The sequence below is a fragment of the Triticum aestivum genome, chromosome 5A (genome assembly GCF_018294505.1).
Source record: "Triticum aestivum cultivar Chinese Spring chromosome 5A, IWGSC CS RefSeq v2.1, whole genome shotgun sequence".
Taxonomy (NCBI): domain Eukaryota; kingdom Viridiplantae; phylum Streptophyta; class Magnoliopsida; order Poales; family Poaceae; genus Triticum; species Triticum aestivum.
Window position 1 is genome coordinate 294,098,011 of NC_057806.1, and position 72,089 is coordinate 294,170,099.

Consider the following 72,089-nt stretch of genomic DNA (forward strand, 5'->3'; position numbering starts at 1 on the left):
AGCGGATATTTGTTCTTGATGGTGACCAAATTGACAGGTCGGTAATCCACAACCATTCGATCCGTTCCATCCTTCTTCTTGACGAAGAGGACGGGGCAAGCCCAAGGAGAGGAACTAGGACGAATAAAACCCTTTTTCAAGGACTCATCGAGTTGGTTCTTAAGCTCGGCTAGTTCTAAGGGTGCCATCTTGTAGGGTCTTCTAGAGATTGGAACGGTTCCTGGGACAAGGTCTATCACGAACTCAACATCCCTGTCAGGTGGAACACCTGGCAGTTCTTCTGGAAATACACCCGGAAAGTCTCGGACTACCGGAACATCCTCAAGGTCTGGAAGAGGGTTGGCATTTAGAGAGTAAAGCTGGCGCTTGGTCACTCCAGTTAAGACATTGACTGTCTTGCCCGAGGGGTGAGTAAGTTGTACGGTTCTAGTGGCACAATCGATCTTAGCATAATGAGCTGACATCCAGTCCATACCCAAGATGATATTTATGTCGGAGGACTTGAGAGCTATTAAGGATGCAAGGAAGACAAGTCTGTCGACAAGAATTTCATTCCCATGGCTTACTCTAGAAGTTTGCCATTTGGAGCCCGGGGTCTGAATTACCATGGAAGTGGGCATGTCACAGAATGACGTGTTATGCAATCGAGCATAGCTTTCGGATATGAATGAATGAGATGCTCCAGTATCAAAAAGAACAGATGCCGGATGGCAGTTAACAAGGAGCGTACCAAGGACGACGTTGGGATCCTCATGAGCCTCCTCGGCTGAAACATAGTTGACATGGCCACGTGCAGTGGTGGCCGGCTTGGCGTAGAATGTTTTTCCCGCGGGCTTACCACGGCCAACGGATTTTCCAGTTTGATTGGGGTTGTTGTTCTGGGGACACTCTCGGCTATAGTGACCCGGCTCTCCACACTTAAAGCATGTCACCACATTGGGGCGTGGAGCAGCATTAGCAGCGGGGCCACCATAGGGCTTGGGCGGTGCAAATTGCTGGTTGGGACGAGGCGCCTCAAAGGATGGCCTCGGGATGAACCTGGGTGGCAGTGCCGTGCTTGGGATCCACACCCGGCGCTTCTGAGCTCCCGAGCCGGATGAAGAGCCAAAATCACGGGAGTGCTTGCGTGAAGCGTCATAATCAGTCTGGCCTGTCTCAGCGCTGATGGCTTTATTGACCAGCTTTTGAAAGGATGTGCACTCGTGCAGACGGAGATCGCGGCGAAGCTCAGGGCTAAGTCCCTTGCGGAACCTTGCCTGCTTCTTAGCGTCAGTAGAAACCTCTTCAGGGGCATAGCGTGCCAGATTCCCAAATTCACGACTATATGCATCCACAGTCAGTCTTCCTTGGGTGAAGTTGCAGAACTCCTCCCTCTTGCGATCCATGAGACCTTCCGGAATGTGATGCTCACGGAAAGCCTCACTGAATTCAGCCCAAGAAGTGATTTGGCCGACCGGGCGCATAGCTTCGAAGTTTTCCCACCAAAGGCTAGCAGGGCCTTCGAGATGATAGGCAGCATAGGTAACCTTGTCGGCTTCGGCTACGTTGGCAGAACGTAGCTTGTGGGTGATGCTGCGAAGCCAGTCATCCGCGTCGAGGGGCTCGACGGAGTGATTAAACTTTGGCGGGTATAGCTTGATAAAGTCATTGATTGACACCAAGTCATTTCGCGGGTGGCGTGCAGTGTTCTGCTCAATCCGCTCTAGCAGGCGGTTAGTCTCACGCTTGTTTCTTTCCGCCTCCAACATTACTTCGGCCAGAGAAGGCGGGTGAGGCAGATCTTCACCCCTAGCTGCACTGGCTTCCCCCTGCTCCGAGGCAGCAGGGTTGCTGCGGGTGTTGACCATCCTAGGAGAAAACAAGACAATGGTTTAGATAAGGATGGCTCAAACTTAGCAAGGAGGTGCAGAATGTAATGTATAACACGGAATGCAGAGATGTTCATCCGTATGTCATGGTAATATAAAACTGCCATATATATACCAACGATCATACACATCATACATAGTTTAGTACAAGCCCAGGCTACAGTACAACTATGATGAAAGACATTACATCTCATCGGAGGCATTCCAAGCTCCTATACATTATTTGTCTACACCTCCGGAATTGATTACACACAAAGTCATATTCCACAAGTCACGCAGGACAGTGGAGATACAACTACTACAATACTAGTGGTACTACTACTAACTCAGACAGCTCCGTAATAGTTCTCATAGAAGTCACCCCCATAGCCTGGAAGTTCAACATGACCATCCGGGAACAGACAGTCCTGAGGAGCCTGTGGACCATAGGGGCTAGGATGAGGTCTTGGACCAACAAACGGTGGCCTGCGGGGACCACGGGGTGGGGTGATGCCTCCCACATCACGCCAATCCACCATATCTGGCAGAGCTGATCTCACAGGATACAGATCCCTTGTATCCATACATCCAGCTTGCACCGCAGGTGCAAACCGAGTCAATGTGGCCCAATGATCAGCACGGGTATTGAAAAGCTCCAATCTCAAGGCCTGATTCTCTCGGTCCTTATCTTCGAGCATCTCGGCAGTGGTATGAGTTAATGAATCCTCCTGAGTGGAGTCAGCATAGATAGCCTGAAGATACCCTTGCGCTCCCGGGAGTGAAGCTGGCATGTAACGGAAATCGGTGTTCCGAAGCAGGCCAGTCCGGACTCGCAAGATGGTCATCATGGAATAGGCAGCATCCTGCACAGCCATCTCAACAGTAACCCCGAGTCCATAGGAACAGTGAAGGGGCTCGGTAGATCCAGGATAAGAAGGAAATATCCTGACGGTGCAGAGATATTGACTTTGATTAAAGTCGCGGAACTGCTCTTCGACGGTGTATTCAGGATACCAACGGTAGCCCGTCTCGATCATTACCCGGACTAACATAGCAGTATGACCGGGCACGTCGAGGCACCGGGTCAGGCGAACCACTTGATTTTGAACATGGTTGGCCATCTGAAAGCACAACCACAATGCAAAGGCATCAGAATTTCTAGGGAAAATTGGACAGCATAACAGCTGTAAATGCTCAGAAAAAGATTTGAGTCATCCACAACAGTTCGCAATACCACTCAACAACATCATATCAAGATTCTGATCCAATTAGCAACATACTAAAGTAGTAGAACTGAACTGGGGCTTGTAACAACAATCCTATAAGCTACTACGGATTAGTAACACGTGAACCTGATAGAAGAAGAGAGCCTAGTCCTTAACCCACGTTGAATGAGAAGAGAATGACTCAGATCAGAGGCATAGGTAAAGGAGTAAAAGAACCTTACGTTCCCTCCCACAATCAATTCCCCTACATATAACTAGAGCATTTCTAGACTCGACATCGACCAGTTTGGCTCAACGAACCTACAGGCAGTCCGGCTCTGATACCAACGCTGTCAGGACCCCGATTCCAAGTCACATCGATCTAGCCGGTAACACCTCATATCACTTTGCGGCCTCACGCACGGTATCCCACGGGTGTCGCCTTACCATGGCCCGGGACCGTTTGCGCCTTTTGGCTCACGTATATGATAGTGTCGCTAGCATCCATATGACAGAGAACCCGGGCCGACATGGCTAGTCGTGAACCCAAAGCGGCACAGACCTATGGAGACAGGCATACATGAATCACATCGAACATGTCGGTCATCAACGAGTGATTCCGGGCTGTAGCACTGGGCTAACAGGACTCCGGGGAACCCCGGGCTGTAGCAGGCTAGGCAGGACTCCGGAAGTCACCGTGTGACATTTCCCCGAAGGGACAGACATAGGGACGAAGTGAAACACATGCCGGCCAGTCAAGTGTCCTGAACAGTAGTGCTGGGCTAGCAGGACTCCGGTGAACCGGGCTGTAGCGGACTACTATGGCTCGAGGAACACTAGACTACATTTCCCCATAAGAAAGGCTGCCAAGGATAAACAACTAGATTGTCGGATCCCACTCATACCAAGCATTTCAATCATACACACAATATGCCCGATATGAGTACATACAACATGGCATCACAACAAAACTCTACAACTCAAGTACTTTATTTAAAGGCTCCAGAGAGCCATACATAACATGTTCATACAGATAGGGGTCACACGACCCGACACTCAAGTCATACAAACATACAAGCACATGCGGAAGCAACTAGTCTGAGTACAGACTCTAGAAAGAAAGAAGGCTTCTCGAAGCCTGTCTAACTACATAGGGCCCTCCATGGCCAGGATCACCACCTGGGTGGCTAGTCACTCGTCGACGTCAAGGTCTACATAGAACCCATCGGGGTGGGCGGTGTTGTCGTCTGGAAACAATAAATAAACAAACATGAGTACAAAGGTACTCAGCAAGTCTTACATCAGAACCTACTATACATGCTTATTCTCAAGAAGGTGGTGGGGTTAATGCAGCAAGCCAGCTTTGACTCTTGGCTAAGCTATCCTACGGGAACTCCACCAGTAAAATAGTTTTCGCACACGAGTCCACTACTCACCAACACAATACTCCACCGGGGATCCTCCCTCGTCATCCTACGAGAGGGCCATCCTCGATACTCACACTTTTCTTGAGTCTTTTAGTAGTGTCCATTAACTTGTCTATGAACTGTATAGGCAACCAAGTAGTCCTTTACCGCGGACGCGGCTATTCGAATAGTTTTATACCCTGCAGGGGTGTACTTCGTCACACACGCTTTCACCACTTACCGCCGCTTACACGACATGTACTCGGCAACCTTCAAGCGGAAACCCAGCGAGGGTGTTGGCCACGGCCTACCTAAACACTTTAGTCTCTAGTCCAGGTTTATCGCCTATCCAGGTTCCATCCGCAGGGAGTCCGGCCGAGGTTTCCACATACGGCCCCGAACGATGTGAACAGGGTTCCCGGGACACCAAACGGGTGACTCGGTACACCGTGCCACGGTGTATCTACCGCAACATAGCCCACCCCTAGGGTCAGCGCTACGCACGGCCGCCAACACATAACCTACAAACACCAGAAACTATTTGCAACTCCTGGACAGAGTACTAGGGTGGTTAAGAAGCCGAGAGGGTCAATTAAGGATCCCAATGCATGGTAGTAGCTGAATCTTAAATCACACATACAGATCTCAGTTCTTAGGGACGGCCTCAATGAAACAACCCACCATGTACTCCTACATGGCCTCTCATCGATACCTTTACCAAAACATGTTCAACACATCCCTCACATTACCGACATAAGCATTTCACTCTAGCCCATCACCCAGATGAACCAGACCTGACACAACTCTAAGCATAGCAGGCATAGCAAGGTAGGAATCACATACATGGCTCAATCAAATCCTACACATGCTAGTGGGTTTCATCTAGTTACTGTGGCAATGACAGGTCATGCAGAGGATAAGGGTTCAACTACCGTAGCACACAGCAGTTTGAATCGCGTTGTCTTAATGCAGTAAACAAGAGCAGAAGCGAGAACATGGGTTTGTATCGGAATGATCAATGGTTGCTTGCCTGATGGAGTGGTAGTGGGATACTGCCCTTCAGTTGGATACTCGTGAATATCCTCGGAGGCAGAACCTACCACGAAGAACACATCGAACACAATCAACACATGACGATATGCAACAATATGATGCATGCTATGACATGGCAATATGAATGTGTCTTGGCCTAATGCAAGTTATAACAGAAGGGAATGAACTCATTTGAATCAAAGATTCAAATATTAGCTCATTAAACATGGCATTTATAGTGCATTTCCTTATTCTGCCTAAACAGCAAGGTAAACTTGTTTTGTCATGCATGAAACCATTACAGATGGATAGATTGAATTTTTCTGATAATTTTTCATATATAATTTATCTCATTTGGAGCTATGGTTGAATTTCTATGAATTTTTGAAGTTTGAACTATTTTCTGGAATTTCCTGAATAAGAATAAATCCAGAAAATCAATTACTGCGTCAGCATTGCGTCAGGGTGACGTCAGCAGGTCAAAGGCGCCAGCCCAGGTCAAACCTGACTGGTGGGCCCCTTCTGTCAGCCTCTCAGCTAATTAGCAAAATTAGATTAACACTAATTAGTTGTCAGTGGGGCCTGGGCCCACATGTCAGTGACTGATTTAATTAAAATTAATTAAGACTAATCCTAATTTAGTTAGCCGACCGGCCCCACCTGTCATAGACTCAGGGGGGGGTCTTCCCGGGCCCACCCAGGGGTCAAACTGGGTCAACTCGCCGGCGGCTCGACGCCGGCGAGGCCCGAGACGGCGGAGGGCTTCAGATTTGGTCCTCCGGTGACCAAATCGACGGCGGAGACGTGCTACGCGTAGCTGGGGCTCGTGCGCATCTAGTGGGGCATGTGAGAGGAGCTGGGGTGGAGCGAGCTCGCCGGAATCAAGCTCGTGGCGGCGGCCGGAGTTCGGGCGAGGTCGGAATCGACGCTACGGTGCACGGGAGGGAGAACTGGGGGTGGCTACAGGTTCCTGGTGCTGCACTGAGCATGGTGAGGCACTCGGTCGCGTGCTTACACGGCCGTAGCCACGACGGCGACATGGCCGGCGGCGAGGAGCGCTCGGGCTCGGAGGGAGCGGTGGCTACGAGGCGTAATCGAGCACGGGAACTAGGGGGAAAGGAAGAGGGGCTCACAGCGGAGTCGGAGAGGGGGTCAGCGGCTCGGGGAGGTCCTGGCGGCGGCGAATTCGACCGGAGATGGCTCGGGTGCCCGAGGTTGAAGACGAAGGCGAAGGCGGCGATGCAGGGCCTCCGGCGATGCGTGGCTCGGTGGGGAGGACGAGGGAGTCGAGGCGGAGCTAATGGGCTCGTCGGAGGGGCGCGGGGGTGTCTGTGGTGGCAACTACGGCGATCGGCGGCGAGGCACGCGCTCGGCCGTCGCGCGAGAGAGAGAGGAGACGAGGGGGAGAGTGAGCGAGTGCGAGAGGGAGACGTGGGGGTCGCGTGGCACTTCAGGGCGTCTCCCGGGCGTCGGCGGAAGCAGGAGGTGGCCGGCGTGTGGCCGCGGGCGCCGGCCACGCGCTCCGCGTCCTTCTGGCGCGAGGAGGACGACGACTGGCAGCGCCAGCAGGCTGGGCCGGCCAGGTGGCTGGGCCAGCACAGGTAAGGCCCAGGTGGGCTTTCTTCTCTCTCTTTTTTTTGATTTTAGTTTCTTTTTTCTATTAAACTGCAACTGTTTAGCTTTAGATAAAATACTAAAACGTTTCCAAAAATCCTGAAAATAAATGTGGCCTCTGTTTAGATTATTTCCAACAGGAAACATTTATTCCCAGAATTATTTGAGCATTTGGATTATTTTATAGCATTTAAATGCCCAAATTCAAATACTTATGATTTAATTCAATGACCTTCTGTTGACCTAGAAAATTGTGCACCAATTTTGCCAGAGGTTCTAACCTAAGACAAAGAGAGTGAACTTTTTAGAAGGGCATTTCAGGTTCATTGAAAATATTTTTAGTAAACCCTAGTTGTTTCCAGGGGGTGTTGGGGGTTTCTGCCTTCCCCATTTCAAATTTAAAAGAAATTTAAACATGATGCACATTCTAATGCTTGAACTAGCTAGGGTGTGACAGCTAGGCAGGTGCCTTCGCGAGGGTTTCTTCCTCCTGCATTGGTCCTTCTCTCTGCCTTTGGTCTGCTTTCTCGCGAGGCTCCCTCGTTCGAGCCGCAAGCCGGCGCATCCCTCCTAATCCGTGCCCCACGGGTACCGTGATATGAAGCGCTGGGTCAAGGCTCGGGTGAGCGATAAGTCTCCTAGCGGGCCACCTAACAAACTTTTTGCAGTTCCTGAGCAACCACTAAGCCATGACGGGCACGAGGAAACAAGTGCCTCATGAAGAAGAAGCTGCCCCGAACGCGCCATGCTAAGTTATCTCCACACAAAATAATGACACAACACGGAAATAACAAGCATAGCATAATGAGTGAGGAATGGCGGTTCGATACACGCCCCTCCGGGCCCATACTGGTTTCATTTTGACGCAGGAAAGAAAAGAGGAACAAAACAAAAGCGATGTTGCAACGAACCACGGGGGCAGGCCTCCAGCGACGTCCCAAGCTTAGTCGGATCCCTCCTTGCGCTTCACAGAGGCATGGCGACGAGAAGACCCACCACCACCATCGAAGCGAGCGCGGCGGCTGGTCGTAGCCGCCGCTGCTGGAGCTTTCGCCAAGGGAAGAGCCACCGTAGCTGGATGAGGCGCGGCCAGCAGGCTCGCCCTCGTCACGGCCATCGCCAAGACCGAGAACCTCCTCGCCGTCGTTCATCTCGGGGCAGCACCCGGTGCGGCGACCATCTTCCCCAAACACCCTCACATAGAGGGTCACATCATCGTCATACTTGAAATGGAGGGTGCACCTCCTGCCCAGGCCACGCGCGCGGGCGAACGTCTGCCAACCGCGGGCCAGAGCTATGTTGCCCACGGCGGAGACTTCAACCGCGACCCAAGAGGCCCTGCTGCAGCAGTCGTTTGCCTGCAGCCAGAGCCCGCCTGGACCGGAGGCCGACAGCTCGTCGACGAAGAAGCGCAGAAGCTGAAGCCAGTTGCCGGCCGGATCCTCCGACCAGACAACGAACTCCGGCATCACCTCTACCGAGTGGAAGCGTGGCCGGGGAGGCTGCGCAACCATGTCACGTCTTCTCCCCTCACCGACGGGGCTGCCGCAACCGGAACGACCCCCACCACGAGCAGCGGCGCCACCCCGGGAGCGGGGGGCCACGACGGAAGTCATGGTGTGCTTGCGGGGACGGCCGCGTTCCCGCTTGGGCGCCGGAGAGCCGGGCCCCTCGCGAGGGGCCTTTCCTTTCTCCGCGGCGGAGAACCTCTTCGACGACGCCATTAGAGTCAGCCGTGGAGCAGAAGAGGAAGAAGCAGGCGAAATGGGACGAAGTGGGGGACGGGGGCTCTGCCCCTTACTCATTTATAGCAGGAGAAGGCCAACCAGCGCCCCCATGATCACAGGTAATGATGGTTTTCCTTGCATGTCGCAGGGACTTGTCAAGACGGCAGTTGCCGAGGCAGCATGGGGAAGCGGAGACGCCCACGTCCAATCAACTGCCACACGTCAATTGAGGTTGCAGGCTTTTAGGGGCCCCGCGGCGCTCCGCGCTTGACCCTTTGGCTTCGCCTCGAAGCCAAGCCCAAGCGCGCCTTGGGCCCGGGGGCTACTGTCGGCGTTCTGGGAACGGGGGTCCCCAGACTTGCCTGCCTGCGGCCCACGGCATGGCTGGGTTGGTAGGTCTGTATGACCCCTCTTCATCAACAAGGCATTCAAGGCCCTCGCGAGGGGCCAAGCCTCACGAGGCGGACGACGCAAGACCTCCTCAGGAGCGGCCTCGCCAGGCAGGCTCACGAGGGGCGGAGAGATCAAGGCAAGGCAAACCTCGCGAGGTACTCGTGACGTGAGCCATGACGATTGAGACCAGGCGGGCGCTAGGCGGGCGCCAGGGCACGAAGTGTCCTCGCTTCCTCTTTGGTGCCAAGGGGGCAAGCGCAGGCGTAGAGTACCGAGGCATCAAGCAAAGGTTTCCATATTGGTGCAATGAGACCAAGACCAGAAGGATGCCAAGACGGAGGTCACCGTGGAGCCCAGGACGGCGTCACCACCAGAGCCTTTTGCAGGCGAAGACTACTTTTGTCAGGATAAGCAGTACTAGCTGTCCTCTTTCGAATTAGCCGTTGTTGGATCCCTTCCCGCTCAATATTTGGGGCAAGGACCAGGGCCTATATAAGTAGAACTAGCCACCACAGTAGAGAGGGGATCGACCTCACAAGAACAACGAAAAGAGAGCACAAGAGCACCTCAACCTCAGGAGGCTGCTCTCCCCCTTGTACTGTTCATCATCAGCCCAAGAGGTAATCCACCACCACCACACTGGAGTAGGGTATTACACCACAATGGTGGCCTAAACCAGTATAATTCTTGTGTCTTTGTCTTGTGAGTTCATGGAGTTCGTCCGCGAGATCTTAGAGAGATACGACGTGGATCGATAGGGAGAAAACCTTCATGCGCACCCCAGTGTTCGAACCTCAAGGGTCTCCCGGAACCTGTGATCCGACAATGGGCACGGGAATGGAGGGAGTACATGTATTTCACTCCAAAGTACATGAAGAAATTCGCTCTTCACCCTCCTTGCCCAATACCTCCATTGGCACCTGGCTAAGAAGCTGATCCCACCAGCCTCAAGCGCGATGAGGACTATCCTGATGAATGGGCAAAATGACTAGCGAAGATAGCCAAAATAGCTAAAGAAGTAGTGAGGAAATTTAATGAAGACCTTGCTACTGCTGCCGAGGCCTCTGCTAGCAAGCCCAAGAAGGCAATGCCCAAGAAGCCTGCACAAAAGCCCAGTACCTCTGCTTCAATGCCCTCATGGCCAATCACCTCAGCAATGCCCTCACGACCCAGTTCTGCAAAGCCCTCACAAAAAATTCATCATGCTGCTCCAGCTCCTCCAAAGTCCTCAGCTCCTCTAGCAAAGTCCTCAGCACCTGTGCATCTCGTCTTGTTTCAAAGGACCAAAGGCATCTCAATTGCCTCAGAAGCCTTTGCAAGTTCTTTAGCTCCTCCGCAATCCTCAACTGGCCCCACTCTGCTGAAGACAAAGGCCGCTGCTTGATGAGGCACTAGACCAAGTACTCATAAGAAGCAGGTTGCATTTCATGTACCGTCCAGTGATGACGAAGCTGATGATGAAGAACTTGAAGAAATCATCAGAGGTAGACAGCAAAGGGCCGCTAGAGCCAAAGGCACAAATGTGCCATTGATGTTGGATCCCAAGCTGATCCTTGATTTTGTTGATCTCTGGCACAAGGACCCAAACACACCTATGCCTGACTTCAAGCTCACTCCTGGCCAAATTCACATGCTGACCGCCTTCATCAACGAAGAAAAATGGAAATTTGAGAAGGCTATGAAGCTGAAGAAAGCTCAATACAAGAAGGAGCATTTTCTTTTTTTTGAGCAAACACAGTGGGGAAAGGCTCCCCACTGTAACTCTATTTTCTATCAATAATGGGTGGTGTTACATGGGTCTGTACAGATGAGGTACATGATACAGAAAAAATAACAAATTACAATGTATCCAACCAGGATTGCATCCCATCCCTTAAACTAGGTCTTGCTTTCTTGATAATGGTGCTAAAATGCTCTTTGAAATTTTATAAGCAGTGAGTCATACTTCTGTCAATATTGTCAAAGATAATGCCATTCCTATGCTTCCATATGCTCCAGCACCCTGCTATTATCTTCTCCTTAAATCCTTGGCTATTATCTCTACTTTTGCCCTACATTAGCATTTCAATAGTATTAAGATCTGTATTCCATTCCATATCTATTGTAGCCCAGAAATTTCTGCTGAAGTCACATTCAAAGAAGAGATGTTGTAGGTATTCATTGGGCTCATTATCACATAGGACACACCTCCTGTTTTCTATTTGAAAATTCTTCCTGATTAGTAGGTCTCTAGTATTTAGTCTATCCAGCAGAAGCAACCAGAAGAAAAAAATGTTTGGGCAGGTTGCATGACTTCCAAATCCACTGAAATGGTGGTGCTGCCTTTGGTGGGTTTCCAATAAGTTGCAGATAAATCTTTTTGTTGGAGTATTTATTTCCTTTCCAGAGAAATTGCCAGCAATCTTTATTGTCATTGTCCTGGTGGATGTTGCTTATGATTTCCAACATCTCATTGCTTTCTTGCACAACTATAGATGACATGGGTAAATGAAACATCTCATGAAAGTTGCTGATTGAGGAAATGATAGCCGAGGCAATTGTACAGTCTGTATCTTTAGAAAATGAGTATAATTGAGGAAATCTGCTCCGGCGAGTGTCCTCATTCCACTTATCATGCCAGAGTGAGATAGTGTTGCCAGTAGAGGGGATACATGTAGTCATGCTTTTAAAATCATGAAGGATAGAACAACAATCTCTCCACCAAAAGGATCCCAACCTTGTGGGATATGAGGGTATAGAGCCATCAGAATAATAATTGCTCCATATTAATTCCACCTAGGAAATATCTTGTTTATTGAAAAACTTGAAGAGAAATTTGATTAGAAGAGCTCTGTTTTGAGTTCTCAAATCAAAGACTCCCAGTCCTCCTGCTTCTTTGGGGAGACAAATAGTATCCCATTTAACCAAACAATTCCCCTGTTTATTGATCTTGTTACCATACCAAAGAAAACTTCTACCAGATTTTTCGAAGTGATCTAAGATAGTGAAAGGCACTCTGATCCAGCACATTGCATATATTGGAAGAGCAGAAACCACTGCTTTCCAATGAGTTAATCTGCCAGAATATGTCATCAGGTTTGCAATACCATATAATCTTTTATCAAGCCTTGACACCATAGGCATGAGGTCATCCACTTTAGGTCTGGTGGATCCCATTGGTAGGCCTAGGTATGTGAAAGGCATACCTTCTTTTTTACAGCCTAAAATGTTGGCTAATTCAAGAGCTCTGCTGTCAGTATTGATTGGTACTAGGGAGGATTTACTATAATTTACCTTTAGACCTGTAAATTCAGAGAATATAGCAAGAATGTTCATGATCTTTCTCAATTGGGTAGTTTCAGCAGGCATGATGATCAGAGTATCATCAACATATTGAATAATGGGGTATCTTCTGTTTTTATTACATTGTATTGGTAGAGATAAATCACCTTGGGACCATGCTTCATTTACTAATAATTGTAACAATTCTGCTACAATAACATATAGGAGTGGCGAGAAAGGATCTCATTGTCTCACTCCTCTTCTGCATTTGATCTTCTTTCCAGGTACACCATTCATTATAACAGATGCAGATGCAGTAGTTAGGATCATTTTCACCCATCTAATCCATTTGGCTGAGAACCCCAAATGATCCATCATGTAGTATATAGCATTGTAGTCTACCTTGTTGAAAGCCTTTTCAAAATCAACTTTGAAGATCACTATTGGTTTCTTGGATTTGTGACACATATGAATATACTCAAAACTCCAAGCTAAACAGTCTTGGATATTCCTGGATTTTATGAAATCATATTGGTTTTTACTAATTCTTTTTACCACTTCTTGTTGTGCTCTGTTGGCCAGAAGTTTGGTAGTTATCTTTATAGGCATGCTGACAAGTGAAATGGGCCTGAAATCATTGGGGTTATCAGGGTTTTCCTTTTTGGGAATGAGAGCTATGAAAGCAGAGTTCACAGGTTCCAGGGAAATTTTCTCATTGTAGAAATCATCAACAAACTTGTATATATATATATATATATTCTTTGATAATGTGCCAACACTTTTTCATGAAGAGACCATTAAAACCATCAGGCCCAGGGGCCTTGTCATTAGGCATATGTTTAATGATGTTGTCAATTTCTTCCTTAGTGAAGTTGTTGTCCAAGGAATCATCATTCTGTGTCAATGCAAGATGATCAATATTGAAGAGTTTATTTGTGTTCTCAGTTATACCAATCCTCTCCTTAAATGATTGCCAAATAATAGCTGCCTTTTGATCATGATCATATACTTCAATATTGTTAGTGTTTTTTTAGGAAAGTGATGTAATTGTGTCTAAAAACCTGAGTGGCAATAGCATGATTTTTTTGGTGTTTTCATCTCCAAGATTTGCCCATCTTATGTTTGCTCTAATCCTCTAGTATTTTCTTTTTGCTTCTAACAGTTTGTTGGTGTGAATGATAAGTGCTTTCCTGAAATTCCTTTCAGTTCTTGAAAGCTGTCTTTGGTCCTCAATCCCATCAATCATTTTAACATAGAAGCAGCAATTTTCAATAGTTTTCTTAAGCTATGAAATATTTTTGCTCCATGACTTCAGTCCTTTTCTGACAGCTTTAAATTTTGCCACTAGATTTTTAGCAGAATCATCATAGTGCATGCTATTGTGCCAGTACTTCTCCACAGTTTCAATAAAACCTTCAAACTCTATCCAGAATTCTTCAAACCTGAAGATATTACTTTTAGGGATATTGCTGTCAACTTGTACCTTTATGGGAACATGATCTGAGGAGATTTTTGCCATAGGGAAGACCAAAGTGTTTGGATGATCATTAATCCAATCAGAGCTGGTGAATATCCAATCCAATTTCTCTAGAAGGGGGCATTCTTGCATATTGCTCCATGTGAATGTTCTGCCCTTTAATGGGATTTCCATCAGGTCTAGATTAATGATAATAGAGTTGAAAGTCATCATGCTGTTATGATCACCTCCCACTTTGTTCCTATTTTCAGGAGACCTAATAAAATTAAAGTCACCTAGAAGCATCCAATATTTACATGCAGATGTATTCAAATTTGTCATCCATGTAGTGAATTCCAGTTTCCCCTCTTCTGAATTTGGGCCATAAACATTTGTGAAGTACCACTTGGTATTGTCCATAGTTGATATAAATTCAACAATGATATGAAAGTAATTCATAGAGATAACTCTACCTGAGAAATGGTTGCTGTTCCAGATAGTAATAATACCACCAGATGATCCAACTCATGGATAGAATGCATATTGGTTGGATCTTCTTGGACAGAATTTTTTTATGTAAGCCATGTCAAAATGCTCACGTTTGGTCTCCTGAAGAGCTATAATGCTGCAGGTACTTTCCTCAATCTTCAGTCTGATGTCATCCCATCTTTCTGAGAATTTATTCCTCTAACATTCCAGCATAGTATGTTCCAGTTTCTATTCATTGAAAAACTCTTATAGAAAAACTAGAGTTCATACCAGTATTAGCTTGGTATGATGAAGAAGATCTCATTGGCGGCATTGTGATTGTGTTGCATTCTTGGTCATTATAGTGCCAGAAATTTTGTGTAGAATTTGATGACATAATAATCTTGTGATAAGCAAAACAAGTCCTGCTGCAATAACTGAAAGCAAAATACCAAGAGTGCCATAGTAGCTCATTATTACAGACCAGCTCTAGCATAGATGCATGCATGCATCTCAAATACAGGTAAATGATAGTAAGAAATCGATAAAAAGGTTCTAAAGAGCATAAAACAGAAGCTATCCAAAGCCATTTTTTGAGGGGGTGTTTATTCATCAGAGCTGTCATAAGTGAGAACCTTGGAGCTCACATCCTTGTGTGACATTTTGCAAGGTCCAGTGCCAATCGCCTGCAGGGTGCTGATTGGGATTCCAGGAGGTGGTGGGGCCTGCTTGTCAATGATGATGGCATCAAATTTGGGCCCCAGGTTGACAGAAACTCCAGACTTCTTCTTGCTATTGGCTTGCTTGCTGCACTCTGGTTTCTCAGCTAAGTTTGCTGCAGCTGCTTCCTTGGTTTTGAAACCCATAGTGAGTTTAGCAATCCTATTGCTCCTTCTGCAAAAAGTTTCATCAATAATGACATTTTTCTTCCTCTTGTTAGTAATTTTGGCTGGCTTGCTGGTGGCTGCATAGGTGTCTGCTGTGATCTCAACAATACTAGCAGAGCTAGACTGCTGTTTTATCTGGGTAGGGTTTGAGGTCTAAAACTACAGAATGCACTTCTGCCTGGCCCCATTGGAACCCTCAATGTCCATGATCTGACAAGCTGCATTGACAATGTTGGCCTCACCAATTTTTGGAATGATCATATCATTGTAGGCAGCAAGATTACCAATCAATTGCTGAAGAGCAGAGATGTGTTCAGTATTGCCCTCAATAGTGATACTGTTATGCGTTTGAGATTCCTGACTGACTGCTGCATTGTCATTATAGTCCATTGTTGCATTCTGAGGAGAGAAAACAGGGCTGTCTACCATAGGTACAGGGATGAAATCATCTTCAATTGAGGGAATAGTTTGCACCACTTCAACAGGGGCATCATCAACTTGGACATCTGCAACAGGGGCATCAGCACTCACATTGAGATTCAGATCATTAATCATAGGAGCAGGATCATCTTATCCAGCATTATGGGGAGCCTCATTGACAATAGTTTGAGCATTGTCAGGTAGATTTTCATTAATAGCCACCTGAAATTGTTCCTGAATATCTCCCACATTGAAATAGCCCTTAGCAACATGAACATCTTCATATGGGGCTCCCAGGTTTTCATTGTGAGGATTAACAACCACTTGCTCCATTGGAATGTTGCCAATGATCTCATCATGCCAAAAACCACCATGTACATGGGGTAGAGGGTGTGGGTTTCCTCCATCCGGAGGCAGAGGATCTTCATCCCCTCCCTGCTGCCCAATGATTTCTCTGGACATAATGTATGTTGGACATGTCCATGAGTCACCATAGCCAATATCATCAAGATTATGCAGCACCACAATGCTCAGAGGTAGGGTGTCAGGGTTAAAGACTCTAACTTTCACAATGATTCTGGTTTTGTCTCTGGGATCTTTGTTCCAAATCAGAAATCTACCATAGGGCGCAACAGTACGGCTAATAACATTTACATCCCAGCACTCGAGCGGATAGTTCATCAACAGCAACCAGACATCATGAGTAAAAGTAATACTACGATAGTTTAGTCCTCGATCTTGTCTAGTGATCCTAAGAACAGAGTCTCCAATCTGATATGGGCTGTTTGCAATAGCAGAGTCGCGAGAGCATGCATTAGTAAACTGGATAAGTGCAGATCCCATACCACAGCGCGAAGAGTAGTTTATTCTCCATCCTCTGTTCTCCAAGAAGTTTGTGATCATGTTGTTAGCACCATGAAACTCCTCCGGGGCGATGCCAGGTACCAGCGGGGCGATGGCCCACTCGTCACAGACCATGGGGAGTTCTCCTCCGACAACGGCGTATCCTTGTTGCTCGCGCAGAGGGCCAGGAGCAACAATGGTACTGCCGGGTGGGAGGTGGGGGTAGGGGTTGCATGGGTAGCACGCCATTGGAGGCGAGTTCGAGGTGGTCTGCGAGGGGCGTGGAGCAGGGAGAGTATCAGAAGGCGAAGAGGCTAGGTAGTTGTCAGCTGCGTGCAATATAAGGGGAGGGATCGATTGTTTTGCCCGATATATGGGGGTTTTGTTTTGCTTAATGAAACAAAATCTAGCAATATGGTTATATCTGAAACAAACCCTGCACCTGATTTTATTGGGGCAGTTGGGGCGATAATGATCAGGTCTGAGGCATCGGGAACAGAAACGCGTGCTGGCTTCAGGGGATATGTCTGTCGATACGGCTTCTAAAACGATGGGCCGAGCGTCTGGCTGGGCCAAAGAGGGCGGCCCAACTCTATTCTCCCTAGTCCGAGAAAAATTTGAAATGTTGTTGCGATCCACGGGTTGTGATCCGCGATGCATGGGAGTGGGTTGGTTGCATGCGTGTTCATCGCGTTGGTTGCCTTGATCATGATCAATGCCCGATGCAAGGATAGGGACCCGATTGGCACCAGTTAGAGGTGGATTATTATGTAATGTTGTAGATTCAGTAGGAGGGACTGATTTCATAGTAAGTGCAGAGGTGATGCGCTTGTAAACTTTGCTAACTTGAACGTGATGAGATTGCTTGTTACCTTTCTTTCTAGTCACCTTAGTCCATTCTGCGTCTTCTTCAAGATACCAAAGTTTTTCCTCATAAACCTAATTGGCACCACCATTGCTCCATAAGTGAAAATAGCACTTCAAAATTGGGCATTCAAACATCTTCTTTTTGACTAGATAGAAACCCACATTTTTGGAGCATACCGAGAAACAGAATACCTTGCCATGAATATGGTGAGCATCCAAAGAATCATAGGCACCTCCCGTGCAAGATGATAGCGCCAGACTAACATTAAGAGGATCCAGGGGAAAGGTAGATCGGGCAAAAGATACCACCATCTTGAATCCATATGCGGATGACACTGGGTTGACCGAGCTGAGGAAGAGATCACGAACTTGTCCTTTGAAATGATGACCAAATGAAAAATCCAGTTGATGGGCAATGGAGAATGGATCATTGAATGGATCCGTAGGTTTGTTTGTTGGATTTGTTGGATGAAATTGGTGGGATCTAGGATCGGCGACATGGTTGTTGGTGGAGGGTGGGAGAGGGAGGGGGTGCCATGGTAGTTTCCAACTCTTTTAAAACTTCCCAAGGAGCATTTTCTGAAGAAGAATGTTGTCAACATGACGACTGATGAACTTGTTGCTATACAGTCTGAGATCAAATGTCTCAATGATGAATTCAACGTCTACCATACAGATTGGCTTGGAGACAAAGTCATATTTGTGAAACTGACTGAAGGATTCACCTCAAATGTTGTTGCTCCAACGCAACATGAATCTCCTCAGGCTGAAGCATCTGCCCATCCAACTGAAGGTCGTGCTAGCACCGCCGGTGAAAATCAGGATGCTGATGAAACTGCGAGTACCAGGGCTGATGAAGCTATTCCAGCCGCTGATGACATTGCCAGGACAACCACTAGTGTTGTGCTTGAAGAACAAGCCAGGCCAGCTGAAGCATCAAATGCCGTGCCTGAAGAAACTGAACCAATTAGGGCATCTACATTAGTTGTGTCTGATGAAATTGAACCAATTTCCTCTGGTCCTCCTGCACCAACACCTAGTCCAGTTCTTCCTTCTGCATCATATGTGAATAAAACCAAAGCTGCGGAGAAAGCAACTATGAAGAAAAGGAAAGCATCCGCCACCTCAGAGTCTTCAGCACCAAAGAAGACAAAGACTCTGACAAGTTCTTTTGAGAATCCAATTGATGTTATTCCTGTTTCGAGCATGCCATTAAAGGAGCTTGTACCCTTTTGTGAAGATTATGAAATTCCCAATGAATCTGATGAAGAAGATCCTTCTGCTGCTTCAACAGAGCAGTTGGACAAAGAAATTGAAGTGGATAACATCCCTTCAACTCCATTGGTATCCTCGCCCATGCCTCAGTTCACTACTGAAAAGGACGGCGTTGAAGAAATTAATGATGAAGAAGATGATGTGGACATTGGGTGCTCCACTCTGGTGGTGAACGATGACTATTGGGACAGTCAGCACCCCAACTCACCACTGTTCACCCCACTGCAACAGATTCCTCAGTCCCCTGTCCAGACTAAAGAAATTCAAATGGGCTTTGACAAACCTCAAGCCACACCTTCCATTCATGAAGAAATTCCAGCCACTAGTGCTGATGCTGATGTTGCTGAAGAGATAAAGACCCAGGCTGCTACTGAAGCAGAAACTGAAATTCCTCGGCCTGTGGTTCCTGAGATTGTGATTCCTGAAACTGTGAAGGCATTGACAAATATTCCTCAGCCCAAGCCGAAGAATCCCTTCTCCAAAAGGCAAAAATTCAAGGCTGATGACTTCTTTCACGAGCATGTGTTCTTCACTGATTACACTCCATATGACTCTACTCGTCTTCGAAGGAAGCATTTCTGGACAGCCAGCCAAGCCAACTTCTACTCTTCACTACTTTTTGATAAGGATAAGACCTTTGACCATGAGCGTATTCCTCATGTGGACATGGAATCGCTGTCTTGCTTCACCCCAGTCCTCAGTGTTCTTCATGACGCTGGGCTGCTAAACTTCTACACCGACATCATAGACTGGAATGAAGAACTAATTCTCCATTTCTACGCCACACTGCACATCACCGGCAATGTTGAAGATGTGAATTCATGGGTGCTGGATTGGATGACAGAAAACACTCACTTGAAAGCATCGACCTCTAAATTGCTTCATGCCCTGGCTGTCAGTCCTCCCCTTGAAGGTGCGCAGCTCATCTACCATGAACCTAAACTATCTGATCATTACATGCAAGTATTGATGAAGCCGCTGAAGCCTGGTCAAGCCCCAAGAACCAAATTCCTCGTGAAGGAATTGCTGTATGTGCCACAGACTATCTATCACATTCTGACCAAGACATTGAGTCCAATCAAAGGCCACGACTCTAATGAAGAAGAAGTCGTTGGCATCAGGAAGAATTTGCTATTCAACATCATCCATGGCGTTCCAATCAACTTCCATGATTTCTTCATGAGGACTCTGGCAAATGTTGCACTGTCACCTTTTGAGTTGAAGCCTTATGCTCCTTGGATTATGAGATTCCTCAGATCAAGGTCTTCAATAAATTACAAGGCTGACTTTCAGAATCATCTTAGCTACTTGTCTCCCATTGGAGTCTTCAAACGACCTATTTCCTCATCTAATGAGAAGGGCAAGTCTGCTATTATCGGTAAAGGCATTCATCCATTGGATGGTCAGTTCCGCAAAGCTGCATCTTACTCCACCAATGATGACTCTGCCACAAATTCTTCTAAGAAAAATCCTCAAGCCACTGGTCCAAGGGTGCCGACTCATCATGAGCTTCTCCTCAGTCTTCACCAGAAGGTCGATCGCTATCATAAATGGGTCAAGCGTCATTTTTGTTCAATTCTTCAGAACATGACCATCACTCAGAATTCAGTGAAGAAGAACCATTACTACCTCCATGAAGTATTTGATTGCACCTGGGCTGTTTTGTCTCATCTCTACGGTGAAGAAGATCCAAAACAGATGGGCTTCAAGCAGGACTTTGACTGGTCTCAGCCACCTTCAAAGAAATTCAAGAAGGTCAAAGTTCCTCACTTGGTGGCCAGCTCTTATTCTTCATCATGCGAGACTGATGAAAATGAAGATTTGGACAACACTGCGGCAAGCCCTACTTCAACAACCGACCCCGACAATGCTGGCGCTCCTCCATCGACTTCGTGATATTCTTCAGGGGCGTTAGTCCTCACTTTTCGTCCCTTTTGGTCATTTGATAACAAAGGGGGAGAAATTTGAGTTAGTCTTCAAATGGGTCTATCTATTTAGGGCATTTTTTGCTAAGTTACAACTCTTGTTCTTTTGAAAACTTTGTTGGATCGAGTTGTAATCTTAACTCCGATGGTGGTCTGATACTGTCGCTATGTTCTTCTGCATGCTATTTCCTCAGATATGTTAATGCACGCATGCTAAATTACATCAACCACCATATTTCATCATGCATTTCAAATTCTTCATACCATATGTTAAATTCGTGTATGAATTACAAGATATAGGGGGGGATATCCATGATTCTACTCTTCAAATGTGCATTGCTTCAAAAGAAAATTCCTCACTATGCACACTTCAGGGGGAGTTCTTCTATATCTTGCAATCAAATTCCTCAATATGAGTATTTACACTTCATATATTTATCCCCGTTGAAAACTTAACCTATATTGTCACCAATCACCAAAAAGGGGGAGATTGTAAGTGCATCTAGTGCCCCTTAGTGATTTTGGTGTATTGAAGACTTATAGGTTAAAGGACTGATGCGTTTGTGAGTGTACATAGGTCTATAAGTCTATGAGGAGTTTGATATTTACAGAGAAAGTCGACCCCCAAAAATGAATGTCTTCAACTGAAGACTTTGGATTTCTGAAGACTTTCTAAAGACTTTGAAAGTGAAGAAATTGGTGTGACTGTGAAGACTTGATATTCGTGCGAGGAATATGAAGCGTGAAGACTTTTGTTTTCCTAGTTTCATTTTCTCTTTCTCGAGTCATAGGAAACACCGTACTGTTAAAGGGGGTCGAGGTAAAACTAAGGAAAAGTTTCCAAGTGATGCTCACCTCAAAATCCTACACCTACCAATCCCTTCGAGTGAAGCCATTGGAAATCTCATACAGTTCAGTCAATTTCTTCAGTGATAGAGACGAAGTTCTTCTGGTCTCTGAGGAATTTGTTCTAACTGAGGAGTTAGGAATTCACCAGTGCGGATTGCCTACAAGTGAGGAACATGATAGCCATGAGGAATTTGATAGTCAAATTTCCGACCGTTGCTGTGCTATGCGCCAGCTGTCCTAAAATATCTACCCACCTAACAGTCATATCATTGGAGGGCATTTATGTCTTATCATGTCGGGTTGCTCCCTAGGCTATAAATAGCTGCCCCCCTACAACCACTAGATGGCTGGCTGCTCTGCGAGAAACTGACACTTGTCATTGAGAGCATGCCATCCTCCGAGGACTTTGAGCGAAAATCATCAAGTGAGGAAAAACTCAAAACCCAAACCAAACACCTACAAACCCAAAGTGATTGAGCATCACTGAAGAGATTGTTCATGTGTGGAACCGACGCTTGTTACCTTTGAGGACTGTGCATCCTCTAGACGGTTAGGCGTCATGGTATAGAGCATCCAAGAGGAAATTGTGGATCGCCGAGTGACCGAGTCTGTGAAGGTTTGGAAGTCACCTTAAGACTTACGACGAGTGATTGGATGAGGTCTGTGTGACCTTAGTTCAAGGAGAATACGGTGAGGACTGTGTGTTCGGGACTGTGTGTCCTCAGGTTTAAATACGTAGCCACTCCAACCAGACGTACGACTGTCACAAAAGTTAGAACTGGTCTACCAAATCATTGTCTTCACCAAGCCAACTGGTTCTATTTCCTCAACCCTTTCATTTCGTCATTACTTTGTTGTGTACTTGATCTCTACTATTCGAAGACTTTGATTGAAGACTTCCTCAATTTCCTGAGTTCAATTTGTTCAGTCAGTTTGTCTTCAGCCTGCTTATCCTGTGTTTACGCTTTCTGTACTCTGTGCTTGTTTTCATTTCTTCATGATGACTGCGTTACTACTTTGTTATGTTTGCACCTGAGTACTTATTCGGCTGCAAGTAGTTCTTCGCTTACGAATTTCCTCACCCTGAAATTCCTCAGTGAAGAATTCGTAAAAATCACCTATTCAACCCCCCTCTAGTCGACTTAACGCACTTTCAAAGGTCTACCGCATTACTTTTTGACAATGTGTGATACGTGGCATACATTTGATCCATCCGACCTATTTGTGATGGAATAAGCCGTGTGTGTTGTGGGCAAATGCTTGCTAGTATTCAACCATTTGCGATTGATGAATTCATCACCGACGGGTTCCCTAGCGTGGTCCGTGTTCATCTGATCATCATCTACTTCTTGTGCTAGCTCGATGTTCCTTCTATGCTAAGTTTCCATTAATTTTATGGTGTTTTATGAACACGCCACCGTTTCCCGCCATTACCTCACTTGCTTCCCGCTGCCCAGCGATATTGCGCATAAACCTAGGGGGCGCGCGACGCGCGGAGGCGACAAGCACAGCCTGTAGCACATCCACCTTTTCCAAGCATGCCAACCCACCAAATCGCCGCCTCTGCCATCAACCTCATCAATGAGGAAAACGAGCAGGCGCAATGGCCCGTCGAGGCCGAGGCGCTCCTCGGCAACGTGATGGACGACGTTGTGATGCGCGTCATCGCCAGGGTTGAGCAAACCTTTGGCGCATGGTGCTTGAGCGCCGCGAATCAAGATAGGCATGTCAGCATCGATAGGCTGCAACTCACCACACAACATGATCGATGGTGTGCCGCAGAGCAAGCTAGGCGCGTCCGCGCCAATAGGCTGCGGCTCGCCGCACGGCGAGACCGTTGGAGTCCTGCAGAGCGAGAGGCGTGGCGCGCCGCACAGCAAGAACGGATCCATCGGCACTTGCCTGCTGCCGACACGGCATCGCAGCTGGGTACACGTCCCGTTAGTACCCCCATTCTTCGCCAGGAGTGGGCAGAGGCCCTCTACGTCGTACTTGCACCAAAGGTCAGCCATGCCGTACTTGCACCGGATGCCTGCCGCGCCGTTCGCATGGGTCGCGCTGTTCGCCTTGTCCGTGGCCCGCTCAATGCCAATGCGCTGGTCGGTAGGCTTGACCACCTCCTTGGCCCAGGTGTCCACCAGGGCGTAGTAGAGGAACATGGCCGTCACATCCTCGAGCTAGTGATCTCCGATGAAATAGCCAACTTGGAGCTCGAGATCGCGCTCCAGATGTACCGTGAGCATGTCGACCACTTGGACGAACGCCTACACGAGTTCAGGCAGAGCCAAGAGCTACCGTAGGCAAGGGCTGCTAGTCATGGTCTCATGGACGCATTTTATTTTGTTGAGTCGTTTCGACGTGGATAGCTATGTATTCAAACCAATCATAGTATTGCTCTATTTATTCCACTGTTTCAATGTGTGTACTCTATTCTCCGTTCTTATATGTTTTGTTTCAATGTGTGTATATACGCTTTCCATTTTTGATATGTGGATGATAACAGCTAGTTTCAAATTAGTGTACAAAAATAGATAGAAAATGGAATTCATAATATATATATTAATTGTTCATTAGTTCATCACAGAGTATATATATATATATATAATATCATCACGTATACGTGATGATACTTAACTACTAGGTACAATTCATAAAATTGAAAATGAACAATACTAAAACTAATAATCCCTCCTGGGCCAGTATTCCGGCAGCTCCTTGCCAGCAGTTCCCTGGTGCGCGGCATCTTCCCAGTGCGGAGGCAGTACTCCGCCTCCTCCGCCTCGCAACGCTTGATGTACCACTCTGCCTCTTGCTGGCGGATGCACGCGAACGATCTTGCCATGTCGTTGGGCGCCCACCAGAGCTCCTTGTAGGTGGCATGCTGGAGCTTATCGGCCCACCTCCATGCAGCGACGAGGCACCCAACGCCTTTGACCTTCCTCGCGAAGTACCTGTCTTCGTACAACTCCTCTGCATGACGACGCGCCCGCCCCCAAAGCTCCGTCGCCTCCTTTTTCTAGGTGGCATCACAGGCTTCACAGGCCGCCTGGTACCTGGCTTCTTCCGCCGCCAACTCCTTCTTGAACGCCACTTGCCCGGCTTTCTCAGCCTGTGGCAGGGACTTCCACAGACAAAGATTGTACTGGCCCCAAAACCAATCCAAAGTTGGGGGTCTGGCGCAACCTCGTCCGGCGGCGCATAGGGGTCCTTGTCGCAGCTATTCGAGTGAGCGTCCTCGCGGGGCGACGACTCCTCGTCGGTGCGTGGGCAGAATGGCGGCGCCATGGCAGAGATTTTTGAGAGAGAGAGAGAGGGCGAGCGAGGGGGGGATGTAGATGAGAATGCAGGTGGGACGACGTGAGCAAGGTAGTATTTATTGGCGGCCGGAATCTAGATCGACGGGAATAGTACACATGCCGATCGCCGGAATTTACGAGTAATGTAGTTTGAATTACACATGATTCCCACAGCAAAATCCATGTGTGAACATATAGCTAACGGTTTCCAATACAGAAACGTATCTGATTAATGATCCCTGCCACTCACCTATCAAACCTCAGGCCGCGAGATAGAGTGCCAATCGTGTCGGGGCCGGTTGTCTTGCCAGATCTTTACATTTTCTTTTTTGAACACCAGATATTTACATCGTCTGATGATTTTTTAACTCGCACGCAAGTACACAAAAATATGATTTTTCAAACCGTTATGGTTAGCCATTCCATGTAGATGTAGTTCAAATTTGAATTACGATCATTAAATGGCTAGAAAAATCTCTTAAATGTCTTTAAAAGGTCAAATGACCACTAGAATTTTCCAAATTTTCACAGTACAGTTGTATTAGTGCACGTTAAACGTAGAAAAATTTGAAGGCCGTAAGAGGAAGCTATCTCCTGTTCGTCATCAAACATGCATTGTTCCCTCTTGGAACCACGAGCCTTCTAGTGAGTTGCTCTAGTTTGTGAGTGGTGTGCGTCCAAACTTTCGTCAAATATGCCAATTTTTTTACCACAACATCTTGGTGGCATGACATTCAATCAAGAAAGGTTTCATGTTTTTCTGATCATTTTTTAATTTTTTGGAATTAAAATGTCATGGCACTCCATGCATACATATACATGTGTCCATGTCGTGAGACCAATATATTTGGAAACTCCTTCTAATTTACTGCACATGGAATTAACTCGCACACAAGTACACAAATATGATTTTTGAAACCGTTATGGTTAGACGTTGCATGTAGATGTAGTTCAAATTTGAATTACAATCATTAAATGGCTAGAAAATCATAAAATGTCTTTAAAAGTCCAAATGACCCATAGAATTTTCCCTATTTTTCACATTACAGTTAAAGTAGTGCATGTTAAACATAGAGAAACTTTGAAGGCCGTAAGAGGAAGCTATCTCTCGTTCGTCATCAAACATGCATTGTTCCCTCTCAGAACCACGAGTCTTCTAGTGAGTTGCTCCAGTTTGTGAGGGGTGTGTGTCCAAACTTTCATCAAACATACCAATTTTTTACCACATCATCTTGGTGGCATGACATTACATCAAGCTAAGTTTCATGTGTTTCTGATATTTTTTTAATTTTTTGGAATTAAAATGCCATGTCACTCCGTGCATACATATGCATGTGTCCATATCGTGAGACAAATATGTTTGAAACTTCCTTCTAATTTACTGCACATGGAATTAACTCGCACACAAGTACACAAATATGATTTTTCAAACCGTTATGGTTAGGCATTGCATGTAGATGTAGTTCAAATTTGAATTACAGTCATTAAATGGCTAGAAAATCACATAAATGTCTTTAAAAAGTCAAATGACCCCTAGAATTTTCCAAATTTTCACATTACAGTTGTAGTAGTGCATGATAAACATAGAAAATTTTGAAGGCCGTAAGAGGAAGCTATCTCCCGTTCATCATCAAACATGCATTGTTCCCTCTCAGAACCATGAGCCTTCTAGTAAGTTGCTCCAGTTTGTGAGGGGTGTGTGTCCAAACTTTCGTCAAACATACCAATTTTTACCACATCATCTTGGTGGCATGACATTACATCAAGCAAGGTTTCATGTGTTTCTGATTTTTTTTTAATTTTTTGGAATTAAAATGCCATGTCACTCCGTGCATACATATGCATGTGTCCATATCATGAGACAAATATGTTTGAAACTTCCTTCTAATTTACTGCACATGGAATTAACTCGCACACAAGTACACAAATATGATTTTTCAAACCGTTATGGTTAGGCGTTGCATGTAGATGTAGTTCAAATTTGAATTGCGGTCATTAAATGGCTAGAAAATCACATAAATGTCTTTAAAAGGTCAAATGACCCCTAGAATTTTCCAAATTTTCACATTATAGTGTAGTAGTGCACTTTAAACATAGAAAATTTTGAAGGCCGTAAGAGGAAGCTATCTCCCGTTCATCATCAAACATGCATTGTTCCCTCTCGGAAACACGAGCGTTCTAGTGAGTTGCTCCGGTTTGTGAGGGGTGTGTGTCCAAACTTTCGTCAAACATGCTAAATTTTTACCACGTCATCTTGGTGGCATGACATTACATCAACCAAGGTTTCATGTGTTTCTGATATTTTTTAATTTTTTTGGAATTTAAATGCCATGGCACTCCATGCATACATATGCATGTGTCCATGTCGTGAGACAAATATGTTTGAAAATTTCTTCTAATTTACTGCACATGGAATTAACTGACACACAAGTACACAAATATGATATTTCAAACCGTTATGGTTAGCCGTTGCATGTAGATGTAGTTCAAATTTGAATTACGGTCATTAAATGGCTAGAAAATCAGTTAAATGTCTTCAAAAGGTCAAATGACCCCTGAAAGTTTCCAAATTTTCACATGACAGTTGTATTAGTGCACGTTACACATAGAAAAATTTGAAGGCTGTAAGAGGAAGATATCTCCTGTTCGTCATCAAACATGCATTGTTCCCTCTCGGAACCATGAGCCTTCTAGTGAGTTGCTCCGGTTTGTGAGGGGTGTGTGTCCAAACTTTCGTCACACATGCCAAATTTTTTTACCACATCATCTTGGTAGCATGACATTACATCAACAAAGGTTTCATGTGTTTCTGATATTTTTTTAATTTTTTTGGAATTTAAATGCCATGAAACTCCATGCTTAATTGTGTCATAGCCGTTAGACCAATATGTTTGAAAAATCCTTCCAATTTACTGCACACACTGGTGCACGTCGGTCCTAAACAGATGGTTTTTAACCCCTTTCCGCGACGGCATATGGAACCATCTCCAAGTGAGTGTGGGCGATAGGGGGGTCCTTCCCACATGACCCAGAAACCATCGGGGATAGGGAGCCTTGATGCATACAGTTGTCCCTGTATAACCGTTTCCGATATCTCGAATATCCCAAATGCTTCGTCCTTGCTACTCGTTTGTGCTCGCATTGCCATCACAGTCGGAGTTTTGTGGTTCTGCCTAAAACTAGGTAGATTCCAGACACAGGAGTTTTCTAGGAAGATTCTAGGCACGGGAGTTTTACGATGGCTGGCACATCACAAATAGTTCATGATTACAAACTGTGTACGATAGGTAGACAATCACACACATTTAGTTTTCCCGCACCGTATGCGATAGTGTCTGACATCACACACGCTTTGCAAATGGCAATTGTGTGCATGCTTGCACATGTTTCCTCTTTGTGAACCGTCTCAGATTATGGTGTATATCACAAATGTTTGTGTTTTACCAACCGTGTGTGCCGTAATGACCTGCACAACATAATTTCTCCCTAATTTAATTGCTGCTATTTAAAATGGTACCTAATTTAAACTTGAAAGTAGGCTATAGCTTTATTCATATCCATTAGGTTCAAATCACCAATGCATTATTCGATTCACAGGTACATATGTTTAAGAATTACAGAAGCACCAAATAAAGAATGATGTACCAGGGTTCTATACTTGTACTATTACATATGGTAAAGAAAGAGGCGACAGGCATTCGAGTTGTTGAACAAGGTGAAGCGGAATGGCCCTATTGTGCTCTACTGGATGCAGAAGGCATGCAGGACTCTAGTCCAACCCCTTGTGATGGTCGGCCACCAATCATGTAGTTTGATAGGTATTCTTGAGTAAACTTCTTCAGGATCCACTGTAAAAGAAAAAAGATTCAGATATTGTCATCTAAGACAATTCATTACAGGCAGTAAAAAGAAGGTTACAGGGTTCTTACTTACCATCCTACAGTTCACTCTTGTCTTGCATAAAGTGTAAACAAATAGTCCGATTGACATCTTTTGACCCATTTTAGTAACAATATTTATCGGTTTCCTCACTTGATGCTGGTTCATGAATATCTGATTGCCCCATATGCAGAGAGGGTCAAAGTGTTGATCTTTGGCAATGATATATGTACCTAAAAGCACCAAGTTAATATTAGAAGCTAAACAACAATTGAAAAAATGATGTAGTACAACACTCCATCCATCCCATTATATAAGATTTTATTACATGTATATATAGACATCATCAGAACATTAAGGTAACACTCTTCCTTGTTGCTATGTAGCCTGGGATTGCATATTTAGTCATTCAGTACAATGCATGTTGCTAAACAACAATTGAAAAACGAAAAGGCATGTTAACTGCAATATCCTTAACAACAACCAAATATCATAATTCATAGTGGTATTGTTGAAACTGTTATTGATGAAATTGAACCGCACAGCAAATAGTTGCACATATAGAGCATCATATTGTGAAGAACTGAAATAAACAAGTCATAAGGACATCTCTAGGCGATCCTTAAAAAGTTAAAGGACTAAAACCCTTAGTGGATATATATATAAACTTTATTTAGCTTAATATATGATTAGGTTAATTTGGGATCAGGTGAAAAGTGGTAGACAGGAATGCCTTTTATCTTGAATAGTATTTACTGTTCACTAGGTAGGGCACTATTCACAATAGTGCTCTACTATTGAATACACTATTTGGAATAGTATTTCACTATTCACAGCAATATTTAATTCAATATGATTACCTTCACATTCTAACTTGATTATATATTTGATACATGATCTATTCTGGGCTCGCGAGGCCAACAATTCGTCTGACGGTGTGCGCAGAGGTGTAAAATCCTACTCAGTACTCACCATATTTTCATTATGTTGTATCAGATGTAGCTAGTTACGCTCACTTAGCAGTTTTAATTACAAATTTATGGGGTAAATTCCTATCGTCTTCCTAGGCAGTTCCACCTGAAGGGAACACTTCTCTACGGCCACAAGGTTCTCATTCAAACGCCACTCTAGGCTACACAGAGAAGTACACACGCGTAGGTTTCTCCTATAGGATCCCTAGCATAAGAAATCGTCCCATAAATTCATAAATAAAAATACTAAGTGAGACCAAGAAACTACATCATTTCCACAACATAATTTACATATGGTTTTCCCTTTCAGGAGGCCCCGAAGGGATTACACGCAACTAGGAAATTACCTTCAAACTCTTGGCGATCGAAGCGCCTTCTTGGCTATTCTACTAAGAGTGGTGGTGGCTAAACTATGAAGGAAACATTGCTCTGGTGGAGGGTCTCGATGCTCTGAGTGCTTCTTGCTCTCCTGTCTTGTGTTCTGTTCTTGAGCCCATCGTCTCCTTTTATAGCCGTGAGGGGTGGCTGCTAGGGAGGCCTTCGGGAGCCTTCCTTCACTTATTTTACACACAGTAGTATGCAGGCGTGTCCTTCTAGGGTACATGCGTGTCCTTCTAATAATATAGAAAAGTACACGATAGTATGCACGCGTGTCCTATTAGGGTACATGTGTGTCCTTCTAATAATATATAAAAGTGCGAGAGAGAGTGCCGACAAACTTCAATCTTCAGGAAACTTTGCTTTCTTCACGTGGCATTGTCTCTCGGTGAATAATTGGCTGGCCTCTATGTACCAATCTTTGCTCCTCGACTATACAGATCTTCATGCGATTAGCCTTCAGAGCTTCTTCCGCCTTCAAGAATTCTTGCCAGTGTATGCGTACATACATGCCAAGGCTGCTTAAATTTTCAACATTGCTTATTCATTTCTTTTAAACAGGGGGTCATCTCTGCCCATATGATTGATAATACCTTATCAATATTTATTTATCTATTCCTGGAATTTTCTATCAATATTCGGGTTGGGTATATAGTCCTCCGCGCCCGAATAATTGATAGCAATATCAATATAGGCAATTTGGGCTTTATTCAGGTCGCTGCCCATGCCCTGCTATGTCCATATGATCATCATCATCCTTTAACAGATTGAAATCATATTTTTGATCGCATTCTTTCTTTATTTCTTTCAAATTTTTCATCCATTTCATGCCTTAATTCTTTTAATATTTCTTCTTTTAATTATTTCTTTATTATTCTTGAAAATTCTTCAAATCTTTTATCCATTTCTTGATCTATGTATTCATTGTCTAAAGGGTCAAGCCCCTTTAGAAGGCATTCTTGATATGTCTTATATTTTGGAGATTCTTCCTTCTTTATATTTTTTGAGCTTGATGCCTCCCCTTTTGTGGGAGTTGGTGAAGCAGGTATGCCTCTTTTCATTTGGATATAGTCTTTAGCCTTTGGGTCAATATAATAATCTGGTCCTAATACCTTTCTTGCCCAGAATAAGGCATCATCTATATTATAATATCTTTTGAATGTTAAATCTTGTCCTTTTCTTTTTGCAAATATTTTTTCAATCATTATATTTTCCCATTCCAAATATATGCCAGGTTTATTTCCATCAAATATAAGGTATAGTGTTTCTCCTTTTGGTATTTCAATCTTTTTTGGCTTTGGCAATTTTTGTTTAATTCATTAAAATATTCTGCCAAACTATTGAGAATTGATAAAAAATACACTGTTTCCTCTCTCTTGAGTGTATATTGGAACCAAAAGTTATCCAATATGCATCTTTGAGCTTCATCAAGCTTGATATGGGGTTTTGGCTTGAAATTGAATGTATTTGGCTGAAACATTTTTAGCCTATTTTCTTCTCCAAAGAAGAGATATTCATCCTTGTTGGCGATTAACCCTTTCCTCATTTCTGCAAATTTGATGCACGAGAAAATATGTTAGGTAAGGTATTATCCTTCCCCTTAATATGCTCAAAAATAACTTTATAACCATTCCCAGCTATGGTGTCTTCAAATAAGAACCATCTTCTGGTTGAGCTTTTCTTACTATTAATTTTACTGTAATATCGACATATAGCTTCACAGTCTGTTCGCACTGTAAATTCTTTAAATCCTAGATATAGCCTAAGTGCATTTATTGCATTTACAACTGCAAGGATTTCCCTATCAATATTATTTACCATCTTTAATTTGTAACTTCCTGACGCATATCTGCATATTTATTGGGCTTTTGTTTTAGTATCGCACCCCATCCTAATTTAGATGCATCTGTCTCAATTATAAAATAATTGTCTTCTAGAGGCAATTCTAGGGGTTTTATATTCTTGACCTTTTCCTTGATGGCCTTTACTAATTTTATATCTTCGGAATTGAAGTATTTTTGACCATTTTTCTTTGATTTAGCATATAAAGGTCCTGCTAACTTTGCTAAGTTGTCTATATAGTTCCGCGCATAGTTTACAATTCCTAAGAACTGCTGTAAAACCTTTTTATCACTCATATTATCAGGAAACTCTAATATTTTCTTTGCAATATGTTCTTGTAGATATATCTTTCCTTCTCCTATTTCATGACCAAGGAAATTTATTTTTTCTTTGCAAATTTCCATCTTCTTTTTGGATAGTATGAGCCCATTTTGTTCTACCTTTCGAAAGAACACTTCAAGATGGGCTATATGCTCTTTGTATGATTTTGAGAATACTAACAAATCATCTACATATACCAATATAAATGATTGATTCTCATTAAATATATTTTGCATTTTTCTTTGAAATAATGCAGACGCATTCTTTAGACCTAATGGCATTACTAGCCATTCATAATGGCCTTGTGGACAAGTAAATGTTGTCCAAGGAATAGATTCTTCAGCCATTTTTACTTGCCAAAATCCTGCCTTTAAGTCGAATTTTGAGAAATATTTACTTCCTTGTATTCTGTTAATCCATTCCTGCTTATTAGGTATATTGTATGCATCGTCAACTTATTATCATTAAGCCTTTTAAAATTAATTACCATTCTGGATTTACCTCTTACTTCTTCAGCGTGATTTCTAACTATGAATGAAAAAGACCGACGAGGACTTCTGCTTTCTCTTATAGCTTTTAACTTTAATAACTCTTCAATATGCATTTTGAATTCTTCGATATCTTTAGGAGTAGCTTCTATTGGTCCTGACTTAATTATATAATATGGATTTAAGATACTTTATTTTGCAAACTATAGAGTTTTTATCCCAATTTTTCATTGGTATTTCTCCAATAATTTGTATGCTTTCTAGCCTTTTCACAATCTTATCTATATCTTTTTTAGATTTTATATCTCTATACCAATTTGGCGAAAATGATTGTAACCCAATGCATTCTGTACATGTATTTTCTATATGGTATTCTTCTATGGTCTCACTAAGTTCTCTGTCTTTACAGAATTCAAGGGGATCTGGACTTGTGCCATATTCATCATCTAAATTTGATATTTCTACATTTTGTAAGGACTTTCTTTGTTTTCTTACATAAGATATGTATGGAACATTATCTTGATAAGGGATAAATGTTACCCCTTCTTCATGTATGATTGTGGTTTGTAAAGATTGTTGTAAAAATCTTAACCCTATTATCATGTCATCATTTATTACTGACAAATCTCTTATTGTAATTTCATCTATTATATATTTGTGCCATTTATGTAAGCTTCAATATTATATGCTAGCTGATTATGTATCTTCTTTATTCCTGACATATCGGTAGATACTTTAGCTTTATTATCATCTATAGTTTCAACTATTTCGGGACATCTCATAAAATATTTATCATGGATGATGTTCTTAGTGCAACCAGTATCTAATAGTGCCAGTATTTTATATGAAATATTTGGCTTAAGAACAATCCTAACTGGAATCCTTATTCCTAACACTTCTTTGAATGGTAATCTAACAATATATTTATTCCCAAAACTAGTAATTGCATCTTTCAATTGTATTAATTTGTCTCCTTTTTTATCCCTTACCGTTACCATCTGCTCTTTCATTTCCGTGATTTTAGCAACATTATTGTCTTCCTTCTTACCATTTTCTAACTCATCTTTAAGTTTTTCTAACTCTGCTTCTAGCTAATTTATTCTATTTTCTAAATTTCTAACCCTACTGGATAATATTCGTTCTTCTGGTTCTAATTCTATTTCTTGTATCCACTTTTTATTATTGGCTCTTAGACATGAGGCACATGCTTGTTTTAAACACAAGCTACATGCGAACCTATTATCTTGGCTTGGGTAATATATGCAGAAAGCACATTTTATATTATAATCACCTTTTCCTCTAATCCAATCATGTTTGCAATCTACTTGGTTCATCATTTTAACTTTTAAACCGGCTAATTCATCTATTAAGTCTATTTCATCTTCACTTGATTCATATTCTGGAGCCTCATTTTCTACTTCATCTGTTTCTATAATTGAATATATTGACTCGTCGTCTTTTATTTCATCATCACATACTAATATATTCTCATTAACGCTATCTATAATTAACACTCTCTCTTGTTCTTCATATTTACTAGAGTACCTTTTCTGGTCTTTATTAGGACAAGTTCTACTTAGATGATCAGGAGAGTTACGTATGAAACACCTGCATGTTTTATCATAGGTTTTCTTAGGATTATATCTTCTTACATTTCTTTTATGCAAGAATGGGTCTCTATTGTCTGACCTTCTTAAGAAATATCTTTTCTTTGTTCTAAAATTTCTATTATCTCTCCTCTGTGGTTTATAATATTTGTTTTCCCTATGCCTTTCTTCTCCATATGTTAGTGGTATTTGGACAATGTTATTGCAAAAATTGTAATCTGATTTCTTCATAGATCTTTGTGCTTGAATACTAGTACACACCTTTCTTAATTGTTTAAAAACAAATGTTATAGCTTGGGATATATTTACTACATTTCCTCCTATTTCTTTTTTATACTCCTCAAATATTATGGAACCTAGAGGATCAAGCAATTTATTAAAATATCTTTCTACTACACCTACATTTAAACCTTGTTTAGCAGTAGTAGCATTATACAAATAATGCTGGGAAAATTCTTTTATACCTTTCCAGCTAGTTAATGTTAATTTTTCTATTTCTCTTAACCTTTCATTTTGTAATGAGGTATGTACTAATTCTGGATCTTCTGCTATGATCATATTTGAGATAACATTCGCAAAGTTATTATGGTTACTTCCTGCCCTTTTTAATTCATCATATTGACTAGGGTATGACTCTACTCATTGTTCCCATAGAACTTTTACATATTCTCCTAAAAATGTTTCAAGATATGTGCGAAAGAGAGTGCCGGCAAACTTCAATCTTCAGGAAACTTTGCTTTCTTCACGTGGCATTGTCTCTCGGTGAATAATTGGCTGGCCTCTATGTACCAGTCTTTGCTCCTCGGCTATACAGATCTTCATGCGATTAGCCTCTAGAGATTCTTCTCCCTTCAAGAATCCTTGCCAGTGTATGCGTACATACATGACAAAGCTGCTTACATTTTTGACATTGCTTATTCAGTTTTTTTAAGCAGGGGGTCATCCCTGCCCATATGATTGATAATACCTTATCAATATTTATTTATCTATTCTTGGAATTTTCTATCAATTTTCTATCAATATATATATATATATATATATATATATATATATATATATATATACTCCAGCAATTTTTGGCCTTTTCTAGTTGATCCCCTAAACTTAAGGTTGTAAACTTCAATTTGATCAAGTTCAAAGCAGGTTCAACCAAAAGTAGCATACATTCAAACATAAACATAGATAGTTTTGCATAACCGAACATAAAACATAAATTTAAACTAAGCTAAACTACTTTCGGTCAAAGTAGATGTCGAGCCAATCCTTCCTCGTCATGTACGGTGTGCCGCGAGCCGGGTTCGGGCCAGTACCATCGCCGGGGTCGTTGGGGAAGACACTCCTCCACTCATCAACGTCGATCTCCTCGTCCTTGAGGCCCACCTCGACGCGCTCCACGCCGCCATCGCCGCCGCCTTCGACCTCGTTATCAGAGGAGAGCGCGATAACCTCGCCGCCCTCCGTGTCACCATCCTCGGCGCCTTCGACCTCGTCATCGGAGGAGAGCGCAATAACCTCGCCGCCTTCCATGCCGGCAAAGATCGCCCGCTCCGCCTCCACGAGCTCCGGGTGCTACCGGCGGAGCTCTTGCATATAGGCCTCGTCGGCGGCCTCAGCCTCGAGACGCTCCCACGCCTCGCGGTCCTCCCGCGCCATAGCCGAGCTCACCACCCCTGGCTCCGGCGAAACGAGGTGGAGCGGACGTGTGCCGAAGGGGAAATTGAGCCTAGCCTCCGTGCCATGGTAGCGGACCTCCCAGTGGTCATACTCCATGGCCGCGAGCACAGTCGTGTGGAAGCTACCGAGCCACCGGCGGGTATGGGTCTCGCGATCTATAATCTCGGGGACCCACGCCCCCACCGCCGCTGCCGGACCCCGAGGTAGGACTTCGTTGGTTGTCGGGTCCGGGGGAGGACGGGGAAGTCCTTGAACCGATGTAGGGGCACGGCGTTGGGCTGATCAGGGGACCGACGATGGCGGATCGGGCCCGCAGAGGATGACGGGGACACCTCAGCGGCCACCTCGCTGGTGTCGGGCGAAAAGGCCGCAATAAACCTCTTTTGGCCATTGGCTACTCGAGCTCCCCGGCACACATGCAGAGGTTGAGGATGGAGGCGCCGACAATGGCGGCGACCTACTAATGGTTTGGAGGATTGTGTGTGTCTGTGTGAGTGGAGGTTGTGTTTGAGGAAATACTGGGGCAACTGAAAATTTTACTAGGCGGGAGTAACAAGGCGGGGCTACTGAAAATTTGGATCAAGGGCGAGCAGATATTTTTGAGATTGCAAGGGATGTAGAGGCGGGAGTAAAATGCTGGGGATACTGAAAATTTGAATCAAAGGACTGAAGCAGAGCGGGAGTAACAGACATTGCACACGGTCTGCACATACTAATCGTGTGCTATCAAACATTAAAACTTTCCAGGCAGTAGATATTTTCGAGATTGCGAGGGATGCAGAGGCGGTAGTTTTGGGGGAGCGAGCTAGTGTGCTTGACATGACGGCTGTGGACCGTAGCTGACGCACCTTCTCTTGTAATCCATAGGCGTACTATACACCGATGGTGCTGCAAGATATTTTGTACTACATCTCACACAGTTGGTGAGAATAAACTGTGTGGGATCTACTTGATTTGAATTATCAAATGGGGTCACAATGGCAATGGACGGTGTTTGAATTGCTAGACCTTTTATCTACAGTGAACATGCAACTGTATGCGTGTCGTAAAAGAATTGGAATTATTCAGGGTTCGTTTGGACATTTCATACATTAAACTGGTTTTCTAGCCATTTCAGGTGCACAATTCAAAATTAAACTACATGCACATGCTCCAGTGCACAAAAATTGGTTGAAAAATCAAATCTGTGTCCTTCAGTTCATGCTTAGGTTCTATGGAAGAAATGGTAATGAATTTTTCGTGGTTCGTTTGGCCTTTTTTATACATCAACTGGGTTTTCTAGGCATTTTATGTGCATAATTCAAATTTGAACTACAAGCACATGCTCCAATGCAGTAAGGTTGATTGAAAAAAAACTAATATGTGTCCTTGGGTGAATTTCTAGGTCCCATGCAAGAGATGGGAATGAAATTCAAACACCAGGGCATTGTTAATTGCCGGCAAAACATCGAGATGCCTCGTTTTTAAATTCTAGTAAATCCAAAACTTGTCTGACATGAAACTTGGCATGCTATCATGGACTGGCATCAACATGCCATGGTGAAAATTTTGTCCCATTTGGGGCAGGTTTGGGTATAAGCTTCTCACAAACCAGAGCTTCTCACAACAAGCATGATGGTTTCGATAGGGAACGTACCACCTTTGGCGACGGGACGATATCCGTTGCCTCTTATTGCTTTCAAAAAAATTCTAGTGTGAACATAGAACAACAGGAGTGTTGTGTTCAACCTTGGAATTTTTCGGGGTTCGTTTGGCCTTTTTTATACATTAATTGGGTTTTCTAGGCATTTTATGTGCATAATTCAAATTCGAACTACGAGCACATGCTCCAATGCACTAATGTTGGATGAAAAATCACACGTGTGCCCTTGGGTGAATTTATAGTTCCCATGCAAGAGATGGGAATGAAATTCAAACACTAGGGCACTATTGATTGCCGGCAAAACGTTGAGATGCCTGATTTTTAAATTCTAGTAAATCCAAAACTCGTATGAAATTCATGAAACTTGGCATGCTATCATGGAGCGGCATCAACATGCCTTGGTGAAAATTTTGTCCCATTTGGGGCAGGTTCGGGCATAAGCTTCTCACAAACCAGAGCTTCTCACAACAAGCATGATGGTTTCGATAGGGAACGTCCCACTGATACGTCCATTTTGCATCATGCTTTTATATCGATATTTATTGCATTATGGGCTGTCATTACACATTATGTCACAATACTTATGCCTATTCTCTCTTATTTTACAAGGTTTACATGAAGAGGGAGAATGCCGGCAGCTCGAATTCTGGGCTAGAAAAGGAGCAAATATTAGAAACCTATTCTGCACAGCTCCAAAAGTCCTGAAACTTCACGGAAGTTATTTTTGGAATTAATAAAAATACTGGCGAAAGAATCCACTAGAGGGGGCCCACACCCTGGCCACGTGGGTGGGGGCGCGCCCTACCCCCTAGGCACGCCCCCTGCCTCGTGGGCCCCTTGGCAGGCCTCAAGTGACCATCTTCTGCTATATGAAGTCTTTCATCCGAGGAAAAATCATAAGCAAGCTTTCGGGAAGAAACTCTGCCGCCATGAGGCGGCACCTTGGCGGAACCAATTTAGGGCTCCGACAGAGCTGTTATGCTGGGGAAACTTCCCTCCTGGAGGGGGAAATCATCACCATCGTCATCACCAACGATCCTCTCATCGGGAGGGGGTTAATCTCCATCAAAATCTTCACCGGCACCATCTCATCTCAAACCCTAGTTCATCTCTTGTATCCAATCTTTGTATCCAACCCTCAGATTGGTACCTGTGGGTTGCTAGTAGTGTTGATTACTCCTTGTAGTTGATGCTAGTTGGTTTACTTGGTGGAAGATCATATGTTCAGATCCATTATGCATATTAATACTCCTCTGATTATGAACATGAATATGCTTTGTGAGTAGTTACATTTGTTCCTGAGGACATGGGCGAAGTCTTGTAGTTGATGCTAGTTGGTTTACTTGGTGGAAGATCATAAGTAGTCATGTGAATTTGGTATTCGTTCGATATATTGATGAGATGTATGTTGTCATCCCTCTAGTGGTGTCATGTAAACGTCGACTACATGACACTGCACCATTGTTTCGGCCTAGAGGGAGGCATTGCGAAGTAATAAGTAAATGATGGGTTGCTAGAGTGACAGAAGCTTAAACCCTAGTTTATGCGTTGCTTCGTAAGGGGCTGATTTGGATCCATATGTTTCATGCTATGGTTAGGTTTACCTTAGTACTTCTGTTGTAGTTGCGGATGCTTGCAATAGGGGTTAATCATAAGTGGGATGCTTGTCCAAGTAAGGACAGTACCCAAGCACCGGTCCACCCACATATCAAATTATCAAAGTACCGAAGACGAATCATATGAACGTGATGAATACTAGATTGACGATAATTCCCATGTGTCCTCGGGAGTGTTTTCCTTCATATAAGAGTTTGTCCAAGCTTGTCCTTTGCTAAAAAAGGATTGGGCCATCTTGTTGCACCTTATTTACTTTTATTACTTGCTACTCGTTACAAATTACCTTATCACAAAACTATCTGTTATCGATAATTTCAGTGCTTGTAGAGAATACCTTACTGAAAACTGCTTATCATTTCCTTCTGCTCCTCGTTGGGTTCGACACTTTTACTTGTTGAAAAGGCTATGATAGATCCCCTACACTTGTGGGTCATCAAGACTCTTTTCTGGCGCCATTGCCGGGGAGTGAAGCGCCTTTGGTAGGTGGAATTTGGTAAGGAAAAATTTATATAGTGTGCTTAAATTTACTGTCACTTGTTACTATGGAACATAATCCTTTGAGGCGCTTCTTCGGGGTATCTTCACCCTGACCAGTAGAGCAAATATTTTAGCCTCAACCTACTGAATCTACTGAAAATGTTTACTTTGAAATCCCTTCGGGTATGATAGAGAAACTACTAGCTAATCCTTTTGCAGGAGATGGAACATTGCATCCCGATTTACACTTAATCTTTGTGGATGAAGTTTGTGGATTATTTAAGCTTGCAGGCATGCCCGATGATGTTATCAAGAAGAAGGTCTTCCCTTTATCTTTGAAGGGAGAGGCATTGACATGGTATAGGCTATGTGATGATATGGGATCATGGAACTACAAACGATTGAAATTGGAATTTCATCAGAAGTTTTATCCTATGCATCTTGTTCATCGTGATCGTAATTATATATATAATTTTTGGCCTCGCAAAGGAGAAAGCATCGCTCAAGCTTGGGGGAGGCTTAATTCAGTGTTATATTCATGCCCCAATCATGATCTCTCAAGAGAAATGATTATTCAAAAATTTTATGCTCGACTTTCTCACAATAATCGCTCCATGCTCGATACTTCTTGTACTGGATCTTTTATTATGAAGACTACTGAATTCAAATGGGATTTATTGGAAAGAATTAAACGCAACTCTGAAGATTGGGACCTCGACGAAGGTAAGGAATCAGGTATCACACCTAAGTTTGATTGTGTTAAATCTTTTATGGATACCGATGTTTTCCATGAATTTAGCACTAAATATGGACTTGACTCTGATATAGTAGCTTCTTTCTGTGAATCCTTTGCTACTCATGTTGATCTCCCAAAGGAGAAGTGGTTTAAATATAATCCTCCCACTGAGGTAAAAGTAGTTTCTCCAATTAAAGTTGAAGAAAATACTATCACTTATGATGATCCTATTGTTCCCGCTTCTTATATTGAGAATCCACCTTTCCCTGTTAGAATAAAGGATAATGCTAAAGCTTCAACTGTAGTCAACAAAAGTAATATTAGGACACACAAACCCCCTGAGCAAGTTAAAGTTGAACCTAAAATTGCTATGTTTAAAGATCTCTTGGCCGATAATATTGATGGGCATGTTATTTACTTCTGCAATGAAGCTGCTAGAATTGCTAGACCTGATGCAAAAAATAAACATAGACCTGTTGTAGGCATGCCTATTATTTCCGTTAAAATAGGAGATCATTGTTATCATGGCTTATGTGATATGGGTGCTAGTGCAAGTGCAATACCTCATTCCTTATACGAAAAAATTATGCATGATATTGCACCTGCTGAGATAGAAGATATCGATGTTACCATTAAACTTGCCAATAGAGATACTATTTCACCGGTTGGGATTGTTAGAGATGTTGAAGTCTTGTGTGGGAAGGTTAAATATCCTGCTGATTTTCTTGTTCTTGGTTCCCCACAAGATAGCTTTTGTCCCATTATATTTGGTACACCCTTCTTGAACACTGTTAATGCTAGGATAGACTACGAAAAGGATGTTGTTACTATTGGTTTCGGTGATATGTCTCATGAGTTTAATTCTGCTAAATTTAGTAGACAACCCCGTGATGAGGAATTGCCTAGTAAAGATGAAATTATTGGTCTTGCTTCTATTCCCATGCCTCCTATTATCCTTTAGAACAATATTTGCTAGACCATGAAAATGGTACGTATATGAATGAAAGAAGGGAAATAGACGATGCATTCTTTAAACAGGGACCTATTCTGAAACACAACTTGCCTGTTGAAATCCTAGGGGATCCTCCTCCAAGGGTGATCCCGTGTTTGAGCTTAAACCATTTCCTGATACTCTTAAATATGCTTATCTTGATGAAAATAAGATATATCCTGTTATTATTAGTGCTAACCTTTCAGAGCATGAAGAAGAGAAATTATTGAAAACTCCGAAGAAGCACCGTGCTGCTATTGGATATACTCTTGATGATCTTAAGGGCATTAGTCCCACTCTATGTCAACACAAAATAAATTAGGAGAAAGACGCCAAACCAGTTATTGATCACCAACGATGGCTAAATCCTAAGATTAAAGAAGTGGTAAGAAAGGAAATATTAAAGCTCCTTGAAGCAGGTATAATTTATCCCATTGCTGATAGTCAGTGGGTAAGCCCTGTCCATTGTGTCCCTAAGAAGGGAGGTATTACTGTCATTCCTAATGATAAAGATGAATTGATTCCGCAAAGAATTATTACAAGTTATAGGATGGTGATTGATTTCCGCAAATTAAATAAAGCTACTAAAAAGATCATTACCCTTTGCCTTTCATTGATCAAATGCTAGAAAGATTATCCAAACATACACATTTTTGCTTTCTAGATGGTTACTCTGGTTTCTCTCAAATACATGTGTCTGCTGATGATCAAGAAAAGACTACTTTTACTTGCCCTTTCGGTACCTTTGCTTATAGATGCATGCCTTTTGGTTTATGCAATGCACCTGCTACCTTTCAAAGATGCATGATGGATATATACTCTGACTTTTGTGAAAAGATTTGTGAAGTTTTCATGGATGATTACTCTGTTTATGGATCCTATTTTGATGATTGCTTGAGCAACCTTGATTGAGTTTTGCAGAGATGTGAAGAAACTAACCTTGTCTTGAATTGGGAGAAGTGCCACTTTATGGTTAATGAAGGTATTGTCTTGGGGCATAAAATTTCTGAAAGAGGTATTGAAGTTGACAAAGCTAAAGTTGATGCTATTGAAAAGATGTCGTGTCCCAAGGACATCAAAGGTATAAGAAGTTTCCTTGGTCATGCCGGTTTTTATAGGGGTTCATTAAGGACTTCTCAAAAATTTCCCGGCCTCTGACTAACCTATTACAAAAAGATATTCCTTTTGTCTTTGATGATAATTGTGTAGAAGCATTTGAAATACTTAAGAAAGCCTTGATTTCTGCACCTATTGTTCAGCCACCGGATTGGAATTTACCCTTTGAAATTATGTGTGATGCTAGTGATTATGATGTAGGGGCTGTTCTAGGACAAAGAGTTGATAAAAAATTAAATGTTATTCAATATGCTAGTAAAACTCTAGACAATGCCCAGAGAAATTATGCTACTACTGAAAAGGAATTCTTAGCAGTTGTATTTGCTTGTGATAAGTTCAGACCTTATATTGTTGATTCTAAAGTAACTATTCACATTGATCATGCTGCTATTAAACATCTTATGGAAAAGAAAGATGCTAAACCTAGACTTATTAGATGGGTTCTCCTGCTACAAGAATTTGATTTGCATATTATTGATAGAAAGGGAGCTAAGAATCGCGTTGCAGACAACTTGTCTAGGTTAGAGAATGTTCTTGATGACCCACTACCTATTGATGATAGCTTTCCTGATGAACAATTAGCTGTCATAAATGCTTCTCGCACTACTCCATGGTATGCTGATTATGCTAATTACATTGTTGCTAAATTTATACCACCTAGTTTCACATACCAGCAAAAGAAAAAGTTTTTCTATGATTTAAGACATTACTTCTGGGATGACCCACACCTTTATAAAGAAGGAGTAGATGGTGTTATTAGACGTTGTATACCTGAGCATGAACAGGAACAGATCCTACGCAAGTGTCACTCCGAAGCTTATGGAGGACACCATGCTGGAGATAGAACTTACACATAAGGTATTTGTAACATCCCAAAATTCTAAATTTTGGAATGTTATAATAAATAGATAGATTGATTGCTTGTTTGATTGATTGAGTGAAATTTGAAACTTTTTGAAAGTTAAATGAGAGGGAATAAAAGGACTTTCCCAAACTTCCACTTTTGCATTTATGATCTCCGGGAATTCAAATTCTTTTCACCACAAAACCCTAGAGAGAAGATGACATGACTTCTTCCATTTATTTAAATGATAAAGGGTTTTGAAAAGATTTGAATTTCGTTTGAAAATATTTCCAATTCTGAAACTTTATGCAACTCAATGATTTTCACGAGAGAAGATAAAATGACTTCTTCAAATTATATGAAATATGAGTTGGGAGTTTAAAAGGATCAAATTTAAAGTCCTTTTGGAAATTATTTTCAATTTAGAGTCATTTGGGTTTTATTCAAATTATTTTTCTCCAAAAATAAAATATACGGAAAATAGGGTAACATGATTCCCTACAATAGAAAATTGGAGAAAAATTAATTTGAAATCATTTTGGTATTTTTAAAATGATTTTTATTGGATTTTAATAGACCAGGAGCACTCTTTGAATTATCTGAATTTGTGTGAATTTTATTTGACTCTCGAAAAATGTTTAGCTTGTAGGAAATCTTTTTATGAAAATTTAGATATATTATATGCCTATATAAATTTTGTATTTATTTTGTTTTATTTATTTTGTTGTCTGGAAAATCTTTATTTAAAAAAAGAGAGAATCCCTGCCGACTGGGCCGGCCCAGCCTAGCTCGCAAACCGCCTCCGTCTTTGAGCTCGGGACGAAGTCCCGAGCGTGGCCGACTCCGCCGCCGCCGCCGAGTCCCGGTCGGGCATGCCTCCCCTTGCCCCTCCTCCACGCCTGGCGCCTCCCCTCCCCTCCCATAAAGGGCGCCGCCCGGGCCATCTCTTCCTTGCTTCCCGCGCCGCGCCCCGCCGCATCTCATCGCCACCGCCGACTTGGCTGCCGCCGCCGCCGCTCCACGCTTCGCCTCGCCGCCGCCGCCCTCGCTCCGCCGCCCCACGCCGCACTCGTCGCCGTCCCCGCCTGGAGCCACCGCCGTCGCCGGACTCCAACCGCCGCGGTAAACCGCCACCGGCGTCGAACCCTTTTTGAACCGAAGATAAACCGAACCCGGTCCGGATGGTTTTTTAGGTTCGGTTTTGTTTAGAAACTCATTTTTATTTATTTAGATTAGTTATTTAATGAACGTTTTCTGCTTAGGAAGTTTTAGTGAACGCTTTCGTTCTATAGATCTGTTTAGCGAACGTTCGCTATTTAGTGTTTTTGTCTTATTTTAGTTTTTTGCCAGGGACTCATTTGTGAGTATTTTATTTACAGATTGGCCCCTGTTTTTCAAACTAGCATAACTTTTTACTCGTTTGTCCAAATCCAACGAAACCGACACCCACTTCTTCATTATGATCTCCTCTATCCAGTAAAACAACTTAAACATGTTTTTGAAAGTTTTAAAATCTGAATTAGAACATATTTGTATTTGAACTTCGTTTGATCGTAACTTGAGTTTTATAACTCCGATTTAGTTGATTCTTTTTGCTATTCGAAGCTCTTGACCTAAACTTTCTAATAAGATCAAATTCATATAATTTTGGTACTGTTTTGTTTTATGTTGCAAGAGTTATTTGCTTGGTTTTGGTGTTTTCCGAATCATCTTCTTCGTTCTTTCTGATCTGTTGAGTGATTGCTTATGGTTCTATTGCTTGCCTACGATAGATTGAACGGAGTGTGACGAGTAGAACTATCAAGAGTTATGAGTGCGAATCATCTTCATCAACATTGCAGGCAAGTTCACACTTTGATCATACCCCTTTCATACCCAGTTTTTATGCATTAGTTTCACCCTCAAACATTGCATGGTTAGGAATTTATAACATGTGGGTATTGGGAAGTAGTTGATGAGGTAGGAACCTATTGCCCTGCATTCGAACCTTGGGAGTTACTATTACGTTATGCTTATATTGCCATGCTATGCTCGTAGACGTGGATTGGGTTTGAGTGTATCCATGACAGATGTGAGATTGTTAATTAATGGTTCAACTTAAGGTGGCAACTTGAATACACATCTGGGTGGATTGAGGCACCTGAAGAACCCAGTGTTGCCTGTATTTTTGGAAATCCCGGGGTTCCGTGTGATTTTCCTATGGACCGCCACCTAGGTTCAAAGGGATCATAAGATTATTCATGCTAGAAACTTCTGTGTGCAGCCACAAGCTATTATGGGCTCTAGCATAGTTGAGTAAGTTACGTGAAGCTCTCGAAGAGGTAGATCAGCAGGTAGTGGGTTGTAGGTTTGGTATGGTCTGCCCGGAGTAGAGAGTTAATGTTTCTGAAAGACTGTGTCTCGGTCATCCGTTTCTCAAACACCATGTAGTGCGAGAAATTCAACGGAGGCGATCGAGTCTTCTGGGGAAAAGTGTGCAAACCTCTGCAGAGTGTACAAACTAATCATGGTTAGCCGTGTCCCCGGTTATGGACATCTTGAGTATCTGGTTCTTGGATTATCATATTGATCTCATCATGTTACTTAAATAATTTGTTGGGTTATTGATGTTAATTTGGGATTGAGTTGGAGGAACCTTCTCAATATTTTCAACCAACTTTGTAGTTAAATAAATTATATTCCTTTGCAGTAGGGAAAAATTGGCTTTTCGAAGAAACTTTATAACCATAGAGCTTTTCCACCAGCCAAATATGCATGTAGTGATAGCTATTATTCACCATTATCCTATGGTGTGAATTTGCCAGTACATTCAATATACTGACCCTTTGTGGCTGCAACGTCTCATGTTGTAGGATTATCTTACGACGAGTAAGTGATACGTTAGGGTTACGATTTCTACACTCAACTTCGCCATTGGAGTTGATGGGAATCCACAACCTTTGTTACTTCCGCTATATGGATTGAGGTAATAGTATTTACATTATTTTATACATCTGATTTACCTCTGTTATAAATCCTCGAGTACTGTGTGTGTCAGCATACCGATCCAGGGATGACACTTAAGCACAAAGACTTGACCGTCTGAGGTCGGGTCGCTACAATATTGCAATCCAGTTTTTATTGGCCTACTCTCTTCAAGGATGCCCGTAAGTTTGTCTTATCTTGTGATGAATGTCAAAGAATTGGTAATATTAGTAGACGTCAAGAAATTCCTATGAATTATTCACTCGTTATTGAACCATTTGATGTTTGGGGCTTCGATTATATGGGACCGTTTCCTTCCTCTAATGGGTATACACATATTTTAGTTGCTATTGATTACGTTACTATGTGGGTAGAAGCTATTCCAACTAGTAGTGCTGATCATAACACCTCTATTAAGATGCTTAAAGAAGTTATTTTTCTGAGGTTTGGAGTCCCTAGATATTTAATGACTGATGGTGGCTCACATTTTATTCATGGTGCCTTTCGTAAAATGCTTGCTAAGTATGATGTTAATCATAGAATTGCATCTCCATATCACCCATAGTCTAGTGGTCAAGTAGAATTGAGTAACAGAGAGATCAAATTAATTTTGCAAAAGACTGTTAATAGATATAGTAAGAATTGGTCCAAGAAACTTGATGATGCATTATGGGCTTATAGAACTGCATATAAAAATCCTATGGGTATGTCTCTGTATAAAATGGTTTATGGAAAAGCATGTCACTTACCTCTCGAATTAGAACATAAGGCATATTGGGCCATCAAAGAGCTCAATTATGATTTCAAACTTGCCGGTGAGAAGAGGTTATTTGACATTAGCTCACTTGAGGAATGGAGAACCTAGGCCTATGAGAATGCCAAACTGTTTAAAGAAAAAGTTAAAAGATGGCATGACAAAAGGATACAAAATCGTGAGTTTAATGTAGGTGCTTATGTGTTGCTATTCAACTCTCGTTTAAGATTTTTTGTAGGCAAACTTCTCTCTAAATGGGAATGTCCTTATGTTATCAAGGAGGTCTATCGTTCCGGTGCCATAAAAATCAACAACTTCGAAGGCACAAATTCGAAGGTGGTGAACGGTCAAAGAATCAAACATTATATCTCAAGTAATCCCATAAATGTTGAAACTAATATTATTGAAACCGTAACCCTGGAGGAATACATAAGAGACACTTTCCAGAATGTTTCAGACTCCGAAAAGGAACAGGTATGTGGTACATTAAGTAAACCGACTCCAAAACAGTTCTAATGGCAATTTTTCTCCATTTTGGAATATTTAAGAAAATAGGAAAATAAGAAGTAGTCCGGGAAGGACACGAGGCGTCCACGAGGGTGGAGGGCGCGCCCCCTGCCTCGTGGGCACCTTGTGCGCTCTCCGGACTCTGTTTTCTTGCACGATACTTCTTTTAGTCGGTAAAAATTCATCATATAATCTCCCGAAGGTTTTAACCTCTGTATCACGCAATTATCCTCTGTTCTTGTTTCGAGTTGTTTCTGCCGCTGATTAGAGCAAGATGTCTTCTCAAGAGTCAGCCGGGGAGAGTCGGGTGTCTCATCCGACACCAGGTCCAGGGTCAAACAACGATGCCTATCACTTTGGGCCCTCAACGGAGGAAGTGATGGAAGCTGACTTGAAAAGGATAGATGCCATGGAGGAGGATCAAGAAGTTACTTCTCGTTTCCAAGAAGGATTCATGATGGGGGAACTTCAGAGCTCAGCTATCCCAACTCGGTCATCCCCTCCAATGTTAAATTTCTCTGTTATGAAAATATGAAAAGGAGTGTTACTTGTTCCCCCGTAGTTATGCAACATCCATGGGTGCAAGGAGCTTTAACCGTCACGAGTAAGCTCTGTAAGGAAATAATGGATCTTAAGCGGCAAGTCGACAAGCTCGAAGAGGAGAATCATATCCTGAGGGGTATTATAGCCAAGAATATCACATCACCACCCCCGAAGAAAGAGACATAATCACATGGGTATGGGCACTCCCCTTGGCAACTGCCAAGCTTGGGGGAGTGCCCCAATATTGTATCACCATCACTTTTATCTTTGTCGTTTTTCTTAGTTCGATCCTTTTGATAATATCTTGATCTAGTAGAATAAAGTTTTAGTGTGATCTAGTTGTGAGTTTTGCTTTATGATCTTCCTATGTAATCGAGTCCATGAGCTATATATAATAAAAATTAGTGTTGAGTCAAGGGCTTAATTATTTTGCTATGATCTTGAGGGAATAAAATAAAAGAGAAGAAATAAAAAGAAATAAAGAGTTCATATGGATCTTACGGAGAGTAATGAGCTCACATATAAAGAGTATGATGAATAAAAGTTGTTGAGAGTTGACAAACATAGTTTTGGTCATCATTGCAATTAATAGGAAGTAATAAAGAAAGAGAGGTTTTCACATATAAATATACTATCTTGGACATATTTTATAATTGTGAGCACTCATTAAATTATGATATGCTAAATAGTTGACGTTGGACAAGGAAGACAACATAATGGGTTACATTTTCTTACATCTGAGATAAATTATATTGTCAAGGATCATCCAACATGTTGAGCTTGCCTTTCCCTCTCTTGCTAGCCAATTTCTTTGCACCAAGTAGAGATACTACTTGTGCTTCCAAATATCCCTAAACCCAGTTTTGCCATGAGAGTCCACCATATCTACCTATGGATTGAGTAAGATCCATCAAGTAAGTTGTTATCATTGCAAGCAATAAGAATTGCCCTCTAAATATGTATGACTTATTAGTGTGGAGAAAATAAGCTTTATATGATGTTGTGATGTGGAAGAAGCAAAAGCGACAGACTGCATAATAAAGGTCCATATCACAAGTGGCAATATAAAGTGACATTATTTTGCATTAAGATTTCATGCATCCAACCATAAAAGCACATGACAACCTCTGCTTCCCTCTGCGAAGGGCCTATATTTTATTCTTATCTTATACTTCATGCAAAGAGTCATGGTGATATTCACCTTTCATTTTTACATTTTATCCTTTGGCAAGTGCAATGTGTTGGAAGGATCCTGATATATATGGCTAATTGGATGTGGGTTTTCATGAACTATTATTGTTGACATTATCCTTGAGGTAAAACGTTGGGAGGCAAAACTATAAGCCCCTGTCTTTCTCTGTGTCCGATTAAAACTTCATAACCATAAATATCGCGTGAGTGTTAGCAATTATGAAAGACTAAAAGATGGTTGAGTATGTGGACTTGCTGAGAAGCTCTTATATTGAATATTTCCTATGTGATGATAAATTGCAATTGCATCAGTGACTCAAATTATAGTTTGTTAGTTTTCAATGAAGTTTCTGATTCATACTTGAGTATGTGAATGAATTGTTACTTTAGCATGGGATATCATATGACAACATATATATATATATATATATACATATATTGCTGTTCTAAGAATGAACATGATGCTCTCATGTCTGTATTTTATTTTATCGACACCTCTATCCCCAAACATGTGGACATCTTCTTCGATATCGGCTTTCGCTTGAGGACAAGTGAGGTCTAAGCTTGGAGGAGTTGATACGTCCATTTTGCATCATGCTTTTATATTGATATTTATTGCATTATGGGTTGTCATTACACGTTATGTCACAATACTTATGCCTATTCTCTCTTATTTTACAAGGTTTACATGAAGAGGGAGAATGCCGGCAGCGGGAATTCTGGGCTGGAAAAGGAGCAAATATTAGAGACTTGTTCTGCACAGCTCCAAAAGTCCTGAAACTTCACGGAAGTTATTTTTGGAATTAATAACAAATACTGGTGAAATAATCCACCAGAGGGGGCCCACACCCTGGCCACAAGGGTGGGGGCACGCCCTACCCCCTGGGCGCGCCCTACCCCCCTGGGTGCCCATCTTCTGCTATATGAAGTATTTAGTCCAAGGAAAAATAATAAGCAAGCTTTCGGGAAGAAACTCTGCCGCCACGAGGCGGAACCTTGGCGGGACCAATCTAGGGCTCCGGCAGAGCTGTTCTGCCGGGGAGACTTCCCTCCGGGAGGGGGAAATCATCACCAACGATCCTCTCATCGGGAGGGGGTCAATCTCCATCAACATCTTCACCAGCACCATCTCATCTCAAACCCTAGTTCATCTCTTGTATCCAATCTTTGTATCCAACCCTCAGATTGGTACCTGTGGGCTGCTAGTAGTGTTGATTACTCCTAGTAGTTGATGCTAGTTGGTTTACTTGGTGGAAGATCATATGTTCAGATCCATTATGCACATTAATACCCCTCTGATTATGAACATGAATATTCTTTGTGAGTAGTTACGTTTGTTCCTAAGGACATGGGAGAAGTCTTGCTATAAGTAGTCATGTGAATTTGGCATTCGTTTGATATTTTGATAAGATGTATGTTGTCATCCCTCTAGTGGTGTCATGTGAACATCGACTACATGACACTTCACCATTGTTTGGGCCTAGAGGGAGGCATTGGGAAGTAATAAGTAGATGATGGGTTGCTAGAGTGACAGAAGCTTAAACCCTAGTTTATGCATTGCTTCGTAAGGGGCTGATTTGGATCCATATGTTTCATGCTATGGTTAGGTTTACCTTAATACTTCTGTTGTAGTTGTGGATGCTTGCAATAGGGGTTAATCAAAAGTGGGATGCTTGTCCAAGTAATGACAGTACCCAAGCACCGGTCCACTCACATATCAAATTGTCAAAGTACCGAACGCGAATCATATGAACGTGATGAATACTAGATTGATGATAATTCCCATGTGTCCTCGGGAGTGTTTTCCTTCATATAAGAGTTTGTCCAGGCTTGTCCTTTGCTAAAAAAGGATTGGGCCATCTTGTTGCACCTTATTTACTTCTATTACTTGCTACTCGTTACAAATTACCTTATCACAAAACTATCTGTTACTGATAATTTCAGTGCTTGCAGAGAATACCTTACTGAAAACTGCATATCATTTCCTTCTGCTCCTCGTTGGATTCGACACTCTTACTTATCGAAAAGGCTACGATAGATCCCCTACACTTGTGGGTCATCACCCACCTTTGGGGACGAAACGATATCCATTGCCTCTTATTGCTTTCAAAAAATTCCTAGTGTCAACATAGAACAATAGGAGTGTTGTGTATTTTTGTGATTTTCCGGGGTTCGTTTGGACATTTTTATGCATTAACTGGGTTTTCTAGGCATTTTATGTGCATAATTCAAATTTGAACTACAAGCACATGCTCCAATGCACTAAGATTGGTTGAAAAATCTAATTTGTGCCCTTGGGTGAATTTCTAGGTCCCATGTAAGAGATGGAAATTAAATTCAAACACCAGGGCACTATTGATTGCCGACAAAACATTGAGATGCCTGGTTTTTAAATTCTAGTAAATCCAAAACTCGTATGAAATTCATGAAACTTGGCATGCTATCATGGAGCAGCATCAACATGCCGTGTAAAAAAGTTCTCCCATTTGGGGCAGGTTCGGGTATAAGCTTCTCACAAACCAGAGCTTCTCACAACAAGAATGATGGTTTTGATAGGGAACGTCCCACCTTTGGGGACGAAACGATACCCATTGCCTCTTATTGCTTTCAAAAAATTTCTAGTGTCAACATAGAACAACATGAGTGTTGTGTTAATTTTTGTGATTTTTCGAAGTTCGTTTGGACATTTTTATGCATTAACTGGGTTTTCTAGGCATTTTATGTGCATAATTCAAATTTGAACTACAAGCACATGCTGCAATGCAGTAAGGTTGGTTGAAAAAACTAATCTATGTCCTTGGGTGAATTTCTAGGTCCCATGCAAGAGATGGGAATGAAATTCAAACACCAGGGCAGTGTTAATTGCCGGCGAAACATTGAGATGCCTGGTTTTTAAGTTCTAGTAAATCCAAAACTCGTCTGAAATTCATGAAACTTGGCATGGTATCATGGAGCGGCATTGACATGCCGTGTTAAAAAATTTGTCCCATTTGGGGCTGGTTCGGGTATATGCTTCTCACAAACCATAGCTTCTCACAACAAGCATGATGGTTTCGGTAGGGAACGTCCCACCTTTCGGGACGAAACGATATCCATTGCCTCTTATTGCTTTCAAAAAATTTCTCGTGCCAACATAGAACAACAGGAGTGTTGTGTCATTTTTTGGGATTTTTCGGGGTTCGTTTGGACATTTTTATGCATTAACTCAGTTTTCAATGCATTTATGTGCATAATTCAAATTTGAACTACATGCACATGCTCCAGTGCATATAAATTGGTTGAAAAATCAAATCTGTGTCCTTGGGTGCATGCTTAGGTCCCATGCAAGAAATGGGAATGAAATTTCAAACACCAGGGCACCGTTGATTGCCGGCAAACCATTGAGATGCCTTGTTTTTAAATTCTAGTAAATCCAAAACTCATGTGAAAATCATGAAACTTGGCATGCTTTCATGGAGCGACATCAACATGACGTGGTAAACAATTTGTCTCATTTGGGGCAGGTTTGGGTATATGCTTCTCACAAACCAGAGCTTCTCACAACAAGCATGATGGTTTCGGTAGGGAACGTCCCACCTTTGGGGAGGAAACGATATCCACTGCCTCTTATTGCTTCCAAAAATTTTCTCGTGTCAACATAGAACAACAGGAGTGTTGTGTCAATTTTTGTGATTTTTGGGGGTTCTTTTGGACATTTTTATGCATTAACTGAGTTTTCCATGCATTTATGTGCATAATTCAAATTTTAACTACATGCACATGCTCCAGTGCATATAAATTGGTGTAAAAATCAAATCTGTGTCCTTGGGTCCATGCTTATGTCCCATGCAAGAAATGGGAATGAATTTCAAACACTAGGGCACCGTTGATTGCCGAAAAAACATTGAGATGCCTGGTTTTTAAATTCTAGTAGATCCAAAACTCATCTAAAATTCATGAAACTTGGCATGCTATCATGGAATGGCACCCGACATGAGGTGGTATTTTCCGTGTCCATTTTGAGAGAAGGCACACTCGAATAATGACAGCCAACAAAGGCATTCTGAAAAAATAGCTGCCACTTTAATATCTCAAATGTTTGTATAATTCAAACCGTCTGTGTTCTGTTAACCATTCACATGACGCCATGTGTCTTGGTTTTAATGGTTGTTGCCGTGCGGACAGCTGCTTGACCTTGACTGAACGGGAGGCGTGCGAGCGCAGTCCGGTGCGCAGGCTGACTGAGAGGCGTGCAAGCTGTCCTCCAATGTGCAGGCTCATCGGGAAGTGTGTGAGCTGTACGCTGCACATGCTCATTGGGAAGCAAGCCCTTTGACTTCCATGGCCGCCTGACTTCCTCTCCATTAACGGCGCCCGAGCCGCTATTTAATACAGGTGGCCTTACTGTTCGCCTCCCATTCCCCTCCCCCTGCAGACCTCCACCGCCATGGCGCAGAATGATCATCTGCCACTAGTCTTCAAGTTTGGTGAAGTCGACTCCGAGCTGAAGGAGATAGAAAATAAGGAGGAATGGGGCCTCATGGACATGGCCCAAAACAAGCTGGCCGCGGCGGTTGCTGCCCCCGCTCCCGTCCCAGCTCCCATCCCCACACCCGCGCTAGCGACCATCCCCGTAACATGGACGAGCTGGTCGCCAAGCACTATCGTAGAGCTGGAAGCCACGGGCGTCAGCGAGGTCTCCGCAGACCCGCGTGAGCTCATGTACATGCCAGCGCCAGCGCCCGTGCCCGTGCGCGCCCCTCCACCCACCGTGCAGCCGGCCCTCATGCGTTTGGCTGCACACGCCGTGCCCGTGCGCGCCCCTCCACCCACCACGGCGCTGGTCCCCGTGCATTTGGCTGCACCCGTTGCGCTCGTGCCCGTGCCCGTGCGCCCCTCTCAGCGGCATGGGACGCTACCATCGACCGCTACCTCTCAACGGCGCCAGTTGCCGTCCTCCCGCGCCCCGCCCGTCGATCACGCGACGACATGATGTTTGATTTACAAGTGAAGAACATTTTGTGCTGCCTTGAAGACTTCAACAACGGCGTCCCGAAGGACGACAATGACAACGATGACGCGGCATGCCACCTCCGTCGCCACCGGAAATAGTTTTTTGGGGTTTTAATACTGTATCTCGAATTCTCGATCATATGAATATAAATTCGCAGTGTGACTGAATGAAAGATGTGGTTTGAACGAACTTGCATTTTTCTCTCTTAATGCACAAAATTATCAAATGATTTTCTTTAAAAAATGTCAATGGTTTTTAAATATAAAACACTCATCACAAATGTTTTAGTTAGAACACCCGTATGCAAACCGACAGCTTCCCCAGGAAGCCAAGGGAAAATGTGCCGAGCAGGATTTCTGTATCCCTTCAACGCAAACGGTTGTTTTGCATGACCCGTGTGCAACCACGTACAAACAATTGGGTGAGATTTGCATATCTGTCATTCTGGGTATGTTGCCATTTCTCAAACTGGAAAGATTGACATTTGTTTATCTAGTAACATTGCCATTTGTCAACCTTGTAATACTGCGATTTGTCAAAATATGCAGCTACAAATCACTAGCACTATCTAATTTTTGCAACTAAAATACTAGCACTGTTCATATTGACACCACTAGCAGGCGTGAGTTCATGGAGGCATATGCAAATGTACCATTGATTACATACAGCAAGTCATCAACCCACAGCGACAACGAGGATACACGTTGGATTATAGACCATTTCCAACAAAACATTCTAGTAAAGTTTTTCTCACACAACAAATAACAAAGCGATGAAATGAACTTCAGCTCAACCACTCGTCGGTGTTGGAAACTCCTGCTTTGAACCAGAAGTGATTCTCTGGGAAGGGCCAGCTACTGTCAATCTCGAGACCAACACAGGATTGATCATCGAGGCTGAAGCGGCCTATGTCAGGACCCATATTGGGACGGTAGGGAAGCATAGTAATGTCCGAGGTATAGATACAACTGCTTCTCATAAATGGTAGTAACGTTGTGTCAACAGCAGCTGGATCGCCTTCCACCATCATTAAATAGTTTTGTCCAAGGAAGATCGAGTTTCCTCCAAGACTTCAAATACTGAACTAGGGAGAAGGTGTTGGCGCTAGTACACTAGTATCCATCTCGAATACCCTGCAACGAATGTTGGAATAGGTCCGGAGAGTGCGACCATACGAGACAACACCCGCTTCCTTAGTAACATCAGTTCATCCTCATGCTCGTGAATAAAATTTTCAAGTATAGGTGGTGGAATGTTCACAGGACGTTGGAAACACAAGAAAGTTAATTAGTAAAGGGAAACTAGCTAACCCACATGCATGTGGATGAAACAATTATAATTACGGTGGAAGACAAACGTACTGAAATCGTGAGGATTCCATGAAAAAACAGTGCCATGAGTGGTGGCAGCAAACACAAGACCCTCGTATTGAATTGCATCACACTACTCATCCGTGTATAAAAACTGATTTTTGAGCAATATCCATCGAGTCAAACCATGAAGGATGGCAACAAGCTTGTCGAAGATAGCGACAACATAAGCATTCCTATAACCCCAAGAGCGATTGGGAACTCGAAAAATTGCTATCTTCCGTAGACGATAGTCAACATGATTGTATTTGAACTCACATAGAATACCGGTGTACTCAACCTCTAGGCAGTCGTCTGAGATTTTTCGAAGTGGAACCCATTGATGAGTGTACACATTCACAAGTTCCCACTCACAGTTGTATCCAATATGAACAACCCAATCTCCATTTGCGCCTGCCCAAGCCTTGCCCTCAGGCGATGGCATCTTAACATCATATGTACCATTATCAAGCGGCATCAACTTACACAAGGTGAGGCTTCCCTCGTCCCCACGCCAGTCACAGGGTCACGGCGAAGAAGATAGGGGAGATCAAACCGCTCCTGGACCCTTGGGTTGCTTGTAATGATGTTATTAGTTGAGTCAAGAATGGTCTTGAACGAACCTGCCATGCTAGCCGAGGTGATGACGTCACACCGATCAATGAGTTCCTCCACCACGTCATCATTCAGATCGGGGCAAGAATAACAGGGTCGTTTCCGGCTTGTTCCCTCCATGGAGAAGCCGATCAAACAATGGCAGAAGGAAGGGTGAAGGCAAATGGAGGAGGGAGGAAGAGCTAGCGTGCGACAGCAGTTCCAAATCGAGAGCGAAAGGCAAAGAGTCGATGGACGGTTGCCACGATACACGAAGAGGCGCCTAGGGGGGCGAATGGTTGCCACAGAGGTCACACACTAACGACAAGGGCCGAGTGAACCGCATGCAATCCCATCGCACAACACACGCGTCTTTTTAAGTTGAATCATTTATGTTCTCTTGTGTCAACGCAAACAGTTCATCCGAGTGAACCACATGCCGTATATCGCACACACCTTGATCTGGCAGACCGTTTCTTTTGTGTTGCCTAATCACAAACAGTTCATCCGAGTGAATCGTATGCTGTATATCGCACACACCTTCATCTGGCTGCCCGTTTCTTTTGTGTTTCCTAATCACAAACAATTCATCCGAGTGAACCGTATGTTGTGTGTCGCACACGCCTTCATCTGGCTGCCCGTTTCTTTTGTTCCTCCTCATCGCAAACAGTTAATTGAACTGAACCGTATGCCCTTCATCGCACATGCAACTAAAATCTGAACCGTGTTTGATGCATCCTCCATCGCAAATGTTTTCACCTTCTTTGACGGTTTTCATACACTACCGTTTGCGATTATTGCATCGCACACAGTTTCTCGAAGGGTCTCTGATCTTATTGTAGCGTTAGCAGCATCCTGCAGTAGTGACATGGAATTAAATTGCACAAAAGTACACAAAATATGACTTTTCAAACCGTTATGGTTAGCTATTGCATGTACATGTAGTTCAAATTTCAATTACGGTCATTAAATGGCTAGAAAATCACTTAAATGTCTTAAAAGTTCAAATGACCCCTGAAATTTTCCAAAATTTGATGTTGTATTAGTACTACAAAATTTCTCGTTCATTTAAAACACCAGCCATTGCCACTATACTCCAAATTCGTCTTTCATAGCTAATCAAAAATATCTACAACATCACACACAGTTGTTTTCTAGGAACCGTTTGCGATGAAAATATCTGGGTCTATTTAAGTCTCCCTCCTTAAGCTTCGCCGGCTCGTCTTCTCCAGAGCCGGCAACCCCTGAATCCACGAATCCCGATCCCCATTCCCGCACCCCCTTCTTTCAAAGATGACGTTGTGGAAACGCTTCGTGAAGGCCCGTACGATGGCTGCGTCCCCCCCCCCCCCGAGCGTCGCCGCCTGTGCCGAGAGCGCGGCCACCTATGCCGAGAGTGCTGCCACATCCGCATTGAGCGCGGCCGCTTTCGCAGAGAGGGCGTCTGCGGTAGCTGACAGGGCAGCTGCAGTAGCTAAGATGGCTGCAGCTGCTGCTGCGACAACGGCTACAAACGCCGATAGCGCTCGAGCTGTCATTTGTGCCGCCAATGTCGCCCTGGACCGGGTCGAGGCTATCCACGCCAAGATCAAGGATGCACACGCCAAGATATTCCAGGCCACCTCGGACTCCGGCATGCAACCCATGTTCGAAAAGGCGGCGGTGCCCATGGAGCACCTGCTTCCTCATGAGGTCGCCGAGCGGGAGCTGGAGATGCAGGAGGCGGTGGAGATCGTGGAGCGCCGGGAGGAGGAGTTGCGCGTGGCCGAGGTCGAGGTAGAGAAGAGTTTTCCCGTTGAGGAATCGATGGTGGAGTACAAACGTGAGCTCTAGCGCAGCCACTACTATGATTACTACAACCTTGAGGGTGGCACCGAGGACGAGGACGCGGGCAACTTCAGCAAGGGGATGCGGAGTCCACCAACGGTGGCATGTCGCCATGACAAGTAATCGACATTTCATCTCACATCGGCGATGCATAGGCCGGCATGGCGGCGGATTTGTTAAAATTATGCATACTTAGGTTTTGTTTTTAATGCTGGTCTTTGTTAAAGCAATGTTTAGGTCAACTGGCTCTGTTTAATAACTAAAATTGCTCGATTCAGTAAGTGTGGTCTGTCTGCTGTACGCTCTTTTGTGTGCCCAAATTAGCAAGCGATGTTAAATTATGCAATGACGTACCCGGGGAAATTTCTACCAAAATTTGAATTACCAAACTCATCCCATGCGCGTAAAGCAGAAGAACCGTTTGCGATGCACACAATCATTCAAAGTGAATGGTCCGGCGGCACCGCGCGCAAAGTTTCCCTCCACATTTCCAAAATTTTGGCCTACCGCCAAAATATCTACTTCCGCCCCCCCCCTTCCCCACACCCTTTTCTCCCCGACCACAAGTCACATTTCCCCTATTTCCTCCTTCCTTCCTTCCTAAGCTATAGCCGCTTCCTCGCTCTCGCCGTCTCGCATCCTACCGCCGAGGTCGCCATGGTCTTCTTCAAAGACCTCTCCAGCGGTTCCTCCTCCAGCAACGACTCCTTCACCACCCAGGTATGCCTCTCTTCTCTCTCTCTCCGGCTATGATTCAGAATGAAGGATTTTTACTCGGCGGTCGATTTGAGTCATTTCTTCCTCTTGTAGTTCCCTAGGACCATCAGTGGCAACGAATGGAGTGGGGTGACTGAAGATCTATCTGCTCGTTGTCACCATCAATCTCCATGCATGAAGCTAGTTGCGTTTGAATCTATGGACAAGTGGGAGGAAGTTTCTGGCATGTGCAGAGAAGGTTAGACCCTCTTTCGTTGTTACAAATCATTTGTTAGATGTGATTCGGACATTGTCATGGTCCCAACCCATTCATACCATGCCTTCATCCAAACGCATCCTAAGACAGTGTTACAGTTTGTACCTAGTATCTAAAATTGTTGCCAACTCATCAGCGGTGCCATTAGAAAATTATTTGGCACCGCTTCAGCAATCTGTGCAGCCAACTTTGGTCCACACATCCGACCGGCCAAGCAGTAAAATACTAAATCTTATATGGCACGAAGGAATAGGGCATCGGAGAAACTAGGTGCTCCGAAGTCTGGGTCCCTGATTTTTTTCCGCTGGATCGGCTCGCCAATGCAGGGCACCGGTGCGAGATGTAGCAACAGTTGTCTTTACACTAGTTTTCGAATACATAGTGGACGGCCTTAGTGCTATTAGTTCTATGTTACGAAATTTGGGCATGTACACACCTGTTAGTATCAATTTGCTATCATCCAAACATTGTCGCTATGCTGTTGCAGTTATATTTACCTTCCTCATAAAATGTTCAATTTGTTATTTATTGTACATGAGTAAGAACTTTTAGCATTGTTGTAGTTAATTATAGCTTCTGATGTTCCAAAATTTGGTTGTTGTCTCAGTAGCTATTAATTCATTTACACATTGATTCTTTTGAGAAGATATGTCCTAATTAACATGTTTCTTCAATTTTTCAAAATAAGCATTGGTGATTTTCTATGTTGCTATAAATCCATTTCCCCTACAATTGTTACTGATCTAGTTTCAAATATTATAGGATGAACGGAAGTGTTCTTACTTGGAGTGGGTTGATCAAGAGTGGCCATAGTCTTTGATGATGTGCCTAGTGAAGCTCTGGAGCATGTATGAGGAAGAGAACAGGCGTAGGCTTAGAGAAAGTGTTGTCGGTGCTGAAGAATATTTGAAGATGCGGGATAAAAAGAGGAAGGTGGAGAATGAGCTCAGATTTTTTAAAATCAGACTTTGCTAAGATGGTGTTGGCAAAGGAGGAGGCACTTTCCCAGTTGGCCAGTGCAAAACAGGTTCTTACTGAACTGAAAGCAGAGGTGTATAAGACGAGCCTGGATGATCTCGATTAGGGAAATGAATATATTGTTCTAATATTGTTCTTATGAAGTTGAACTAGCTATATGTTGTACTGTGATGTTTTCATGTAGCGATCACACTGTGATGTTATAATATATTTATGTGCCTGATATGAAATTGGCAAACAACTATTCAATATGAAATGTGAATTTGCGTAATACCGGAATTATTAGTTGTAAACTAATAAACCTGCTAAATGTGCCATGGACCTTTGCAAACGGTTCTTGCAGTAAAAGCGCTTGTGATGGATAGCCCAATGCCACATAGTTTTTTTCATCAAATCGTGTGTGATGTAGTTGATAAAAGCAAACAGTTAACCAAGGCAGAGCGTGTGTGATAGTTACACCTTTCACACAAAAGCCTACACATAAAACTGTGTGGGATGTACATACGAACGGAAATGTTTTCCCTGGATTGACGGTGTGGGATGTACATAAGAACAGAAACGTATTCCTGGGATTGACTGTGTGTGATATACATACCTAGCGAAATGTTTTTCTTGGATTCACCGTGTGGGATGTGCATACCTACGGAAATGATTGGGTTTTGATGCCTCACCTAATCGCACACGAGCTCATTTGGTGTCCCATGAGGGCCTATCCCCGACGATTTCTGGGTCGTGTGGGAAGGACCCGCCTATCACCACACTCGGTGACGGTTCCAAATGCCGTCGCGGAAAGGGGTTAAAAACCGTTTGTATAGCACCGACGCGTACCAGTGAGGGCGTGTTTTGAAATAGTGGGCGCGAGCGATTTCGGGCGAGGAGGGCGTGTTTTGAAATAGTGGGTGTGAGCGATTTCGGGCGAGGAGGGCATGTTTCGAAATAGTCGGCGCAAGCAATTTCCGGCGAGGAGAGGGTGTTTTGCCGCCCATGGTTTATGAATTATTCAGCACCTATCATTTCGGCCGAGGAGAAGGCGCGCTTGGATGAAGTTACGAACCTACCCTCGATGTACAACGGGCCAATTGATGCGTGTCACACACATGCCGGTAATTTTGCGTCTCCCATTTATTTGCTCGGGCGAATTCCACCTAGGAGAGGGTGTTTAGCGGTTCGTTCAAATTTTGGGAGAACGAGCATCCACATCTACCTTACCAAGTCGATTCGAATCATATTTTGAAATATTAGCTTACTAATTCTTTTTTAGATGGTGAGATGATGCTCGGGACTAATGTGTTTTTACATGCTCATTGCTAACGATTTACTATATGATAAATAGTTGACCCACTCAAAAACGGGAATCAAACCCAAAATGAAATATCTCAATTCAATGAAATGGCTCGTTCACCAGGTCAAAATAGTGAACTTAATCCAAAATTGAACACCTCGATCGAGTAGCATGTTCTACAGTATTATAGTACTCCATGAACATGTTTAAAGTCAAATTAATGAACTTGTTTTATACGCATATCTCCGTTCATGTGTGGATTGCAGACAACATGTTCTCCAATTCAAATATTTGAATGCAAATTTATATCGAAACATGGTTTTATATCAGTCTTTGATGCATAAACGCGACCTCCCCTCTCCCAGACTCATGTTCTCTCTCTCGCCGACAATCTTCAATTCTATCACACGCATCCAAACACAAACCTTGTCGGTCCCTCTCCCTCTGTGTGTGTGGGGGGGGGGGTATTTCTAGTTTGCATGCACACTCCATGTATAGGTCTCTCTAGCACACTGTGTATGATTCTCTAGTCCAAGCTAAATATCTTGGGTGCACTCATCGTACGCACCAAATTCCCTGGCTCGTTGCCTGTAACTCTCTCACGCACCACTCTGTCGTCTCAGAGCTCTTCCCTCTCTCTCAAACTCTCCTTCTCCATGGGTCACACATACACATGCATATCTCACTCGCACTCGGTAGACCCATCTAAAACTCTCTCTCTCTCCACCTCACACACACACAATCCCACGCCTATCCAAGTCTGATGGTCTCTCACTCAATTGTAGGCACACGCAGTCCCCTATATGTATATGACTAGCTAATTCTTAGTCTCCATCACAAACATGTGCATGGTCTATCTTGATTTCTCTCAGGGCATCTTTCTATGGAACACGCACCTCGTCCCTCGATCTCCCACCCATATAGTCCCCTCACGATTTGGAGGGGATCCCTCTATCACAAACACACCCTCTCTCCCTCCCCATCCGTCCATCTTCTCCATGCGTCCCTCTCGACCTTTGTCCCTTGTTGTCCAGACCTCTATTGGACATGTGCTATAGGGGTTATAAGTGCATCTAGTGCCACCCCTAGTTGGTTTTGGAGTATTGACGATAAACCTGGTTGAGGGACTAATGTGTTTGTGAGAATTGTAGGATAACACAGGTAGAAGTCCCTCATTGATTCGGTTTTCCTACCAGAGATGACCCCTAAAAATGTGTGAAGACATTGAAGTCAAAGGTGGTATGTGAAGACATTCACATTAAATACTATGACAAGAGAAGATATTGTATGAAGACTATGGAGCGCGAAGACTTAGTTGTTTCGTCAATCTTTTTCTTCTTTGTTGAGTCATAGGATCCACCATACTGTTAAGTGGGGTCCAAGAGAACCAGTCTGAATGACTGAAGTGATGCTTAACCAAAATCCTATGTCTTCGAGCGAAGACAATGAGAGCAAATCTTATCCAGAGCTGGATGAGTCAGCTTTGCTTGTAGCCCAAGTAAAGTTTCCGCATGTGTTTGAAATCTGACCGTTGGAACACGTGTCAGTTCCTTAGTGACCCAGGGTCATTTTGGACAAATCAGGTCGGGTTGCCTAGTGGCTATAAATAGCCCATCCCCTACAACCATAAACGGTTGGCTGCCCAGAGTTAGTGTACGGCTTTTGTCGTTTGAGAGCAACCCACCTCGAAGCCTTTGAGAGAGAATTCCTTGCGAGGATAAAGCCCTAATCACCCAGAGCCAAAGAGTGTTAGGCATCACTGAAGTCTTCCTGTCTGTGTGATCTGAAGACTTATTACACTTGAGGACTGTGAATCCTCCAGCCGGTTAGGCGTCGCGTTCTGAGCATCCAAGAGTCATTGTGGATCGCCGGTGAACAAAGTCTGTGAAGGTTTGGGAGTCTACCTTGAAGACTTACCAGAGTGATTGGGCGAGGACTGGGTGTCCTTAGCTCAAGGGGAATAAGGTGAAGACGCGGTCTTCTGAGTTGAATCTCAGCCTCCCTAACCAGACGTACAGTTGTCACAGCAACTGGAACTGGTCCAACAAATCATTGTCTTCAACGAGTCACTGGTTTCGTCGTTCCCATTCCTTTACTTACTGTTGGCCCTGGTGAAGTCATTGTATGATTGCATTATCTTTTGTCTTCACTGAGTAACTGATTGTTCTGATTGGCTTCACACTATCTTCCTACCTAATCTATACTGCCTAGCTGCTATTAGTCATTGTGCTTTCACTTCATTGAATACTTGACTATGGCTTGCTTAGTGTAGTCTACCTTCCGTTGCATGGTAATAGGTTTATTTCTATCGTTTGTCTTTGAAACTTCCATGTTTTGAAGACTTTCATAAAAATCGCCTATTCACCCCCCCTCTAGTCGATCACTAGCACTTTCAATTGGTATCAGAGCAAGGTACTCCCTTGTTCTGTGTGATTCGGTTTAACCACCTGGAATTTTAGCTATGTCGACTGCAGGGATAATTAAAGTCTCCACTGTGTGCCCCGTGTTCGATGGAACTGAATATCCCTACTGGAAGAATAAGATGCGCATGCATCTTGAAGCCATTGATGTCGACCTCTGGTATGTCATCAAGAATGGTGTTCCCAAGGCTGGTGAAGGTGTCACCGCTGCTGATATCAAGAAGTTCGTTCAACTGGATTCCACTGCCAAGAACATCATCTGTGGTCATGTGACCAAAGGACAGTATGGCCGTGTGAGTGCTCAGGAAACATCCAAGCAAGTCTGGGACTGGCTCTCCAAGGTCAACGAAGGCGTCTCAACCCAGAGAGATCAAAGAATCAGTGTCCTTCGCAACCTCTTCAACCGCTTCAAGAGAAACGACAATGAGAATGTCTAGCTCATGTTTGACCACCTCACTGACATCACAAATGAGCTTCGAGCTCTCGGCGCTACTGAGATCACCAAGCATGAAATCGTCAAGACACTCCTGAGATCACTCGACACCTTGTTTGACACCCTAGCCCTGATGATTCAAGAACGTCCTGACTTCAAGACACTCGATCCGTCTGACATACTTGAAAGGCTCAACACACATGAGTTTCAGCTTTCTGAGAAAAGAGACATCTACGGTCCCAACTATGGGCGAACTCGCGCCTTGAAGGCAAAAGTTGTTTCCTCATCTGATGAAGAATCTGACTGCAGTTCTGATGATCCTGAAGACATTGGAAGGGAGCTTGCTATGCTTGTGAATAAGTTCTAGAGATTCACCAAGAAGAAAGACTTTAGAAAGTCTTCATGATCCAGCTGAAGAAATGATGAAGCTTCTGCTCATGACTACAAGAAGAGAACATGCCACAAGTGCAAGAAACCTGGTCACTACATCTCTGAGTGTCCGCAGTGGGACAATGAGAACAATAAGAAGAAGAAGAGCAAGGAGTATGATTCTGACGACAAGAAGAAGAAGAAATACTCAAAGTCTTCTTCCAAGTCTTCCTCAAAGTCTTCATCACACAAGAAGAGCTCATCTGGCAAGGCCCGCGTGTTTGTCGGCAAGGAAATGGATTCAGAGGAGGAGTATACTTCTGAGGAGGCAGAGGAGGAGTCCGAATCTGGCGTTGCAAGTCTGGCTACATCCTACGTTGCCAAGTCCATCTTCAACACTGAAGACAATGACTCCGTCACCAACGCTGATGCTAATGACAAGGACAACTTCACTCCCACCTACTGCTTCATGGCACGCGGTGCCAAGGTAAACTCACGCGCCACTCGCTATCAAACATCAAGTGAAGATGACTCTGATTGTGGTTCCAAACCCAGCTACAAAACACTTGCTAAAATTGCAACTGAACAACAGAAAGCTATGGAACATATTCAAAAACTATTAGACAAAAGTGATGTCCTGTTAGACGCTGAAATGACTCGATCTCAGTCCTTAATTGAAGACATAAAAAATCTTCATGTTAAGTATGAGGAACTTGAAAGTCATCATGAAACGCTCTCAACAACTCATGAAAAGCTTTCGTATGATTATCTTCAAAGGAAGCAAGATCTTGAGAAATTGAGAGCGGCTCATGAAGATCTTCAAAAGGAAAACGAGTCACTTCATGCCAAACAGATCAGTTCCGCTCAGGAAGGATTTGAACCACCATGTCTTAAATGCATTGAGCGTGATAACGCTACTTCTGTTGCTGAATGTTCTACTGCTGCTACTGTTGCAATATCTTCAACTGCTGATGTGGTAACTAACCCCTCTGCTGAGGATGCCACTGCTATTGCTGATGAGAATGCTAGGTTGAAGACATTGCTTGAAACAGGGATGTTCAAAAGTCTCAAAGGGCATCAGACACTATGTGATGTCCTCAAAAGGCAGATCCTGAACCGAAACCCTAGGAAAGAGGGTGTTGGGTTCGAAAGGAAAATGAATGCTGATGGCTCTTACTGGAAACCTGAACAGTACCCCAAAACCACATGGGTTGCTGCAAAGAAACCTTTAGTGGATCCATCCACCCTATTTGGCTTCGCTTTTGCTAATCCCATTGTTATTGATGAATCCTTTGATGCAAACTATAAACTGTTTAAGAATCAGAATGGTGAAGTGTTTGCTAGGTATATTGGTACTAACTGCAGGAATGGGCCGCCTATGAAGAAAGTCTGGGTGCCGAAAAGATGTTTGTAGAATCTTCCTGTGAATGTCGTCATGACACCACACATGAAGAAGACAAACCCCAGACCACAGGCTTCATACGGTCCAAAGGCTTCGTACAGACAGAGGACTCACCTGAGTCGCACTAACGCAAATGTTTTGCAGGGAAACCTTACTCAGGCCTATGAATATGAGCGCGTTTCATCAAACCGCCATGTTCATCAGACCAAGAACTACTCTGCTTATTCTTATGAGTACTATTGTCCACCTGCAAGACTTTTTGCTAGGGATCCAAAGCCAAAGTTCTCAGATGTTGCACTTAGACTCATTGCTTCGAAGCCACCCTTGAAGATGTGGGTGGCTAAGAAAGCTTAACTCTCTTTTTGCAGGGAAAGGTCTCCAGCCGGAAACCGAAATCATCTGAAGCTATTGTTGGGGACCTTAAACATCTTGTAGGGCGCAAGATCAAATGCCCGAATGGTCTTATTATGTATTTTGTTCATGAGTCGCTTGCTACTTGCCCTATCAGTCCTAACCTTGATCTAAGCTTTCATAATCCACTTGCTCGTCAAATGTTTATGCTTCACAATTCTCTTCGTGAAGCCTATCCCCCTAACTGCACTATAGGGTACGACACCAGCTGCTTTAGAATGGATTATTGATAGTGGGTGTACTAATCACATGACTGGCAAGCGAAGTCTTCTTATGGACTCAACCTTACGTCCATCTGACAAAAGTCACATCACATTTGCTGACACTGGTAAAAGCAAGGTATTGGGTCTAGGTAGAGTTGCAACCTCAAGGGATCAACACATGGATAAATTCATGCTTGTTGAATCCCTTGGTTTCAACTTAATGTCTGTCTCAATGCTTTGTGATTTAAACATGATTGTGATGTTTGGAAAATATCATTGCCTTGTTCCAACGGAATCTGACAAGTCTCTAGTTTTTGAAGGGTATCGGAAAGATGATTTGTACATGGTAGATTTCTCAGCAGGACCACAACTTGCCGTATGTCTTCTAGCAAAAGCTTCAGAATGCTGGCTCTGGCATCGGAGGCTAGGGCATGCTGGCATGAGGAACTTGCACACTCTTGCAAGAAAGAAGCATGTCATAGGCATCGAGGGCGTCAAGTTCAAGAAGGATCACTTATGCGGTGCCTGTGAAGCAGGAAAGATGACGAGGGCCAAGCATCCCTCGAAGACAATCATGACAACGACTCAACCCTTCGAACTGCTCCACATGGACCTTTTCGGTCCCACTCATTACTCAACTCTTACTACTACTGCTTGTCTCTATGGCTTTGTCATTGTTGATGATTATTCAAGATATACTTGGGTGCATATAATCCTCTACCAGACTGAAGTGTAGGATGTCTTCAGACGCTTCGCTAATCGAGCCATGAACAACTATGGCGTCAAGATAAAGCACATCAGAAGTGACAATGGCACTGAATTCAAGAACACTGGCCTAGATACATATCTTGATACTTTGGGCATCACACATGAATTCTCAACTCCGTACACGCCGTAGCAGAATGGCATCGTGGAACGCAAGAACAGAACACTTATTGAGATGGCCCGAACGATGTTTGATGAATACAAGACTCCAAGAAAATTCTGGCCTGAAGCCATTGATATTGCATGCCATATCATCAACCGTGTTTATCTTCACAAGCTTCTCAATAAGACATCCTATGAGCTCCTTACTGGCAAGAAGCCAAATGTCAGTTACTTCAGAGTATTTGGTGCCAGGTGCTGTATCAAGGATCCACATCACACTTCAAAATTTGCACCGAAAGCACATGAAGGTTTTATGCTTGGATATGGAAAGGATTCACACTCCTACAGAGTCTTCAACCTCTTTCACTATAAAGTGGTTGAAACTATGGATGCGCGGTTCGATGAGACTAACGGCTCGCAAAGAGAACACCTGCCAAATGTGCTAGATGAAGTTCCATCCAGCGAATCAATCAAACTTATGGGAACTGGAGAAATCATACCATCTGAAGCTCAGCATGAAGAGGAACTTATCATCTCCGCACCTGATCAACCTGAAGACAATGCTCAGCCTGAAGACAATCCTTTTAACGATGACAATGATCAGCAAGAGCAAAATCTTCGTCCTGTACATCCTCGTGTTGCAAATGAAGTACATATTGAGAGAATAATTGATAGCATCAATGCACCAGGTCCACTCACTCGTTCAAGGGCAACACAACTAGCAAATTTCTGTGGGCACTTCGCATTCGTCTCAATATCTGAACCCAAGAAAGTTGATGAAGCCTTCATGGAACCTGAATGGATTCAAGCTATGCAAGAAGAGCTTCAACAGTTTGAGCTGAATAATGTATGGGAACTGGTTAAGCATCCTGATCCTCGTAAGCACAACATAATAGGCACTAAATGGATATATCGCAACAAGAAAGATGAGCATGGTCAAGTTGTCAGAAACAAAGCTCGTCTCGTTGTTCAAGGATACACTCAAGTTGAAGGGATTGACTTTGATGAAACATTTGCTCCCGTGGCTAGGCTTGAAGCCATATGCATACTGCTGGCCTATGCAAATCATCATAACATTCTTCTGTATCAAATGGATGTGAAGAGCGCTTTTCTCAATGGCAAGATTGAAGAAGAAGTGTATGTTGCACAACCGTCTGGGTTTGAAGATCCAAAACATCCTGACATGGTGTACAAGCTCAACAAGGCAATGTATGGCCTCAAACAAGCCCCTCAGTCTTGGTATGACACAGTCAAAGACTTCCTGAAGAGCAAAGGCTTCAAACCTGGTTCCCTCGACCCCACTCTCTTCACGAAGACATATGATGGTGAACTGTTTGTGTGCCAAATATATGTGGATGACATTATCTTCGGCTGCACCAATCAGAAATACAGTGACAAGTTTGGATATATGATGCAAGAGAAATATCAGATGTCCATGATGGGTGAGCTGAAGTTCTTCCTTGGTCTTCAAATACGTCAGCAACGCAATGGCATCTTTATATCTCAAGAGAAATACCTCAAAGATTGCTTGAAGAAATTTGGGATGCAAGATTGCAAAGGCTTCACGACGCCAATGCCAGCCAAACATCATCTGGGTCCCGACGACAATGGTAAAGAGTTCGATCAAAAGGTACATGTCCGTGGGAGAATCCCTTGGTTCTCATAGTCTGCATTCGTTTGCAGAATTCTTACAGCATCACATTAACTCTCCCGAAGCCAGTTCCTGTTTGACCAGCAAGCGGAAGCCTTTGAAGCCTTTGAACGTGTTGAAGCCATTCAGTTTGAAGTTCATGGCTACAAAGAAATCAGCAAGGAAGGGTGGCAGATAGCGTCGAGGGGGAACATCAAGAGATCTACCTGATGACCTCTCAGAGCTGTACAAGACAGATCCAAAAGAGGATTACAATCAGTGCAAGACACGAATCCAATGGATTCGAAGATATTGGGCCGAACAATGGTTTAAATACAAGTTTGTGACCCAGGAGTATGCTGAGAAGAATGCCATCAAGAGTCCTTGGGGTGACATTCTCTTCCGAAGCCTTCAACCCAAGACCAGAGCTGAAGCTATTGCTCAGGGTTTCTATCCCTGTATGGTCCATGGACCACAGCCTAAAAATGCCGACCCATCATCACTACTCTGGTGTAGTGACAATAATCTCTTCAAGCGCAACTTCTAGCACGCAAAGGCATCGGCCAAGGAAAACAAGAAGTTATTGGGACTAGACTTCAACCCTAGTCCTTCTGCTCCCCGGGCTGACGGCACACGCGATGCTGAACCCAATATCATCGGACCTTTCTACAACCTTGATGGCCTTATCACTCACATTTCTGTTCAAGGTGCCAAAGTGGATCATTCTGATGATGATGCCGACACTGATCAAGCCCCAGCTCCTGCTCCAAAGCCGCAGAAGCAAAAGAAGGCTAGAGCTTCAAAGTCAGCTGCTCCTCCAAAAGCTTCACGTGCGAAGCCACTGGCTACTGCACCTCCTGAAGACAGTGTGCCGTCTGAAGATCTATCACGTATCTCCAAGAAGACAGAGATGAAAAAGAATACTGATCAGGCACTGAACCCTGCTGCCATTCTGCAAGACGAACACATTGATCTGTCCAGTGATGAAGATCTTGCAGATGACGCTCTTGAGCAACTGATTAGAAGCAAGGAAGAAGCAGGAATCTTCAATGATTTGCCTCTCTTTGACGTGGCAATCATCCACAACTTCATTGATGAGTGGTTTGAAACCCCCTAATCTCAGCTTTGACGATTTGCAACTTCCAATTGGCCTCGGCGTCTCTTTCACTGGCGCCATTGCTTCTGAGCTAGCTCTAGCTCAACGCATCATTGAACTGAAGCAAAAGATCGACTATGAGAAAGCTCAGTTCAAGAAGCACATGACAAAGCTCAGCGTGCAAGATGTCAAAAACTTCAAGGTTATGCTGCACGAGCTCAAGGAAGCTTTTCTCAAGAAACGAGAAGAAGCTAAAGGTTCTCGTGAGCGCATGAAGAGTCTGGCTGACAAGTGCGTGCAAGCCTACAATGAAGCTGAGAAGCGCAAGGCTCTTGGGTGTCTTGGAATCGACCCCAGAATGGCTGCAAAGAAGAAGAAGCCATCGACTGACAAATCTACACCTTCAAGGTAGGAAGAACCTCGCATTGTCTTCCCAAGCAGCATGTCCAGCTCGAAGCCAAAGGTCAAGTCCACCGCTTCAGAACTGAAGAAGACAAGGGCTGCTGAGGCTGAAGCCAGAAAGAGGAAATATCCTGACGCTTCTGATGTCGCTCCCTCCAAGAAGAAGCGCAAAACCAAGAAAGATCGGGCTGCTCCCACAGAGCCCCTTGTTGTCGATCCCATCTCGGTTGCTCGTCCTAACTCTTCGCATCAAGAACAACGGATGATAGTTCATGAGCCTGCTTCCACAGAGGCTCCTCAAGCTGAAGACTTTCCAGTAGTTGACCCCACCGCTACTAAAGACATTGGTCACCATGACAATGTTGAAATGATGTAGTTCTTCCTCAGATCGAGCACAACTTGGTATCATCGTCTGTTCTCACGAACAGCGAACTCGTCAGCATTGGTCGTCCTCTGACGCCAATTGCTCAAGATGCATCATGGGCTGATCACCCACAACAACAAGGCACCCCGAGTACTCCCCAACAACAAGTCACCCCACCAGTGCAAGAAGAACAAGATGACTTTGAGGCCCAGCCAACTCCATCTTCACAGGCGTCGCTAGCGTTACGCAGGCTTCGCAAAGGACCAAGGCCCCAAGTCCCTCTTTCGAGCGTTCCAGAAGGAGAAGTGCACCACCAATCTGTTGCACGTCAGGTGTTCCCAGAAGCCACTCCTACTGTGAATGTCTCCGGGTCTGAAGCTAAAGTTGCTGAAGACAATCCGGCTGCATCAGCCGAAGAAAAACAAGCAGAAGAATGTGTCCCTACTCCCCCCATCACTGAAGAAGTTGTTCTTGAAGTGAACGTGTCAGTGCCCGACCCTCCAGCTCCTCAAGTGGAGGTTGAGAATCCTGAGGCTGCCACAACTAACACCACTGAAGCCAATGACGTGGTCATGGCTGAAGACAATGTGGAGCCTGCACCTAACACTGTGCCAGAAGCCAATGAAGCCAATGATGCACCTGCAACAGATGTGCAGCCTGACACCTTTGTTGATGCCACTGCTCCTGTTCTGCCACCAAGGCCACATACTATTGAGCAAGCATACAACTATGGCCAGCTTATCACTGTCAAATGGCCTCTTCTTGTTCCTCCACCTGCTGCTGGTCCCCAATTTGACTATCACGTCGAGCGCAGGCCTGACGTTCAGAAGCCAATGCCAAGGCTGCCTAGGTTTCCAGGCACTGCATCTGCACCCGGATCATTCAATATCAATGGCTTCAAAGCACACAACACCTTCTTTAATAGCACCAAGAACCCCTACTCTAAGGCAAGAATATCTTCTGATCGATTCTGGAGCTATCAGCAGCGCAGTTATTACTCATGCATCTTATACAATCAAGGTCGCATTTTTCCCCATATGCATCTTGACACTGAAGCCATAACTGGTCTGCCCTGTTTGGAAGAAGCGCTGGATTGCTTCAGAGAGTCTGGCTTGTTGCAGTTCGTCACTAACAAGGAGCATTAGAACGAAGAATTGCTGCTCCAGTTCTATGCCACTCTTCA